Raw genomic sequence first — 72,089 nt, 5'->3', positions numbered from 1 at the left:
CTTAACCGCTATTCTACATAATAGTTATTTTTACTTGACTTTAAATAAAATATTTAAATGTGCAAACCACAATCATATCAATTTGTGGTGTTTGTGTTTTACAAGAATCCCTAGTTAGCCCATAATTTATTTATATGTTTATTGTTATGAGTTAATTTATTTAGGTTTGTTTTTGAAAATTGGTTAAAAGTTGGCTTTTTAGCTTCTTCTTTTTTTTTTGGCTTTTTGTGTCCTTTCGTATGTAAAAAAAAATATGAGAGGTAATGTAACCCAATGACCCATCATAGAAAAAGAAAAAGAAAAAGGGAAAATAAGAAGGTTGTTATCACACATTGCTAGGTGTTTGAGATATGTTCTTACCTTTAAATAAGTTTAGTTTGCTTCCAAGCAGCACACACACAAATATATATATATATATATATGCTGCACAAAAACAGGTTGGCGATATGGTGATAGATGAGCTTTGAAGCAAGAATGTATATTCAGATAGAAAAATGCTAGAGGTCCCAAATATTTTACCACATTTCTATAAAATATCTTACATGAATGTAGGACTCACACCATGTGAATTTCATGTAGATGCTACATCATGTGAGACATTTGATAAAAATGTTAGTAAAATATTTGGAGTCCCTACTCATTCAAATATCCAAAACATTTGACACAACCTAATGAGAAACCAATCCCTAAATTAATAGCCCTTGCACCAATTAACCCATAAAACTCATACATCCTATCACCTATTTTTTTAGGAGGTTAAGATCTGCAAATCGTGTAATTTAAATATATATATATATATATATGTATATATAAATATTGTTGATAAATACATTTCTAGTAAAATGTATGCCATTAAATTCAATGATTGTTTTGTTGAAGTTGTAAGAACATAATTAATGAAATTGTTTGGTGAAAATGATAAATTATTGTTTCAAAATTCTTTCCATTTTTATCCATTGTTGCTTGCCACCGAAAAAGTTGCTGAAGGTGGCCAATGACAGCGTGTAACGCCCTCAAAATAATACATAAAACCCATCACTTTAGACATGCATTGATATAAAAGAAACTAACCATTTCTATTCATCAGAGTAATTCTTACAACTGTATTACATGTTAACAACAAAAGCAAATGCCCTATGGGCTTACAGCTTTCCAAGTCAACACCTGGTTACACAAAAGAAGAGTATTAACTCTATACAAAATAAGCCCTTGGCTTGATATACATGTAATACAAACAAAATAACAAAAGAGTCTTCAACTCTCATCATCTTCCAAGCTATGTCCTTAGAGGTGGCATACTACCTGTACCTGAAAATAATGTCCCATAAATGGTGAGCCAACGCCCAGTAGAGATATGCTAAACACAGTATGAGCAATGACTAAGACATTAGCAATTGATAAATGTTCAATTTCTATAAACCAATTCATAACCCATTCCCATTTCATGACCACTATGTTCATGTTTCATTTCAGTTTCCATTTCTTATCAATTTCACAATTTACATCAACGGCTCAGAACCTGGCCAACCACTTATATGAGACAGTGACTCATATTAAACATTTCTTATTTTTACAATAGATAAACATACTAGTTGTATAAATATCTCAACAGATAAGCATACAAGCTGTATCCACATTTCAACAGATATGCATTTTAGCTATATCAACACTTCCAAAGATAAGCATATGAGCTATATCAACACTTCCAAAGATAAGCATATGAGCTATATCAACACATTATCTGACAAGCATATGAGCTGTATCAGTGGAGTCCATCCCCTATCTCCTCCCAAACAACATCCTGTTTAGAGGTCCATCCCCTATCTTCCCCTAAACCGTGGAGTACATCCCCTATCTCCTCCCACACACACAACGTATATACACAAAGGTCATATACACAATCAATCAATACATAACGTTAATGTATTCTATCAACCGTCATACTCTATGACATATCCAATTGATTAGTTTTAGTTTGCCTTATCATCATGCATTGTCTACAACAATCAAAACTACCCTCCACCGGTAGCCCAAGCAATTATTTCTAAACAGATAATAAAAGCTCCAACAGATAAAATATCAATGTTTTCAAAAGTGAGCGATTAATAAATCTAACTCCACTATTCAACCATATAGTGAACCAATTTCATTATTTTCAACTCAATTCCATATAATCACAATTTTTCCAAATTAATCATACCAATTAATTTATACAACCAATTAGGATTTTCTACCCCATTTCCCAATATTGACCCAATGGTCTAAATATCAACAACCAACATCAATAACACCATTTTGAAACCCAAAATACATATTATAAGCCCAAAATCACAAAACCCTCTTTAACACATTTTGAAACCCTAAGTTCCAAAATCAACCATTTAAACAATAAGCTCAAAATCTAGGTTAAAACCCATAAGAGTGAGTAGGAATCCCTACCTCAAATTCGGAGCTCAAGAAAAGAAGGTGAAGAAACTCAACGTGCTCCAAAACTCAATATTCTCGGATCAATGTGTAGCCCTCGACGATCAACCCAACTTTTACAAAGGCCGAAGGAAAAGGAAACACTCTAACTAGATCAAACCCTAGAGAGAAGGGAGTTTCTAGAGAGAGGAACTCTCAAAATGTCTTTTTAGAAAGTAAGAGAGAGAGAGAGAGAATGTAAAAAGTGATTGTAAAATGTCCAGCTACCAACTGATATACGACATTCCCGTTTGAGCGAAGAACACAACGCTCGAGCGTCAAGAACAAAAACTAGGTACGCTCGAGCGCAAGAAGGCCCGCTCGAGTGCCAAGACACAAGAATAAAGTACATCCGCTCGAGCGCGAAAACCAGTCCGCTCGAGCGCTAGAATACCCGCTCGAACGCCACCACTCGAGCGTAAAGAAATCCGCTCGAGCGTGAAAAACATGCCTGCAGAAGTTCTGCAGAGCACCAAAATACTGGGAGCGTGCAATCTCCGCTCGAGCGCAAGAAGACTCGCTCGAGCGGACCTCCTAAAAACTGGGCAACAAAGAATTGAAACCAAAGCCTAACCAACCTGTAACAACTCTGCCCAATACATCCTAAAACTCAATCAAGTGGAATTAAAGGATGACAACAAGGTATACCACCACCAACATCACGGAACCGAGTCCGGAATACAACAGAACAGTAAAGGGACAACCGGGATCGCTATAACCTCCCCCCCTTAAAGAATTTCGTCCCCGAAATTAAATACAAGTTTTTTTTTTCAAAAACAAGATTTTCTCAATTCCCAACATTATCACAACATAATTTTAAACAACCCGACCCATTATCGGTCAATCCTATCTCTTTTCAAGAGGCATATCACATTATTCATAACAACCTGCATTATCAACATGCATTCTTTTGAAATTTACTAATTTCAACTCATTTTCCACAATTCCATAATACATGCAACATTATCATCATGCTTGCATTTCCACAATATACTTAACATACGCAATGTTAAAACAAACTTCCATTAATCAAAACATTCACAATGTTTTACAACTTAAGACACATGCAATGTTCTTAAAGTTTAACGATATTACAAAATTACCAATACATGGTTACACATCAACAAACAAGTTCGGATACTTCTCGCGGACTTCCAACTCACGTTCCCAAGTGGCTTCCTCCACTTCGTGATGTTTCCACAAAACCTTTACCAAAGGAATGGTCTTGCCATGCAGGACTTGATCCCGCCTATCCAAGACCCGAACCGGTCTCTCCTCATACGAGGCATCCTCATCTACCTCCAAGTCGGTCCAATCTAACACATGGGACGGATCTGGCTCATACTTCCGAAGCATACTCACATGAAACACGTCATGCACTCTGGACAACTGCGGCGGTAAAGCTAAACGATAAGCAACCTCGCCAATCCTCTCAAGGATCTCAAAGGGACCAATAAACCGAGGGGGTAACTTCCCACTCTTCCCGAACCTCATCAAACCTCGCCTAGATGATATTTTCAAGAAGACATGATCACCTACCTTAAACACCAAAGGCCTCCTCCTACAGTCGGCATAACTCTTTTGGCGACTCTGGGCTGTAACAAGCCTCCTACGGATAAGCTCAACTTTCTCCGTCGTCTCCCTAACCAACTCCGGACCCAACAAAGGTGCATCACCCACCTCGGCCCAACACACTGGAGACCTACATGATCGGCCATACAAGGCCTCAAACGGTGCCATACCGATGCTAGACTGAAAACTGTTGTTGTAGGCAAACTCCACCAAGGGCAAGTGCCTCTCCCACGTCCCACTAAAGTCAAGGACACAACCTCGAAGCATATCCTCAAGGATCTGAATAGTATGCTCGGACTGCCCGTCAGTCTGAGGATGATAAGCCGTACTAAAGGTCAACCTAGTGCCCAAGGCACTCTGCAAACTTTGCCACAACCTAGCAGTAAAACGAGGATCTCTATCTGAGACGATCGTCATTGGGACCCCGTGCAATCTCACTATGTCCCGAATATACAAGTCGGCGAGATGATCTACCGAATCTCGCACGCGCATAGGAATGAAGTGCGCCGACTTAGTCAACCGGTCTACAACCACCCAAATGGCATCACTACCCCACTGAGTCCTCGGAAGACCTACAACGAAGTCCATAGTGACATGCTCCCACTTCCACTCGGCAATAGGCAAGGGTTGCAACAAACCCGCTGGCCTCTGATGCTCGGCCTTCACTTGTTGACAAGTGAGGCACTTCGATACGAAAACAGCCACATCTCTCTTCATACCCCGCCACCAAAACTGGCGACCCAAATCCCGATACATTTTAGTGCCTCCCGGATGCACCGCAAGACGTGAATGATGGAACTCTCGGAGTACTTCCTCTCGGCAAGACTCCGGCACAAACAAACGGTCTCGATATCTCACACTCAGGTCGGGATACACCGTCAAACCCTTCTCAACCTTCCCATTTGAGATCTTCTCTCGGAGGGATTCTACCTCAAGGTCACCACTCTGTGCCTCTAACACTCGGGTCACAAGTGTAGGCTGCGCAACAACAGAAAACAAGGCCGCAGCCTTATCTGATTCACTCAGAAGCAAGTCAAACTCGCCAAGTGCACCCAACATCTCTCATTCCTGGATGGCTATACAAGCTACATCACTAATGGATTTCCTACTAAGGGCATCAGCCACAGCATTGGCCTTTCCCGGGTGATAGTGCAACTCAAAATTATAGTCCTCAATGAACTCCATCCATCTCCTTTGCCTCAAATTTAAGTCTCTCTGTGTAAACAGGTACTTCAAACTCTTGTGGTCTGAGAACACCTCGAACCTCTCACCATAAAGGTAGTGCCTCCAAATCTTCAAGGCAAAGATCACTGATGCTAACTCTAGGTCGTGTGTAGGGTAATTCTTCTCGTGTATTTTCAACTGACGTGAGCCATAAGCTACCACTTTTCCCTCTTGCATCAACACACAACCCAAACCCTCTCGTGAGGCATCACAATAAACCGCATAACCCAACCCTCGCTCTGGAATAATCAAAACTGGAGCGGTGGTCAATCTAACCTTCAATTCTTGGAACGACTTTTCGCAAGTCTCACTCCACACAAACTTGACCCCTTTTCGCGTCAATCTAGTCAACGGCGAAGCTAGCCTGGAGAAATCTTTCACAAACCGACGGTAATACCCAGCTAATCCCAGAAAACTGTGGATCTCAAACACACTCTTAGGTTGTGCCCAATCTTGCACTGCCTCTACCTTGGATGTATCAAAAGACACCCCTTCCTCGGATACCACATAGCCTAAGAATTTGACCTCTCCTAGCCAGAACTCACACTTTCCAAACTTGGCATACAGCCTATGGGCTCTAAGCAATTCAAGCACCACTCTCAAGTGTTCCTCGTGCTCCTCCTCAGAAGGCGAATAGATAAGAATGTCGTCCACGAAAACGACTACAAATCGATCTAAGAATTCCGGAAGATCCGGTTCATCAAGTCCATAAAGACTGCCGGTGCATTGGTAAGCCCGAATGGCATCACCAGAAACTCATAATGGCCATACCGCGTACGGAATGCCGTCTGAGGAATATCCTCCTCCCTGACCCTCAACTGGTGGTAACCCGATCTCAAGTCTATCTTAGAGAAACAACGGGAACCCTTTAACTGGTCAAACAGATCATCTATACGGGACATAGGGTACTTATTCTTGACCGTAGCCCGATTCAACTTCCGGTAGTCTATACACAATCTCCAGGCACCATCTTTCTTTTTAGCAAAGAGGGTCGGTGCTCCCCACGGCGAAACACTAGGGCGAACAAAACCCTTATCTAGCAATTCCTGGAGCTGAATCTTCAACTCACTCAACTCGGCTGGGGCAAAACGATATGGTGCCATAGAAATCGGCACTGTGCCGGGCACTAAATCAATAGAGAACTCTATCTCTCGGTGAGGTGGCAAACTAACGAGATCCTCGGGAAAAACATCCGAATACTCACAAACCACCCTCGGCAATACAATCTGGGTCTCATCACACTCACCACTCAAAAAGCTAGCAAGTAGACCACTAAGTTCACTCCGCCCTCGCGGATCATACATCGGCGGCAACACACTACCAACCCGATCCCCCAAGAAATGGAAACACTCCTCGCTCAAGGTACAAACTGTGACCCTCTGGCGGTAGCAATCAATAACAGCCCGGTATGACGATAGCCAGTCCATACCTAAAATAACATCAAAACCCTTCATGGGCATGACAACAAAAGGAAAAGGAAGCCTATGGTCGGCGACCTCTATATCACAACCCCTAACACCTTGTTTCAGGATCAACTCACCACCAATAGGCGGTACTACACATATAGGAGATGCTAACTGTGCTAACTCCAATTCCAAAACAGATGCAAATGCAGCAGACACAAAAGAATGAGATGCACCCGTATCAATCAAAACACTAGCAACCGAGTTGCAAAACAGAAAGATACCTCTCACCACTGATGGAGCCGGTACTAGGTCCTGCGTGGTAATAGCATACAAGCGCCCTGTAGGCCCCTGATCTACCTGCTCACCTCTAGGAGCAAAAGACTGCTGCACTGACTGGGATGACGAAGCTCCTAGATTGGCCTTCGAGGCCTGCACAGACTGAGCTGGCTGATAACGCTGCGTCTGCTTAGAACCAGAAGCTCCTGAAGTGGCGCTCAACTGTGGGCAAAACCTCTTCAGGTGCCCAAGCTGACCACACTGATAGCAAGACAAAGGCTGGCCCCTGCCCTGACTCTGGCCCTGAGGTCTAGCTGAAGAAGAAGCAGCTCGCTGACCCCCTCCCTTCTGCAGGCAAACCGAAGACTTGTGACCCAGCTGGCCACACGCAAAACAAGTCAAGCCTCCCTGACTACCTCTCCCAGAGCCCGCACTCAGCACTGGAAAGGTTGATCTAGCCAAACCACCCTGAGACTGCTGAGGGTTAGAACCCCTCTGTCTCCTGCAGTCACCCTGACCATCTTGGCTCTTCTTGGAGCCTCTCTGCCCCTCGTCTTCCTTCTGCATCATAATCTCCATATGAGCAGTAGCATCAACCAAACGTCTGTACTCTCGGATAAAGGACCCTCCAACCCTCAACTTGAGTCCATGCCTCAACTTCCACTCAAACTCAAAACAACGGCGTTCCTCGGACGCCACCAGTTCAGGTGCAAACCTGGACAGACTAGTAAAAGTAGCCTCAAACTCGGCCACTGACAAGCCCTGTTGTCTAAGCTGGCAAAACTGCTCCCTCAGCTTCTCTCTAGCAACTGAAGATAAAAACTTCTCCTAGAAAGCATTCACAAACGCCTCCCATGCACCACCAACACTGCCCTTCTTGTACTTCCACCATTGACCCGCATCTCCCTTCAGCTGGAAGGATGCCAAGGTCACCTTTAAAGCCCCGTCCTCAATGCCAAGCATCTTGAACGTCTTCTCCATCTGTTCCAACCACTCGTCAGCCTTAAGTGGCTCCTTCGGGTCCCCAACAAACTCGTCCGGATTGGACCAGAAGAATTCCCTCTTCAAGAAGGAAGGCCCTGCCTCAACAACCTGGGCCTGAACTGGAGCCTGAACTGGATTCTTAGCTCAGAAAATACCCACAGACTCCCTCAAAGCATTGGCTATCCCTCGGGCTAAAGCGCCCATAGCCTCTTGACCTGCTGGCTCGGCCACATTGGCCTGGCCAACCCCCTCCTGCTGTGCCAGAATATCATCTGGTAAAGGCATCTCCTGCCTACCACGTCTGCCTCGTCTACCACGTCCTTGACCTGACATCCTAATAAAGGTAACGAAGAACGTTAGCACATTCATAAATGTGCCAAAACTAAACACTCGTGTCCTAATACATGGACAACTGTAATTCACTCCACGTAAGCACATAAACATATAAGCACTTACGAATTTCATTTCCGGATAATGATAGTCCCGAGGCGTTACTAGAGTTCCGGTTAGAAACAACATTGATCAAGTGCTTTTCCAACAAGACTCCCAGAAACCCAAGGATCCAATCAACATCCTAGAAACTACATTCCATACCCACATAGTCACATAAGCATGTTATCAATTAAGCATATAGCATATGACACTACATCTAAGTCTCTATCAAGCGAGACAAATCCATTGTGATCCTATTCACTTCCCACGTACCCAAAGTATTCGAACCTGGTACGCTCTGATACCAAGTTGTAACGCCCTCAAAATAATACATAAAACCTATCACTTTAGACATGCATTGATATAAAAGAAACTAACCATTTCTATTCATCAGAGTAATTCTTACAACTATATTACATGTTAACAACAAAAGCAAATGCCCTATGGGCTTACAGCTTTCCAAGTCAACACCTGGTTACACAAAAGAAGAGTACTAACTCTATACAAAATAAGCCCTTGGCTTGATATACATGTAATACAAACAAAATAACAAAAGAGTCTTCAACTCTCATCATCTTCCAAGCTATGTCCTTGGAGGTAGCACACTACCTGTACCTGAAAATAATGTCCCATAAATGGTGAGCCAACGCCCAGTAGAGATATGCTAAACACAGTATGAGCAATGACTAAGACATTAGCAATTGATAAATGTTCAATTTCTATAAACCAATTCATAACCCATTCCCATTTCATGACCACTATGTTCATGTTTCATTTCAGTTTCCATTTCTTATCAATCTCACAATTTACATCAACGGCTCAGAACCTGGCCAACCACTTATATGAGACAGTGACTCATATTAAACATTTCCCATTTTTACAATAGATAAACATACTAGTTGTATAAACATCTCAACAGATAAGCATACAAGCTGTATCCACATTTCAACAGATATGCATTTTAGCTATAGCAACACTTCCAAAGACAAGCATATGAGCTATATCAACACTTCCAAAGACAAGCATATGAGCTATATCAACACATTATCTGACAAGCATATGAGCTGTATCAGTGGAGTCCATCCCCTATCTCCTCCCAAACAACATCCGGTTTAGAGGTCCATCTCTTATCTTCCCCTAAACCGTGGAGTACATCCCCTATCTCCTCCCACACACACAACGTATATACACAAAGGTCATATACACAATCAATCAATACATAACGTTAATGTATTCTATCAACCGTCATACTCTATGACATATCCAATTGATTGGTTTTAGTTTGCCTAATCATCATGCATTGTCTACAACAATCAAAAATACCCTCCACCAGTAGCCCAAGCAATTATTTCTAAACAGATAATAAAAGCTCCAACAGATAAAATATCAATGTTTTCAAAAGTGAGCGATTAATAAATCTAACTCCACTATTCAACCATATAGTGAACCAATTTCATTATTTTCAACTCAATTCCATATAACCACAATTTTCCCAAATTAATCATACCAATTAATTTATACAACCAATTAGGGTTTTCTACCCCATTTCCCAATATTGACCCAATGGTCTAAATATCAACAACCAACATCAATAACACCATTTTGAAACCCAAAATACATATTATAAGCCCAAAATCACAAAACCCTCTTTAACACATTTTGAAACCCTAAGTCCCAAAATCAACCATTTAAACAATAAGCTCAAAATCTAGGTTAAAACCCATAAGAGTGAGTAGGAATCCCTACCTCAAATTCGGAGCTCAAGGAAAGAAGGTGAAGAAACTCAACGTGCTCCAAAACTCAATATTCTCGGATCAACGTGTAGCCCTCGACGATCAACCTAACTTTTACAAAGGCCAAAGGAAAAGGAAACACTCTAACTAGATCAAACCCTAGAGAGAAGGGAGTTTCTAGAGAGAGGAACTCTCAAAATGTCTTTTTAGAAAGTAAGAGAGAGAGAGAGAATGTAAAAAGTGATTTTAAAATGCCCAGCTGCCAACTGATATACGACATTTCCGCTCGAGCGGAGAACACAACGCTCGAGCGTCAAGAACAAAAACTAGGTACGCTCGAGCGGCAGAAGGCCCGCTCGAGCGCCAAGACACAAGAATAAAGTACATCCGCTCGAGCGCGAAAACCAGTCCGCTCGAGCTTGGATTTCCCCCTCCCAGAACTTACACCAAAAAGTACTACCCGCTCGAGCGCCACCACTCGAGCGTAAAGAAATCCGCTCGAGCGTGAAAAACATGCCTGCAGAAGTTCTGCAGAGCACCAAAATACTGGGAGCGTGCAATCTCCGCTCGAGCGCAAGAAGACCCGCTCGAGCGGACCTCCTAAAAAATGGGCAACAAAGAATTGAAACCAAAGCCTAACCAACCTGTAACAACTCTGCCCAATACATCCTAAAATTCAATCAAGTGGAATTAAAGGATGACAACAGGGTATACCACGACCAACATCATGAATCGAGTCCGGAATACAACAGAATAGTAAAGGGACAACCGGGATCGCTATACAGCGACTGGTGGTAGGGGTGAACATTCGTCGGGCCGGACCAACACTATTTAATAAGGGATTTAGTGTTTGCCCAAGCTTTGCCCGACCCTAACATCGGGCCTTTACATCTACCCAAGTCTGGCCCAAAAAATAATTACAAATCCCAACCCCAACCATCAGGTTATATGTTAAAAAAATAAAATATTCCATAATTAAATTCAATTACACATTATATTTCTTAAATAAATATACTGACATAATTATAAATTAATTTTTTTTATATAAATTGAAAGATTTCTTAAATAAATCCAATCACACATTACTACAAATGTGAGTATCAATAAAATCAATAAAGATAAAGGCTATATCCTAAAAAATATATATATGTATATATTTTTAAATATATTATAATTAGTTAATTAATTAATTAATTTATTTCATAGCAGGTCAGGTTGGACTGGGTTGAAAATATGAATCTCAAGCCCAACCCATTAACATATTGGGTTAAAATTTTTGGCCCAACTCGGTCTTATGAGTTAAAACAATCTTCTCACACCCTTAAAAAATAAGGTTGGACGGGCCAACGGGTCGATATCCGTCCCTAGTTTGTGGTGGTAGTGGTGGTAATATGGAAATATAGGTAACACTAGACAGATATGTAACAGATGGATAGATTGATGGAAAGATAAATGATACTATAGTCTATATAGATATGTGACACCAGACAAATAGGTAGAATAGCAGACAGATTGCCAAATATCTAGGGATAATATGGCATTTCAAATTATTTTTGTCCTTAAAAATATTAAAACTTGGGAGCTGTTGCCCAATATTTTCAAAATTAAATTTATGGCCCATTTGAAACTTATTAATGTCATATTTTAATATGTTTTAGTATTAAAATGTCATATTCTCAAAGATCCCTTTTACCGGTGCATATGTTATTTTTTAGTATGATTCAATTTTCCATATGATGCAATCTTGTGTCCCAGCAATGTCTTTAAATTATATTTTTAATTAAAAATTGTAATCTAATAAATAATATTTCTAAACACTTCGATTCATTATATTAATTCAAACTTAAATTAAATAAATTAAATAAAATTTGATGGTGAGTATTTTTTGATGAAATGCCTTCAAATTGTATTTTGAATTAAAATTATTTTAATATGATGTTTAGTATTTAAAAATAATACTTTTTATATGAAGCTATTAATTTTATATTAAAATTTCATCACGCGACAATTTTTTATATTTATTTGGTGAGGTAATATAATATTTTAAAAAAACCATCGATCAAACATTCATCAAGTTAAAATTTAGTATGTCTATCATTCCAAATTCTAACAATAACATGAATGACAACATAGTGTTAGAATTGCTCTAATAAAATCGTTTATAGAATTTGAAAATTCATAAACTCTCAGTCCAAATTGCTTTTGTAACACGTTCAAACTGATCTAAAAAACAACCATCTTTTCAAATAATTGTCATAAATCTTATACTCACTTTTATAATTATATTCATACATTTTTCTTACGTATGAGCACTCACAACTAAGGGTGATAAACAAGCCGAATAGTTAACTGTTCAAGTTTAGTTTGATAATTTTAATGAGTTTCAAAATTTATTCAAGTTTGGTTCATTAAACTTTCGAACTGATCTCAAACGAGTTTTTATTGAGTCAAGTTTGAATAGTTTGATATTTTATATAATTTTAAATTTTTTGAATCGAGCCGAATGAGTTATTGATTGTTCAGGGTTAGTTTGAAAACCTTTATGAACTCTAAAATGTGTTCAAGTTTGACTTGTTTATTTAACGAACCGAGCTCGAATGAGCTTTTAACAAACATGAGTCGAGTTCGATTTGTTTGGTTTGTTTATCACTCTTATTCACAACTGAGTATGACTCATATAGTTATTAATATATTTGATTTGGAGTAATGCTTCAATAATTATTTAAATCTATCATCTTATCTTATCATCTAATAGGTTAGTCTAACTTTCCGTATTGTATTTGAGATATACATATCTAGCGGAACTCATTACACAAATGTTGGGTTGATAAGTATGACAATACGCATAATATAAGAATACAACAATGATACAAAAGGAAAAAAATTACCCAGAAAAGTATATTTATAAATAATAATCTTTTTTGGATACATCGGAAAGGATTTATAAATAATAATCATTCTATACTATACAATTTGTTTTTGATTAAAATTTTAGTAAGTTTTTATAATTCATAACATAATGATAATATACCATTATTAGTTTGAATTAGATGTAAATTGTTTGTGTTTGAAATGTTTGGAAGTCTAGCCAAATAGGCCAATATCTGGTTGGCTGCCAAAAAAATTTCAAAACATTAGCACAAAAAGTTGAAAACAGACCAAAAAATACCCTTTTTGTTCATTCACAAGTCAGAGTTGCCTAGACAATAGTCATCCCAAAAAAAAGTGTATTAACCCATTTTGGAAAAAAAAAAAAATTTAAAAAAAAATAATTTCTTTAGTGATTTTTTTCAAAATTATGTCAATTTTTTTTTACTTTTTCAGTCCATTTTGTTGAGACGAATCTAAAAAATATATTTTTTAAAAAACTTCCAAAAAAAAAACACCAAAGATGAAATAAGCCAAAAAAAATTGCTAATTTTGGCTTATTTTGTCTTTTTTAGATTTTTTAAAGATTTTTTTAAAATATATATATATATATATATATATGTTGTCCTAATTCGTCTTGTCGTGCTGAATTTAGAAATCTAAAACTTTTTAAATTTAAAAAAAAAAATTCACTAAAGATAAAAATAAGTAAAAAAACAAAAGCCAAAAAATACACTTCCCAAAAACACCCCTAAGGTGTTTGGCATATAACTATAAAAATGAAAAAAATAAAAAATAATTGATTCTTTCATTTTTAGTGATTTTTTTTTTTTAAAGATTACATCACTTTATTACTTTTTTAGTCCATCTTGTGTAAAAGAATCATAAAAACTCAACAAAAAAGAAAAAAAATTACTATTTTTTGGTTTTTTTGGTCTTTCTAAACTTCTTTTTTATTTAATTTTTATATTAAAAAAATTACTTTTTTTGATCCATCTAATAGCGTAGAACCCAAAAATATAATGTTTTTTTAATTTCCTTTTTCACAAAAAAAAAAAAAAAACCAAAATTAGTATTTCTTTGGATCAATTATTATTAAAGTCAATTGGTAACCAGGGCAAACCTATATCAAGATTTTTTGCCATTTGGTCCCTAGGAAAACACTAGTTTGTTAGGAGAGACTGTTTATAATCAATTAAGTTAATTTAGTTAGTCACTCTTATATATTCTTGATTGAGAGGTCAATGAGTCAATCTTTATCAAAGTCAAACCTCGATTGTTTTTCCCTATTATGGGAGTTTTGTTGTATTAAGTTATTTTTTCTCATTATGAGTTTAGTATTGATTGTTGGTTTGCATTTATGATTGTCCATTTGACATAATTCTTTTCTCATATTTGTAAACAAAAGTGGAGGCTCTTTATAAGATTAACTAAAATTCCTCACTCAAATATTTTTACTTTTTAATCGAAAAATCTTAAATCCTCGAATTGTGGTTTGTAATTGGGATGCAATATCAATAATGAGTAACAATTCCCAATCAAATAATTATAGATCTAATCCAATTATGAGAGACTTGAATTAGATCTACTAACAAGCAACAATAATGGACACAATGATTATGTGGGGAAAAAAAACCACAATTAGACTCCTCCAGTTTGCGATAAAAACACCATAGGCCACCGACCACCAAATCTATCTAAGAAGAATAAAAATTACACAAGAAATTCATACAATCACTTAGCTAATCCACGACCAATTGTCTCAAATCCATCGTGCCTCTTCCAACGCCATCTTCACCATGGAATTGCCTTTTCAATGCCAAATTCATGATGCTTATGTCGAATCCACGACAATGAGTCACTCCAAAATTCACCAAAACTTCTAACTTCAAGTTTTCCAGAAACCACCAATGAACATCTCTCTAGGAAAGTGTATTAAAAGTATAAGCCCATTGATGATCGTCAATGTAAGCATGTTGATCCATAAATCATTGTTAATTCATCAAGATACACATGCAGATCTCACTAGAAAATTCTCTCTTTGCTTTTCGGACTCCAAGGATGAATATCTAAGAGTTGCACCTTAGATCTAATAATAAAAAAATGCACTTTTAATTGATCGAACCAACTTAGACTACTCAAGCGCCACTTTTTGCGCTCTAGCACACTTTATGACATTGCAATGTTTGACATTGAAGGTTTGAGAAGCTGCAAGCATGTCTTAACCGATCGAGCGCAACTTACTTTGCTCGAGCGCACATATCTCAGCTTGAACACAAATTGCTCTGCTTTGAGCACAAATTGGATTGGAATCGCATCCAAAACACCTATTCTCACAAAAACAAAAGAACAAATACAATTACAATTGAATGAAGTTTTGTCCAACAGGGCTACCAACTACAAAAGGCATTACAATCTCTCCCTTTGACAATTCCATGACAAAACTCATTTAACAAAAAATTCCTAAGCACCACAACCAATTACATCAAGAAAAAAATGAACCTCTCAAACTCACAATCTGCAAAACAAATGTTAGTACCACAAGAATATGACATGAACATCATGCATGTGACAATATGACAAGAACGTCATGCAAAAACACTACTAAAAAATCTACTCTTTTTTTTTCATGAATTGACAAAGGGAGCGCAACCATCAAAAGGACAAGAGACCATGGCAATAAACAATAAGCACAAATAGTGCAAAGAGCAAATTATACCAATGTAAATCAAAAAGAGATATATACAACCATAAGAAAAGGGAATAGACGATGGAATACTCAACATTAGTATGCGATAAATAAACATTACAGATCAACTTGCAAAACAACTTGCATCAATCTCCCTTTAACAACTAATCTAGCATACCATCACTCAACAAACTCGCCCTCAACGATTAACCCGAGAAACCTCCTAAGATAAAAATATAAATAAATAAACAATAACTAGCTTTAAAAACAAAATATTTTTGAAGAAAAAATTTGACAAAAGCAATATAATGGAGCGAGCAAGGAATTCTAAGAAGGTGTATTGAAGTATAAACCCCTTGATGATATTCAATGTAAGCATGTTGATCCATAGATCATTCTTAAATTATCAAGGTACACATGTAGATCTCATTAGAAAACCCTCTATCTGTTTTTCGAATTCTAGGGATGAATATTTGAGAGTCTTAGTTTAGATTTGACAAACAATGCACTTTAAGTGATTGAATCGACTTAAACCGCTTGAGCACAACGTTTTCTCCACTCAAGATCTTGAGCGCAACTTTCTGCGCTCGAGCATACATATCTTTACTTGAGCTGCAAGTATGTCTTGACCACTTGAGCGCAACTTTCTGCGCTCGATCGCACATGTCTCTACTTGAGTACAAACTACTTTGCTTTGAGCACAAATTAAGTTGGATTCGTATATAAAACACTCATTCTTACAAAAACAAAAGAACAAATGCAGTTACAATTGAATGGAGTTTTGTCTAATGAAATTGCTAACTACTAAAGGCCTAACATTAATAACAACATTTGATTGGTTAGTTTCATTTTAATAAAATTTCGTTTACTTTTGATGAAAAAAAGTTTTTACTTGTGCTACTCGAAAATGGAGATTGAAGTTGTTCATGCATTTTCTCATGTTCCACCATTTTCAAACCAAATGGAAACTCGCATTTATCCAAGAATATCAAAAGATGATTTAACAATGTCATCTCTCTCACAAAATATTAAAATTGTTGTGGGTGTTGATTTTTGACCACACAACCAAACATGGAAACTCAACAAGAGAGCACTAACAGAATAGATTAAGCCCGAACAACCTGTTACAGAAAGATAAGAATCCAGTGGTGGTTCATCCACCTGGGGGCACTCCAATGATCAAGTCAGTAATTATCTCTCAAAGATAGCCAAAGTGCTTAACCTACTAGACAGAGCCTAAAAAGCATACCTTAGTTCCACGAGGGTGCTCTGTTTTTATAGCCAGCACTGACCTGATCCCTGTAGAAGCCTAGCTTCAATGGACTTTGGCTCAATGCTCATCTTGGACCCTCAGCTAGATAGAGATAAACTCCCTAAGAGCCTTATTTTTATCCAGACTGAAGTTCTCCTCTATTCTGGGACTCCTATCCCTTATCCACTCATCTCGGATTCTGATATCTCCGCAAATAACCTCGGCCTAGCCGAGATAATCTCAGTGCATGACCAAGCCACGTGACACCCCGATTGACACGTCGGCGTCACCTTGGCCACATGCTACCATTTACGAAATATGTCCTCCCACAACTGCCCCCTAGGTTTTATTACCTCGGCAACCTAAGGTGATGGAACCTACATCGTATGTCTACATAACACGTCGGCTAAGACTTACTTTATCCTTCACGACTGAGATCATCACTCATCGGCTCCATATGACCAAGACTCTGTAGTCTAATTTATTAATGACCAAGAACCAAGAACCAAGTTCTTCAAGTCCCTTAACCGAGATCGCTCCTCTAGCCGAGGTTTTGTTTCATTAAATCAAGAACTCCAGGAGTTTTATCTACTCATGAGTTGTCACGCACTTTTTTCTCAACCATTTCTGCCACACGTCCCTCTCTCATTAATTCGTACTTGACACGCACCATTAGGTCACGCCGTTTTTGTGCACGCCGCCTGACAGACATGTCATCCAAGGCGTATTCATTATGATTTGTCGCATTTTCACAATTTTGACAAAACTTCTCCCTCTTTTTCCGTCTCTTCACTTTTGAGTATTTCGCCTTTAAACTTTTCTCTCTCTAACGTCTCTCTCCCAAATCGCCATTTTTATACCTTCAAAGCCTTCTACAACCGCACTCCGTTCCGCACCTCCGGCAAAACCTTCACGTCCGTCTATCTCCGGCAAACCTTACTTCAGCGTCCTCGTTCTCGACTTGATTTGGTAAGTCACAATATCTTTCCACTTTAAATTTAGTCTTTCATTATTCCCTTGATTTTCAAAATCCATTGTCTGTTTGCAGGCTGTTTGTTGCCATTGCAAATTAGTTTTTGTTCTTGAATCTTCACTGTATTTTGAATCTCGTGCTTTGTCTATGATTCATGCACACACGTAGTGTTCATAAATTCGAAGTTTTAACAATTTTGCCATTGTTCTTGGCTTTTGCACATCCGCACACACCTTACTCAGTGTTTCTTAAAAAAAGGTTGCTTTCTTGATTCTGAATCATGTTCCTTTCTGTTTTTCTTTAACTTGTTTCCAGATTCTAGCCTTTAGGTTTGGGATTTTGATAGAGATCACATTCCTTAGGAAAATTGAAACAAATTCCTCCTAGATCTTCAAAAACCTTTACCCCGATTCCAGCTTAGGTTTTAGCCGAGGTCTTTAAACTCATATCAACCACTTTTTCTGAATTTTTGCCCCAATCTTCACTAGCTGACATCATAGGTATGTTCAGGTAGAGAGTAAATACCCCAGAAAAATAAAGTATTTCCATCGAGAGTTCTCCATCCCAGCCAATGTTCAACTCAGGTTGGCTGGGGAGAAGGACTCTATCATGCCAGATGGGGATTCCATACCCTTCCCAGGAGTGGCCTTTATAGAGTGTGGACTTCGGTTTCCCCTAGACATTCTCTTTAGGGAGGTCCTTCACTACTATAAGCTCAACCCTATGCAGCTAGTCATCAACTCATATAAGGTTATCAACGGCATAATTGAACTAGCACACTGAGAAAAACCTAGGATCACTTTAGTTTATATCCAATTCTGCTATACCATGTGTGGCCGTAAGTCTGAAAAAGGCTATATATACTACCTCAAGCCCAGGTCCATTGCCTACAAACTAATAGCCGACCTCCCAAACTCTAACAAGTGTGCTGGAGATAATTACTTCATCGTCTCAGGTAACTGGAAATTTGCATCTGACAACAACCTTCATCTCTATCCTTTGTGCCAATCGGTGTTTAAAGAGGGTGATGGTAAGAGCCGAGTTATCCTTTTAACCATATTTCGGCTTGGATTTGTCATTGTACATCTGTTTTTTGTAATGCTCTTCTTCATTTTTGCAGCTCTTCCCCAGCCAGCAAAGGACTTTCGACAGACCTTCTTCCCTAGCCCCGATCTGAAAAGGCTTTTAGGTTTGGATATTAACAAGTGCAAAGCCCCTTTACTGCTTAATTATATCCCGACCTATAAGTTTGCGTTACTCGACGTCCCGCCCGAAGCAAGACTCCCCCATTAGAAACAACCCCCTCAGCTGCTTCATCACCAAGGCCAGATCAAGCCTTTTCATCATATCCAGTAGAGCAACCCTTCACTTCTACTCTAGCTCAACTAATCCCACCATCTCAGCGCCAACACCAACGTCGTGTTTTACCAAACGTACCAGCAGGCTGAACTCGTAGCCGCAAATGACAAGATTCTGAGGCGTCGGCCTACAATCCAACCAATCCTTTAATTGCCCTTCCTGCCATTCATTTTGGCACAAAAGTGACACTTGTTGCCACTGTCGATGAAATGGGCGGCAAACCAGCAGTTGTTAAGGACCTTCTAGCCAATATCCTAGGGGTAGTGACTGTGCAATCCTCCCCTTCTCCTTTCCAATCCAAGCCTAAGCCAAAGAGGGTCAAGAAGGCTAAGGCCAAGGCTACAGTGACTTAGATTGATTCTAAGGACATTGTACCAATCTCTAAACTGGCCGAGGCTGAAAAGAGCACTCCTTCTGCCGACAAGAGGCCAGCTGAGGCCGATACATTAGATTTCCAACCATCAAAAAGGCCGAAGTCTGACCAACCTGAAGGTAGCAGCTTTCCTCGCAATGTGACTTGGGCTCCTGAGGTCATGGTGGGGGACAGACCCCTGATAGCTGGCGACAACGCAATTAATGACGTCGAGGTCGGTGCCGCCTTGTCAACAGTCGTGCTCTTACCTGAGGATATAAATCACATGGCTGACCTCCATGTGTATGAAAACTTTGGCCTCATGATGCAACACTCAGTCTTGGTAATCCTCTTTATTTACTCTTTTACAGTCTTTCTACACTTAGTCAAATTTCACTGATGTGTGATTTACAGTCTTGGCAAGGAAGACTAAGGAAGCTGCCAAACTCTTTTCCTTACTCAATCATGTCGAAGCCAACAATTGAGCTCTGCTGGATCAAGCCAAGGCTTCCAAAGCTGCTCAGGATTTAGCCAAGGAAAAAGCCAAAATGGCCGATGCTGAAGTCGAGGCCGCCAAAGCCGATCTTGAGATTGCCAAGGCCAAGGCAGCTGATTTAGAGGCTAAGCTTCAAGAGGCCCTTGACTCAAAGAAGGCCGAGGTCAAGCTGGCCGATAAAAAGGCTTACAAAGAGGGGGGGCAAGCCGCCGTCTGTGACAGTACAAAGAACAAGTCAACCTGGCTTACAGCCGAGGTTATTACTTGGTTGGACGGTAGCACTTAACAAGTTATCTGTCCCAATGGACTCTGACCTCCGAGACATCAATCAACTTCAAGTGCCTTTCTCTCTAGAGCCTAAGGATTTTGGTGAAGAAGTCGATGAGGATGATGCCGAGGATGGTGGTGCTGATGAAGAGGAGGAGAAGGCTACCACTGATGCCAAGTCCCCAACCCTAAACGAACAAGTCCTAGACTTGACTCAAGATGAGGAGGATGACTTGGCTTCCAAGGGCGCCTCTCCCAAACCAATCATTTCTGAGGCTGAGGTACAATGTGCCGAAAAGAGTTTGGATTAGACTTTGCTTGAAATAGATGCCGAGATAGTGGCAGAGAAGAATGCAATGCGACCAATCGAGGCCGATACAACTCCAACAGCCGAGGTTGAGCAATCTCAGACCAATCCTAGTGCTTAGGATATTGTTTCCTTGTTTTGTACTCTTTTTTCCTTAAGTTGTACCTTCATTCTGCTTGAACAATTTTGAGTTTCAATTTGGCAAATGTGCCTTTTTTTGTACGTCAAACAAGTTGTTTTTTTTTTTTTTTAATACAAGCCTTCTTTTTTCTTCTAAGTGTTGAATGTTTGTTTCATATATGCTTTACTGCTTTCCATTTGCACATTTTCCATACTTAGAATATTTGTGTATTTCTTCAAAGTACACCTTAATTGTGCAATCACCTCGAGGGAAAGTACCTTGGATATATCTTCTGATTTGTTTATCTCGACCTTGGCTAACACTAAAAAATATTGTCAATTTACAAGTGTTGTTTCTTTAAACTTGCTGCTTCACTTTCACTTACTGTCTTCTATCAAGACTTCTTCCTCCTATCCTTTCCAAGTTTGGCAACCTGGTTGGTCATCTCAGCCAATATGTATCTTGGATACCTCTTTCAATATTACCTCGGCTAACTTCAACTTGTAAATTTTCCTGAAATTTCAACAAATGTTAAGCCTATTTTAACTTGTAAATTTTTTCAAAAATTTCAACAAGTCCCAAGTACTTTAAACTTTTAAATTTATTCATCATTCTCCAGCTCTCTGCCCCCTAATGTGAACCTAAGTTTCACTTAAGTTTACATTAAGCGCTTATAGCCTTTCGTCGAAGTCAGATTCAAACAAAGACTAGCCGAGATATTCAACCTGAGTTTCTCTATTAACTCGATTAAAGAACACTTAGTTCCATTCAGAGTTTAACTCTGGCAACATGGCAAATCTTATTTCAACTCTATCATATGCAAGTACAATTCGACTCTATCATATGATAAGTTTATTCGTCATGTTTCATTCAGAAACATCGCTAACTTAGTTCAACTCTATTATAAGCAAGTATAATTCAACTCTGTCATATGATAAGTCTAAGTTATTCGTCATGTTTCATTCATAAATATCACTAACTTAGTTCAACTCTATTATATGCAAGTATAACTCAACTTTGCCATATAATAAGTCTAAGTTATTTGTCATGTTTCATTTAGAAACATCGTCATAGGACTGGTTAGTCCTATCACACAAATTTCAGATAAAAATCAAACTAAAGTTTTATTATTACTTCGGCTAATGACATAAACTTCGAAAACCAAAAATCTAATGATAGAAAAACTTTAGGTTGCAAGTGTTCTAGGGTCTTAGCAACTCTTTGCCATCACTGTTTTCAAGCCGATATGCCCCATTGCCGGTGACCGAGATGATTTTATAAGGCCCCTCCCAATTTGGGCCAAGCTTGCCCTCCCTAGGATCCTTCTTGTTGCTGACTACTCTCCTTAGCACAAGGTCCCCAACTTTGAACTCCCTTGGGTTGACCTTCTTATTGTAAGCCCTACCAAGTTGTTGCTAGTATGCCCCTAGCCGAATTGCTGCTCTCTCTATTTTTTCCTCCAGTAGGTCTAGATCTCGGGCTAGAAATGCCTCATTAGTACCATTTTCAACTCCCTAGGTTCTGATCCCTGTGATGCCGACTTCCAGTGGGATAACTGCTTCAGTGTCATAAGCCATGGCAAATGGAGATTCCCCAGTTGATCTTCTCGGCATAGTCCGATATGCCCAAAGTACATTAGGCAACTCCTCTACCCATTTTCCCTTTGCTGCTCTCAACCTCTTTTTGATCCCATCCAAGATAATCTTATTAGATGCTTCTACCTGACCATTACTCTAAGGGAAATTTGGAGTAGAGTAGTAGTTCTTGATTTTGTACTTTGCACAGAAGTTTTTGATTAACTTATTGTCAAACTGAGTGCTATTGTCTACTATTATTGCCCTTGGAATCCTAAACCTGGTGATGATGTTCTTCCATATGAAGTTCTTCACATCAATATCTTGAATCTTTGCAAGAGACTCAACTTCTACCCACTTTGTGAAGTAATCAGTTATTACCAGCAGAAACTTCATTTGCCTAGTTGCTTGGGGCAGTTGTCCAACAAGATCCATGCCCCACTAGGCAAATGGCCAAGGGCTGGATACTATGTTCAAATCTGCTGTTGGTTGATGTATTAAGGATGCAAACCTCTGACACTTCTCGCACTTTCTGACGTAGGCTTCAGCATCCTTCTGCATGTAGGGCCACCAGTACCCTTGAGTAATGGCCCTATGAGCAAGCGATCTGCCCCTAGTGTAGCTGCCACACACCCCCTTATGTATTTCATACAAGAAGTCTTCAACTTGGGAGAGATGCACACACCTCAAAAGGGAACCAGTGAAAGACCTTCTGTAGAGATGTCCTTCTGCTGTTAGGCTAAACCTTGCCAACTTCAGTCTGGTCTTATGCGCCTCTTTGCGATCATATGGCAGTTTTTCGTCCCTAAGAAACATCACTATTGCATCCATCCAACTTGGACCCATCTCCACACACATTGCTTCATACTCTGTGATTAGTGGTTCTTCACTTGGGCCTAACAAATAATCAAGCATTATTGTCCTTACCTCCACTGATTTCATTGCACTAGCCAGGTTAGCCAAGGCATCGACATGGTTGTTGTCATCTCAGCTAACCTGCTGTAATTGACAATCCTGAAATAAGGCTAGCAGTCTAACAACTTTTTTGACATAGGCTATCATTCTATTATTCTACTTCATTATTTGACGCTTTGAATCCCAAATAGATAGACTGTTCTAACATTCGCCCATCTGGTGATACCAACACCACTCCTACTCTCGCTCCTTAACAGTTTGAACTCCCATCAACAAATAGGCGAAAAGAGTCACCGATGTAGATATCGCATGTGTAGACTCGACTTTCTTCGCAACCCCCTTTCAGAGAGCTCGAATCGGTCCTATAGTTCGAACTCCTGTCACGGTTCTGAATCTAATCTCACAAAGTGCAATATGAGACTAATAAACACCAAAGAGTCCAAATCTGGCAAATCGTTTTAGATGAATCAAAAAGCACCAAACATGGACTGCTTTGCTAGATTACAGAGTCGCCACCTAAATATTTTATTTTTGGAAAATTTAAGAAACCCTGACTCGTGCCAAAGGCCACGTGTCCGTCATCACCAAAGTTGCCTCGGCTCGGGAACTTGGGTACGAGAGTGGAAGGTCCTGAAATGAGCACCCCCGCTCGCCTGATCAAAGGATCAGCCTCTACTAAGCATGATATGTTGTTTTATAAACACATGTGTTCTTATTCTGGTTGTTAGCTAACTTTACTAGGTGACGCACACAAACGAGTATAAACTAAAATTGCAAGAGTTGGAATGAATTCAACTCATGTTTGCTTTCGAAAATGGTTTGAAAGTGCCACCCTCAAGTGGGCTAAAACACAGATTTCTTACCCTTAAGTGGGCTTAAAACATGATGATTTGCCACTTCGCAAAGTGGGATTAAAACTCACATTCGTTGAATTGTCCCAATTCAAGTAATAAAGCCTTCCTCCACAGGCATTCATGTAGTTAAACAAATAAGCACATAGCCTCATGGCAAGCATGCTATCATGGCAACACTCGCACTCATGCAAGTATGCTAAAGTGTAAAAACTTACAGTGTACTCCAAGCCAAGACAAAAGCTAGTTAGAAATATGCATGATCCTAACTATGCTAAATGCCTAATGCAACACATGCAATAATGCAACTAAATAAGCTCGACTATCTAAGATGGCATATGAATGCAACTTTTTGATAACATGCTTTGAAACACATATTCAAATAAGTATTGAAATACAATGCAGTTTGAATGGTGCGCCGAGTCCGGTGCATGCAAAACAAATGAATGATGCAAATATGCAAGCATAAGGTACGCTAATCGAAATATGACCCTAAACTAACCATCAAAAGCGGTTAAGTAAAAGAGAGAAAGACGTAGGGTTGGAAGACATGCACACACACACGCACACTTATTACAACATTGCACCCTCTTGAATGAGGGTCCAAATGAATAAGCTAAGCTACATTAAGCTAAGCTAATTATTACAAAACAAACTAATTAACTATTCTAGCTAATGAATACAAAATGAATCTAATTAGCTATTATAGCTAATTAATTATTACAACACAAAACTAATTAACTATTCTAGCTAATTAAGATATTACAAAACAAATTGATTAACTATCTATACTAGCTAATTAAAGCCATTAAAACGGCCTTGTGGGCGAGGGAGACATGTATGCTCGGTTGGCATCCGCTCGGAAATCCATCGCTTTGCCGTCAATTGCCTCTGTTTGCACTCGCCTTGGTTTCGGAATATTGAACCAACCTCTACATTGTTTTAGCTCCAAAACAGGATCATTTCTGCAGAAAAATGGATTGGTGGCTGGTCGGCCACAAAAAGTGGCTGTCGGCCACCTTAACTGGCCGGTCGGCTAGTAGAACTGGCCAGTCGGCTACTTCAAGTGGCCAGTCGGCCACCTGCTTCTCCAAACTTCTGGTTTTGCAGCAACAGAGCATAGCAATGTATTTCTCAAGAAATGTGTGTACTGCCACCCTCATCATTTCTCAAGCTCAAAGAAGTGTGACACTTAGCTCTCAAGCCACCAATCAAGCATTTTCATGCATGATGGCCGAAAACCAAGTGTGTACAAAGTCAATGAATGCACAAAAAGACTCAAATGGCTGCCACCCTATCATGCATGATCAAAGGTGACAAGGACCAAGAAATGTGATGCGTTTCATCACTTTGAGTATGAAACGTCCCACATTCTTAGTGTTTGGATTAACGTCCGATCCAAACACATGCAATGCAACACAAATGCTTATCTTTTTCATGTTTTACTTGGCTCATTTTGTTTACACATTTTACATTATCGATTAATCCCTTAACCGATTAAGTCCAATGTGAAAGTCCTCTAATGCGAGAAGGGTCAACCAAAGAATGATTCAAGACACGAGAGAGATCATGCCTTTGGTTAGTAGAAACCCTCAAGAGAAAGCTAAAACCATTGAGCATAAGTCTCAATCTCAAGCTTGAACACAACCTTAAGCCTAGCCAATATTCAAAACAAATGGAAAAATAAAGAAACGAGGGAGGTGGCAGACTTTCAGTGCTGAAATGACATGAAACATAATACAACAACATGCAAGCAACACATGCACAACATGCTGAGGGACAAAAGCATTAAATCTAGTGAAGATCATTACACAAGAAGCATGCAATACAATGCTCAAATGACCAAATCAGCTATGGACAGACCTAAAGCATGCCAAGACAATGGCCTAAACATGCTGGAATTGAAGCTCAAGAGACTAGACAAACATGCTGTGGACGTCCCCCGAACACCCCGGAAGGGAATCCCGTTCCGTTCGTTTGGGCTCACTACAGTTCAGGACTCAAATGTCACGGTCCTGTATCTAATCTCGCAGAGTGCAATGCAAGACCGATGAATCATCAAAGAGTCCAAATCTGACAAATCGTTTTTGAAAACAGATTTTTTGAAAGAAGTGCCAAACATGGACTGCTTTGCCAAATACAGAGTCGCCACCTAAATATTTTATTTTGGGAAAATTTAGGAAACCCTGACTCGTTTACCTAAGGCCACGTGTCCGTCATCACCAAAGTTGCCTCGGCTCGAGAACTTGGGTACGATTGGGGAAGGTCAGCTATGAGCACCCCCGCTCGCCCGATCAAAGATCGGCCTCTACTAAACATGATATCTTGTTTTGAAAATATATGCATTCTTATTCTGGTTAATTAGCTAGAATTTACTATGTGATGCGCACAACACACAAGTATAGACGAGATCGCCTAATTTGGAACAAAGCATTGCATCTCCGTTTGCTTGGAAAATAGTTTGAGGTTCGCTACTCGCAAGTAGACTAAAACACGGATTTCGATGAATTGTTCCAATTCAAGCAATCCAACCTCCACCCACAGGCAACCAGGCAGTTATATCACATAAGCACATAGCCTCATGGTAAGCATGCTATCATGGTAGTCACTCACACACATGTAAGGATGCTAAAGCATAAACGCTTACCGAGTACTCTGAGCCAAAACAGAAACTAGTTAGTAATCATATGCATGATCCTAGTTCATGTTAAGATGGCTAATGCAACACATGCAAGATGCAACTAAGCTAGGCTCGGCTATTCTAAGATGGCATGTGATGATGCTACAGCTAACACGTATTTAACTTGGAATTGAAATACGATGTAGTTTGTATGATGCGCCGAGCCCGGTGCATGCAAGACAAATGAATGGATGCAAACATGCGAGCATAAGTATGCTAATTGAAACATGCCCTAATCTAACCATCGTAAGCTAGTAAATAAAAGGGAGAAAGACGTGGGGTTGGAAGACATGCACACACACACGCACACTTATTACACAATTGCCCTCGCTCGGAGGCTCCGAAAGAATAATACTGATTAACTAATTAACTAATTGACTAGCTAATTAAATATTACATAACCCTTAATTAATTAACAAATTAATTACAAAAAAAAAGTCTAAATATGAAACTGGGGAGACCGCCGTAGCTCTGCCTCGGAATCCGTGGATGATGCATGCTTGACTCGTCTTGCTCGAAAACTCACTGCCATGTCAAAAGCTACCTCTGTTTACACTGCCTTGCTTTTCTGAAAATTATGCAGGTTTCCAGAACTGCTTTGAGCTTCCTCCTGAGTGTTGTGGAGTGCCACCAGCCACAATTCAAATCCACCGGCCATGGGAATAGGATTATCGGCCAAACATTGAACCATCGGCCGGACACTGATGGTCGGTCGGCACAAAAAGTGGTCGACCGGCTATTTCTTCCTGCAGAGCCCAGTTTTGACAGCAGCAGAGGACAGACAGTGCATTGCATGTAATTTTCAAAGCAATGTGTGCATGGCCACTCTCCCAATCATGCTACGGACTCAAGGGAGTGTGGCCCTCGGTACTCGGGCCACCAATCAAGCATTTCGATGCATGATGGCCAAAGGCACCGAGTTTGCAAATCAATGTAAATGCATGCAACAAAACAAATGAATGCCTTATGCCCTATCATGTTGAGATCAAGGACATCGGCGATCGAGGATTGAGGCGCGTTACGTCACTTTGAGTACGAACGCCCCTCATCCCTCATGCTTGGTTTGACACCCCAAACCAAGCAAAATGTAATACATGTATGCAATGTGGCTCAAGTATGCAACATGGGTCAAATATGCAACATGAAGCTAAGTTAACAAGGCATGCCAAAATGCAATGTGCCAAACATGCGAGATACAATGCAATGCAACCTATCATGCAAGCTAGGATATGAAATGCAACTAGCTAAACAACATACAAACGTGCAAAGATGGTACAATGCAAGCATGAAACCAAAGTAATGCAACGTGTCAAAACATGCAATGGTGGACTTAAACTGAAATGGGAGGCCTCAGCCATGCCCCAAAACAGTGGCCAAAGATGATGCAAATGATGGACAAATGCTCATGCAAACATACACACCAATGGGCCTAAAGCCAAGGCACAAAAGGTAACTTTCGAGAACACTCAAAAGATGGCAAACATGGACATTAGACCAACATGTTAAACTTTGAAAATGCATAGAGGGTGATGCCAAATCAACCATGTTATGCAAGCAAGGCATGCAACAATGACCAAAACTTGAAACCAACAAAGGGGTCCAAACCATAGCTATGTTAACCAAACCCCAAAGGACCAAAATGACCTAAATCAGTCCTAAGGCACTCCAAAACAAGACTAAAGCATGCATCGATCATGGTCAAAACATGCTAAGAAATGGGTGCAAAACAAAGGGGGGGATTCAAGGCCACAAAAGGGAGCATTACTCTACACCTACCCCAACCCAACATGGCATGGGTTATGCAAACAAAAACAGAGTTTCAATGCATCAAAATACACCCCAAAACCCACTAATATGGCAACCTAAATGACTTAAACAAAAGGCATGCACTATGACCCATTTCAAGGCATAAAAGAACAACTCTTCAAGGCATGAAAGGGATGATGAATGTAAGCATACAAGCATGGATTATGGACTGAAATAGCATGAGAAGTGATTCTAAATCACTGAAACAACCCAACTAAAGCATGCTAATGACTCACACACTCAAGGCTCACAAGCCAAAATGCAAAGAGGCTATACCAAACATGGCAAATATGATCAAATTAGTACCCAACAGACCTCAATCATGATGAAATATGACCAAAAGCTTCATGAAGTTAAGCTAGAACATGCAAGCATGGAGGGGGCAAATGCATGGCACATGTTATGACAATAAAGGGGATTACAAAGCAAGTGTGTGATGCATGTAATGGACCATGAGTCCGACCAAAAAAAGAGGCATAATATGACTAAATAACACCCAAAAACCTCTGAAATGAAGCTAAGAACAACTAAGCATGCATGCTACCTTTATGAGCCAAAAACATGAACAAATGAGACACAAAGGGAGAGGGGTGTCCCTCCTCTATGTAAGACTTCAAAATCTCTTCTTCACCACTAAAAATCCTTTGAATTTCAGTGGTGAGAAGGCCAATGCACAAAAGTATTCAAAGCTCAACAAAAGAAGGCACAAAAGGGGCCAAACAAGGCCTAAGAGGGGGAGGTCGACCCCAAATACAAAAGAGACCGTAATGAAAGATCTTAAGCATGAAAATACAAGACTTTTTTCAGTTATACACAGATTAAATTAGTATGCAAGATGGGTTAAAAACTAGTGTAAGAATGGGGAATATAAAGCAACTATACTCACGCTTGAAGAACACTTGAAGAACAGCAAGTCCAACCCCTTTTTTTGATCAAAACCAACCCAAAACCTCCAAGAACAATCTCTCAACACCTCAAGAACCGAAATATGGTGTAATACTATGTGTCCTAGTGCAAAACTAAGAACAAAACACGCTTTTGAACTCTCAAACACACACAAATGAAGAGAGAAAGGGGGATATATAGAGAGAGTGGTTTATATATCAGATATATATGTATTATCTCTAGTTTTGTTGAACCTCTTCAAAGGAAGAGGAAGGTCCTCTTATATAGAGCAAGATGGAAGCTTAAGCTTCCAAGAGAAGCTAACAAAATGGGTCAAGGCTTCTAAAAGAAGCTAAGGCAAAGGGGCCAAGGCTTCCTTAGGAAGCTGAGGCAAGTGTCTAAGCTTCTTGAGGAAGCTAAGACAAAGGTCCAAGCTTCCCCAAGAAGCTAGACCAAAAGGGTACAAAGGGTGTAATTCCTCCATACACGTGTATGGAGGACAGGTCCGTGCACTCCAGCTGGCACAGCTAGCATGCACAATGCCTGAAAAAGGCAAAAAGGGGGTACCGGCCAGAAAATGAGTCCATCGGCCAAATAAATAGTCGGCAGACCTCACAAAGTGCCGACCAGCCATGACCAATGGCCGGTGGCAAGAAGACACGGCCGGTGGCCTCAAGACATGGCCGGTGAGGCGTGGGGATGGCCAACAAGCCATTCTCTACCTCCCAAAGCAAAAACCAACAAGTGTTTGGTCCAACCAAGCACAAGACAACCGAGTTGAGACATCCTGAGGCAAGGCGCGTAGCCGAGACCTCTGGGAACTCAAAACGAACACGAACATGGATGATCACCGAGTGTTCAAACGGTGACATCCAAGTCTTGAGGACGATCAAAAATGGGGTGTCTACACATGCATACATGTTAGCCCACAAATAAGGCACAATACATAACCCTCAAAAGCAATGAAATAATGAAATATGTGAGAGTGTGACTGAAGTATATGCACTGAAATTACATGCTAAATGATGCTATGGCTTGCAAACAACCCAAACAAAGCATGTTAAAGGCCTTAAAACTCAAAGCTCGTAAAGGCCATTTACACTACAACCACACAAAGCATGAGTCATATGACCAAGACCAACCAAAACAGAGTTAAAACATGCTAAAACATTAGCAAAACACATGCTGAGATAGAGCTAACACAAGCTAGGATGATAGGCTAAATCATCAAGTATGCTAAGCTAATAAGCAAGATTGCAGTACAAGTGCAAGAAGTAAACAATAGAGCCTAAAACATGCTTGAACAAAGCTTCAAAAAGGGAGAAATACATGCTCACATGTTAAGCCATTAACACATGCAAACAAGACACAAGGAGGGGAGGCCACCCCCTCCTATTTGGGACCTCAAAACCAACTTTCTACCACATAAATTCCCCTAGAATTCAGTCAATTTCAGTGGTTAAAAGGCCAAAAAAGGATTGTTTTAAAAGTCTTAGAAGATGGCACAAAGCTTAGCAAATAAGCCACAAAAGGGGGTGGAACACTCCTAACTCCAAAAGGGCCTCAAACTACCATTTTTAACACTTAAAAATAGAGATTTTTGTAGTTGACAACTATGCCAAAAATAGCATGCAAAGGTGGCCAAACCAATGTGTAAAAGTAAGCATAAAAGGGGGAACTCCTTACCCTTGAAGCATAGCAAAAAAAACAGCAACTTTCTAAGTCAAAACCAACTTTGAGAGCTCAAATAAGACCTCCAAGTACCTCAGCAACAAGGTAGTCCAATTTGGCTAAGGGGGTGTATGCAAAAATGCAAAGAAAACTCACTTTCAAGCACTAAATGAGAAGAAAGAGAGAATTCTAGAAAGAGAGAGTGAAATTTTGCTCACAAAAATTCTGAACCCTCAAAAAGGGGGAGGGACCTCCCCTTATATGGGAAAATAAGCTAAAAGCTTATTTCCATGGAGGATGCATTCAGTGGCCAACAGCTGGCACATAAAATATCTGAAAAAGGAGAAAAATGGCCGTCGGCCACTCTAGGTGGCCGACCGGCCACCTACCCTAGCCGACCGACCACTCCAAGTGGCCTACAAGGGGAAAAAGTGGCCGACAATAGCCAAAAGTGGCCGACAAGGCCTTCCTCCCCCCCCCCCCCCTCCAAGCAAGGGGCACCAAGGTTTGGCCCAAGAACAAGGCCAAAACAAAGAGAATTAGAGGCTCAAAGACAAGGCGTTCAGCCGAAACCTTCGGGCGCTCAAACGAGCACAAACATGCGCAATCATCGAGTGCACAAATGATGACGTCAAAGTCTTGAAGTCAGTAAAAAATGGAGTGTCTACAGCAGGGCTTCGATATTTCTTCTTTCTTCTATTCTGTTGTGGGATTTTTCATTCCCAATTGGGTTTCCTCTTGTTCCCCTGGACACCTTAAGCCATGGCTTACCAGAGCCCGACGTAGTATGGCACCAGGTGTGAACTCAGCCACAAAGTTAGCCAGAACTTGGCCTTTGATTGTCGTTCTGGGTCTAAACTCTAAGTCATATTGGCCCAACACTACTGCCCATCTGGCTGCACTATCTGTCAAATCTCCTTGCTATAACAGGGACTTCAAGGGATGCTCAGTCAATACCACAATCTTGTGGGCTTGGAAGTAATGATTCAACTTTCTGGAAGCCATCACTAAGGCCAGTGTCAATTTCTCCAGGGGCAAGTACCTGGTTTCTATGCCTGCTACGGTTTTACTCACATAGTATACTGCCCTTTGCTCTCCATTCTCTTCTCTGATTACCACTGCACTCACTGCACGCTCTGAAACCGCCAAGTATAAGAACAGTTCCTCTCCAGGTACTGGATTTGAGAGAATTGGAGCTGTGGTCAGGTATTTTTTCAAGTCGGCCAAGGCGACTTCACACTCCTCTATCTACAAAAAATCTGTGGCCTTCTCCAATAAATTGAAAAATGGTCTACACTTATTTAAACTTCTGCTTATAAACTTATTCATGGCTGCGGCCCTTCCTATAAGCATCTGTACTTGTTTTGCCGATGTTAGGCTTTTCAAGTGAAGGACGACCTTGATTTGATCTAGGCTTGCCTCAATGCCCCTTCTAGTGATCAGGTATCCCAGAACTTACCAGACTCAACTCCAAATGCACACTTTGAAGCATTGAGTCAAAGCCGATATGTTCTAAGAATATCAAAAATTGCCTTCAAGTCGGCCAGGTGATCCTCAGGTTCTTTGGTCTGCGCAACCATGTCGTCAATATATACTTCTACTATTTTGCAGATCAGATGTCTGAACATCTTGGTCACTAATCTCTGGTAGATAGCTCCTACATTTTTTAACCCAAAAGGCATCATTCTGTAGCAATCAACCCTTTTGGAGTGATAAATGCAATTTTCTCCTCATTAGGAGGTACATTGTTATCTGATGGTACCCCCTATAAGCGTCCAAGAAGCTCATCCTTCCATGCCCTGAAGTGGTATCCACTAATTGATCGATCTTGGGGAGTGGAAAACTGTCTTTGGGACAAGTCTTATTCAGGTTGGTGAAGTCCACGTAGACCCTCCACTTCATATTCTTCTTTTTCACAACAACTATGTTTGACAACCAAGTTGGGTAGTTTACCTCTCGAATGGCTCTGGCCTCCAACAATGTGTCCATTTCCTCTTCTACTGCTTCCACATGAACCAACGTTAGCCTCCTTGCGCGCTGAATGACGGGTTTAGCCGACCTATCTACATTTAGTCTATGACAAGTGACCTCAGGATCAATGCTAGGTATCTCGTATGGCGTCCAGACAAACACCTCTATGTTTGCTCACAAGAATGACTTTAACTCTCTTTCCTCCTCCTCGGCCAGTCCTGTGCTGAGAAGGAAGAAGCGCTTTTCATCACCTTGTTGGACCAGAATTTTCTTTAAGGCTTCCTCGCCTTTGTCGGCCGGCTCTTTGCTGACATCATCCAGGACCTCCATGTCCTCGTCTTCAATTTCTGCTGTTTCTGCTTCTCGCACGTTGCAAGTGGATTTCATTGCTACTATGGAGTAATTCTTTGCCTACACCTGATCCCCTCTGACCTTCTCAATTCCATGCTTTGTTGGGAACCGCAATAGCTGGTGTAGTGTTGAGAGAACAGCCCTTATTGCGTACAACCATGGCCTTCCCAAGATAACATTGTAAGGAGAGGGGGTGTCAATTACTATGAACTCTGTGCTTACCTTCTTGATACCTGTCTGTACCTCCAAATTTATTGTTTCCAGCGGCCAGGTCGGCATTCTATTGAACCTGTTCTAGATCATCTTAGTATAGGCCAAGCTCTTTATAACATCTGACATGCATGATGTCACATGAGCTGCCTTGGTCGATCAAAATGCGCTTTATCTGACATTCTCCAATCTTGAGGGTCACTACTAGAGCATCGTTGTGTGGATGTTGCACCATGTCCAAGTCTGCTTCAATAAAAGACACCATTGGTTCTTGGCATTCGTTTGTTCTAGGCCTCTTCTGCTAGACCTGATACACATGCTGTAAGTGCTTCACCCTTTGAGTCTCCCCACGTACCGAGTTCTCATTGACCCTTGAGTGAATCACATTGATCACTCGTGGTCCATCTTTTTGCAATTGTGGTGTTGGTGGAGGTGGTGCTGCCGGTGCTTGGGGCAGCCTTGTCTGTTCTTCTCTCGTTCTGGCCTCATCTACTAGGTCCCTTAAGTGACCTTGTCTAACTAGATCTTCTAAATGTGCTTTTAGGGTTTTACAACCCTACGTCAAGTGTCCATCTTCATTGTGATAAGCACAGTGCTTCTCCAGACTGCTCCCCATAAATTCGCTAGGGATCTTCTCCGGTGCTCTGTAATACGGCTGGTTCCTGATCCTTTCCAAGACTTTATAAACCAGGATCCAGAACATGGTGTTGACTGCCTGTGTAGCCCTCAGTCCTGTTTCTTGTTTATTAAAATTTGTATTACCTCGGCCTCGCTTCGGCGAGCCATTCCTCTTTTCTTGCTTTGACGCCTTCGTTTCTGGCGTATCCTCTTCGGCTTTCGAATATTTCTCGATCTTGGCCATGAACTCCTCCATACTCTTCGGCAGAGTCTTTGCAGTGACTTTTGAAGCATGCAGTCATCGTTCAGGCCGTTCTTAAAAGATACGACCGCCAACTCTTGGTTGCACCCTGGTATTTGATTAAACACCTCATAATACCTTTTAGTATAAGCCTTGAGGCTTTCATCCTCGCCAATTTTTAGAGCCATCAAGGAGTCTACCCTTAACGACTACAATTTGTTTGTAACAAACCTAGCCACAAACATCTCGACTAGGCCATCCCAACTCTTCACAGTTCCTTTCGGCAACTTGTGAAACCAATCCGACACGATTTCTCCAAAGGATGAGGGGAACACCTTGTATAGTAGCGGCTCGTTCCCGGTGTACAGTGCCATTGAATTCAAGTACAAGCCGACGTAAAAGTTCGGATCAGACTTACCATCATATATTTGGAACCTCAGCATATGGAACCTTTTTGGGGCCTCAAACCTATCTAGTTCTACTAAGAACAACGTCCTCGGCTTGACGGGGATATGACCTCGGCATTCTGTCACTTCCTCTGGAGGTAGTCCCTCAAATCCTCCTTAGTCCAACCCAGAGCTCAACTATCAATGGATTTCAACCTTTTTGGTGCGCTGCTCCCAACATCGTTATGAGTCTTCTTGGACTTCTCTCTATTCATCGTGTCAAAACAAAGTTCCTTCCCTTGAACATGCCGATGTTCCTTGACATACGTTCTGTTCGTATGAGGCGTCCTCTGAGACTCTCTTTTTATTGATTCTGCTCGCCTGACGTCCCGTGAAGGCCGGAGTGAGCGTTCCTTCACCCTGTCATGATAAGGAACTACTAGGACAGCTTTCTGCTCCGCTTTCTGGGCATCGTTCTTGGCTGTTGGAATCGGCATGTCCTTTAACGAAAATGGTGGCTGCATGACGTTGTTTTGCATCATGAAGTTGACAACCGATTGTAGGTCTACCAATTTGTTTGTCATTCCCTTCATCTCACCGTCCCTCCTCAAGCATCTATCTTTCCATACTTGGAGATCGCTTTCATTGTAATCCCCGCCTTGACTTGTTTTCTTCGATGCGTCTCCCTCTTGGCCGACGCCCTTTTCCCCGGGATTTTGATCCCGAGGTCCTTCATTACAGTTCTTCTCCTCCACATTAGGATTGGCGTGTTTGCCACTCCCACTAGGGATGCCATCCTCGACCTTTTCTTTCTGTCCGTCGTTGGCCATTTATTCTCCTTACTTTCCCACAGGCGGCGACAAATTGTGGGTGTTGATTTTTGACCACACAACCAAATAGGAAAACTCAGTAAGAGAGCACCAACAAAATAGATTAAGCCCGAACAACCTGTTACAGAAAGATAAGAATCCAACGGTGGTTCGTCCACCTAAGGGTACTCCGACGATCAAGTCAGTAATTATTTCTCAAAGATAGCCAACAGTGCTTAACCTACTAGACAGAGCCTAAAAAGCATACCTTAGACCTACGAAAGTGCCTTGCTTTTATAGCCAGCACTAACTTGATTTTTGTAGAAGCCTAGTTTCAATGGACTTTGGCTCAATGCTCATCTTGGACCCTTAGGTAGATAGAGATAAACTCCCAAAGAGCCTTATCTTTATCCAGACTAAAGTCCTCTCCTATTCTGAGACTCTTGTCCCTTATCCGCTCATCTCGGATTCCGATATCTCCGCAAATAACCTCAGCCTAGCCGAGATAATCTCAGCGCATGACCAAGCCACGTGGCACCCCGACTGACACGTCGGCATCACCTTGGCCATATGCTGCCATTCACGAAATATGTCCTCCACAATTGTCAAAAACAATTTGATTATTGTTTTTATGGGAATTTGAATAAAATTTTATTGAGTAATTAATGATTGAAATTAATTACTCAATAAATTCAATTTGGCCCATTTTGGCAACAAAAAAAAGTTACCTCTTTTTCTAATTTTTTTGTTTTTGGTGATTTTTTTAAAAATTATGTTTCGTCTTGTCAAGACAAACCTAAAAAGTATATATATATATATATATATATTGAAAAATTCTAAAGACAAAAATAAGTAAAAAAAATTTACTCCTTTTGGCTCATTTTTGTCTTTTCTGGATATATTTTTTGTTTTTAAAAAAATTATAATTTTTTAGTTCGTCTTGTTGATCTGAATCTAAAAATCTAAAACTTTTTCAAAAATTTTAAAATAAATTCACTAAAAAAAAAAAAACTTCCCATAACACCTATTTATCGAGTATAAAATTGATCCCATTTCACTATATTTCAATCTCATTCATGTGATGGAGAATCCACTAGAACTATTGGCTATGCTCAATAAATTCATTTAATCTTATTCAATGCATTTTAATCTAAATTTTTACAAAGAATGGAGAGATTGATCGTGAAAGTTTTTTATATTAATTATATTTATTACACATTATTTACCTTATCATGATAGAAAAGAAAGACTTTGTTATTAACAAAAAGATAAAATAAAAAATGAAAATAAAAAGGGAAGAAAAAGAAGCATATAGCATTAGAATATAAAGGGGGGAAAAAAAAAAAGATTTCTTTTAAGGATCACTAATGTTTATTTTAAGGACCACTAATTTTTTAGTACCAAAGATTAATTTAACATGAAGAAAATGTAGTCAATTATTCATTTTTAGAAACATTTTAGTTTTCAAAAACTGTTTTATAAGTTTTCAATTCGTATTTTTATATTTTTAATAATTTGTTAAAGTATTTTAATTAATTTTTTTTAATTTTTAGATTCACTAAATCTTAATATACTTAAAAAGCAAAAAATTTGTACAAAAAATTAAAAAAAAAATATTGAATACAACAAAATACGAAAATATATTGAATTTTTATTTATTTATTTATTTATTTATTTTGTATTTTTTTATATTTGTTGAATATTTTAAAGTTTTTTTTCACAAATTATATTTTTAAGTTTATTTAAATTAGGTGTATTTAAAGAAATTATGTAAAATATTAAAAAAATTCATTACAAAAAAAAAAAAAAAAAAACTCAATTTTTTGAAACAAAACATGGTGAATTGTTTTAAAAATGAAGAAGGGGTCGGAAGCCAACTTTTCGTAGTTGGGCATCAAACCCTAGTTGTAAGTTGTACTGACGAGACACTTGTAAATCTCAAAATTAATATTTTTAGTCAATAGTGAGGACAAATAATTGAAAAAAAATCAAATTCCTATTTTTAGCTAATAGTAATAACAAATAATTGGGAAAAAAAAACAAAAAACTGATTCCAAATATTGACTAATAATACTATCTAAAAAAAAAATAGTGACTAATAATATAAGTAATAATAAATAAAGATATAATGGGAAAAATCTAAAAGGGTAAATTATACTGACACCCTTGAGGTTTGGTCCAATTACATCCCATTTCTTGATATTTTGAAAGTTACATTTATATTTTTGTGATTAATAGTCTCATTTCATATTCTCTTATTTATATAAAAGATAAAAACTTTTAATAGAAAAATAGAAGAAATTATATTAGAAAAAAAAAAAAAAGCAAAGCAAAGGAGAAGAAAAATATGAGAGAAATTAAAGCAAAATAAAAAAAAAAAAGAGTGCATGAATTTAATATCTACAATGACAGGAGAATTAGTTTAATTTTTTATACATTAGGAATAATATGTGTAAAACTCAAACTTTCAGGATGTAAGGTGCCGTTTGGTAACACTTACGTTTTCGGTTTTCTGTTTATATTTACAAAAATTTTAAAAACTCAAATAAAAACTTGTTTGATAAAATTTTTGATTTATAAATCAATGGTCTCAGTTTATAAATTTGGCCAAAAAATAAAAACACAAAAAATGTGTTTCCGTTTTGAGTTTTGAGTTTTTTTTTTTTATCCCTCAACACTAGCCACCACCTGCCACCATTTTCCACCACCGTCTTCTGCCACATCACCCACCACCCACCTCTCACCACGACCTGCCACCACCACTCACCACCCACCTCCCATCACCACCCACCACCCGCCACCATCACCCACTTGCCACCCACTCGCCATCACCACCCACCCCTCGCCACCACCACCACCCACCTGCCATCCACCTGCCACCTACTTGCCACCACCACTCACCACCTACCTGCCACTACCACCCACCTACCACCCACCCGCCACCACCACCCTCCACCCATGTGACGCCCCAAATTTTTGGAACATCAAGGAAAATTAAATAAACAAAATGACTTGATAAACCAAAAAGTTGACATCTTAATAGGGTAATCCAACTCCCGTACATAACCAAATGTCCAAATAACAATAGATAAAAACTTAAAATTATCCAAATACAACATCAAATGAAATTATAAAGTCGTTAATAACTATTATATAAAATAATATAATTTATTCGGCTCTACTCGGGGTTTCTGGTCAGCCAAGGCTCTACGTTAGCGTCGACTCCATTTCAGCTTCAATTATTTTCTCGCCAAGACCTGGCATAAAACGCCAGGGCAACAAAAATATATGCCATGAGTTTTGCAACACAGTAAGAAAACATAACCAACCTATCATTCTTTTTAAGAGAAAAATAATGTGATTATACACGCGAGCTAATAATATAATTGTAAACATGAATTACAACCATTAAAATAATTTCAATAATTTTAATAAATTAGGTGACACTCGAAATCTCACCAAAGAGATTGAACTTACCAACCACTAAGCATGGCAACGGTTAATTTGAAACCCTCCCTTGGTCAAATATTTTAGTGTTACTAACCGCAACTACCAGGGATGCCCACGTCCGGAGTTATATACCCAAGTAGTAGCATCCGTGGTCTGCCCCAAGGAAACGGTCTGCCTGGGGTACGTAACCTCCTTGTGTGCCACCGGCACATCCACCCTTATTCCAAAACCAAATACCGAAAAGGGTTCAAATAAGTCCCGTGCCATCTTAGAGTTTCGCAACACAATTTACGTGAGAATTCTCAAAACCAGGGCTCACCCTGAACAACTGGTATTAACCGTCAATCCCTTGATTTCATACACTCTTTAAAATCAGGACTCACCCTAAACAACCGGTATTAACCGTCAACCCTTAATTTCGTACACTCTTTAAAACCAAGACACACTCTGAACAATTGGTATTAACCGTCAATTGTTAACTTTGTATATGTCGTTAATCATTTCAGTTAATTTTGATATTACTCACAAATAATTTCAATTTTTAATCATAATTGATGTTACACCAACTCATTAAAATTCCCAACATAAAATATTACACATGTCACACAATAATAAATAAATGTACAGCATTTAAATAAACAATTTATTTAAATCATGGTATGAAATAATAATTTAGATACAGAGAAAATAAACCAAAGTAACACACGTGCATGGATTTTTAATTTACAAGATTAGACTGCCACAATATTAAGTAAACCACAATACACCCATACATGGATTACTAATTTACTATATTTGATGAATTGGACCAACACAATAACTGATTTTTATCCGAATAAATAATTGAAGTCATGATCTTAAACCTGTCTAGAAATTTTCAGGTTATACCTTAGGTAATAAAAATTATAAATAAATTATTTATATAGTTCTAAAATTCGTGAAAATGTACAGGATATTCAATAAATATGTTTGGGTCATTTTTCAGAAATAAATTCCCAAAAATAAGTTATAAATAATTCTGTAAAATTCCCAGAAATTTTATGACACAGATTTATCACATTTCCTTAAATTAATTCCATACTTAAATTTTATAAATAAATTCCATGATATAAAAATTTATTATGAAACTAGACTTCTCAAATTTCATTTTTTTGCTTAGAAATTATCAGATTTGGTTTAATATAAAATTTTTAATGATTTTTCAAACACATAACAAAATTTGTCTATAGCTCCAGATTTGGTTAAAAATCTGTATAAATTCATAGAGAACTCAATAATTGTTGAAATATTTTGTGGATGAACTAGACATCATTATCAACAACTTTGTAGAAGAAATCATCTTCAAATTTTGAGTATAAAATTGTCTAAAAATTAGTACAACTTTCTGGCAGATTTAAAGGGCCAAATAACATCTTCAATAATCTTTTTAATGGCATAAACTACACATGCAAGTCCAAATTTGATGTACCATCATAAATTTTCATACAATTATAAATAAAATTTTATCTACAAGTTTAGACATTTTATCATATGTATATAATTTGAAAATTTCAAATATATAAAAATGAGAGGGTTGAGAGGGTTTTCTTACTATGTTAGGTTGCTAGCGATTTATCGTCCGAATTTGATTTATGATTCTGATCGTAAGATATGACCGTCTTGGCTCCATGATCGTCTTGCTGAAATTTCACATTAATCGGACACGATCTTACCGTTGATCTTTCATTGGATTCTCTTAGAACCTTTAGTTGTTGATCATCATCTTAGACTCAGAATTTGCAAGATCTAACCCCAAAAATGGATTCTACACGTCGAAAAACCTAAGGGTGGTCATCCCTAAAGTCATAGGACCACTCGATTAACCTAAAGGTACTAGGATGCACCGCAGCACCAAGGGCCGAGAAACGCTGGATAAAATTTAAGTTCTTCTTCTCCGACAGCCGTAGCATGCACGAACAGAAGACCCAGAATTTTAGTTTCAATGTCACCAGTTCAAATGCTTGTATCTTCTTCATCGTAACTCCGTTTTATCTTATTTTTCTGTCATTAGATTCACCTCACGGCCTAGTTTTTGGTTCACTACTCACACGCCTCGTTCCGTCTCTTTTTGCATGCCGTCGGATCTCCAAAATTTGACGAAAAAATAAGATTATTTTCCTACTATCTCGGACATTTTTTCGAACCATCTTTCGGACCCCATAACTTTCTTAATTCTTAACTGTTTTACTTCATTCTTTCGCCAATCTCTTCAACTTACTCCGTACTTCATCTTACATGACCTATTTTTCTCAATTCTTCCCAGAATTGATGGTTTTGGCATGCCGAAAGTAAGCCAAAAAACAACTTTTGAAATTCAAAATAAATTTCTCTAACTTTGTTTCTTTCTCATCCATCTTCCTTCTTCTTCTCTTTCTTCACCTACAACACTTTGTGAATGGTGGTTCTAGATGATAATAGAAATAGGTGATGGTGGTGGTGGCGGTCCGACAGTGCGCCAATGGTGGTGAAGTTCGCGGGTTGGCGATAGTGTGGGTTAAAGCCATGACTATGGAGGTCTGGAGGAGGAGTAAGAATAGAGATAAAGAAGAAGAAATAGTTTTGAGAATGAGAGGTGTAGAAAAAGAGAGATGAAACGGATAGAGAGAAAGCTATGAAATTGGAAGAGAAGCAAAATGAGGAAGAGTAAAGATGATCAAAGAAAATGAAAAGAAATAAAAAAAAAAAAGAAATTGAACACAGCATGTTCACCACGTTTCTTTTGTTGTAGGAAATGATTGCACGTGGAAGGTGGGATGTGAGAAAACATGGGGAGCAAGCCCATGGTTTTTCTTTTTTTTTTTTTTTTTTTGGATTGGATTTTAGTACAGAAAATATTAGGTTCCAGTGTAATTTGATTACAAAAAAATATAGAGAAAAATATAATAAAAATATCATAAGGTTCAGAAATTAATATTGAGTAATAATATAAAGTCAAAAAAATATTTTATTTCATTTTATTTTGAATAAATGTTCAGTATAAAAATATACAGACTATTAAATTCAAAATATTGTGAATAATTATTTAAGAAAATTATATATTATTTTTTATTATATAAAAATACGGGATTTCACAACCCACCACCACCACCACAACCACCCACCTACCGCCACCCACCACCACCCACTCGCTACCACCTGCCACCGTCACCCACCCACCCACCCACCACCACCACCACCACTTACCCGCTACTACCCACCATCCGTCACCCACCACCACCCGCCACCGTCACCGACCCACCCACCACCCACCATCTGCCACCCACCTGCCACCACCACCCACCACCCGTCACCCACTACCACCACCACCACCACCCACTCACTACCACCCACCACCCGCTACCGTCACCCACCCACCCACCCACCACCAGCACCCGCCACCACCACCCACTCGCCATCCGCCACCACCCCCACCGCCGCCACTACCACCACCACCACCACCACCACCACCCACTCGCTACCACCCACCACTCGCCATCGTCACCCACCCACCCACCACCACCACCACCACCAGCTACCCACCACCCACCGTTACTACTTTCCACCACCGTCTTCCGCCGCCACTTGCCATTTCTCACTCTTTTTTATATTTTTAAATTTTTTTAAACATTTTGTCATTTACTAAACGTGTTTGTAGTTTATGTTTTTCTAAAAATAAACAAAAAATAAACAAAAACCAGTTTATAAAATTTTTATAAATATAAATTGAAAACGTAAACGTTACCAGACGAACTCATTTACCCAATCCAAAAGGACGGAGTGCGCAGCACGCACCAGGCACACAATAGCAGTGAAAAATCCTTTCAACCAAACAAAGCTATTCTTGGGGAGCTGGCAACTTGGCGTGCAATGCATTTTTTTATTCTTTGTTTGTTTATTTATTAAAGAAAAAGAAAACAGATTTGTTTTTGTTTTTTAAAAACAAAAACACAAAAAATACCCACCCACAACAATAACCACCATCACCTCCACAACAACAATGTTAACAAGAGACTAAACAAAACCAAATTCCCCACATACCAATCCAAACCTCTCTCGATCGAAATCTCAAATCGCCGATAAGGTTATTCGCTTCGCTTCGATTCTGCTTTTAATGTAAATTGTTTTCAGAAAACAATTTCTGTTCTCTGAAAGTAAGTTTGGACTGCGTGTCGGTTTCTCATTGTTGAAATTACTTGAATTTTTATTTTTATTTTTATTTTTTTAATTTGGTTTGTCAGGTAATTTTCTGCTGCCATTTCTTGTTGTAAAGATTGCTGTTTTTTGTGGCGCAGGTGGACATAGTATGATGATCTTTAGGTTTAGGTTTATGTATTTAATGTTGCTTTTTACATAGTTCATCTGATCACTATATTTGGTACATGTAATGTCTATATATATAGAGAGAGAGAGAGGATTTATATTTACAAAAATGTTGATATATAACATAGGTGATATCAATTGTGGCAGTTTCCATTAACATAGTCATTACAAGAATTCAATGGAATGTATGCATCATGTCTCATCATATACTTGTTATCTGTAACTTTTAAATTACTGCAAGGTAGTTCTATCTTTCTCTACAAATTCCTCAATTGTTTCCAATTCTCTTAGTCTGTGTTTGGATCATTATGGATTTGAGGAGGGATTTGGAAAGGGAAATGAAACACAACATTAATCTCATCCTTCTTCTGCATTGCTAGATGTTTTGATTTGTTCTTTTGAGTTTTATGGTTTCTATTTTTTTTTCTTTTTTCTTTTTTCTTTTTTCTTTTTTTTTTGGGTCTATTTGGTTTCTTATTTTATGTTGTGATTGAAAAATAGGTTTCCTGCATTGGAATTTGGGGCTGAGAATATAGTGATCATGAGATACAAGAAAGGGAGAATTGTTGAGGTCCTGAGCAAGAATGAGGTGCCATCAGGCTCTTGGCATTGTGCTGAGATAATCTGTGGTAATGGGCACAACTACACTGTTAGATACGAGATGGGCCCTGCTGCTACCGATGAGGCGATTGTTGAAAGGGTATCTAGGAAGTCAATTAGTCCCTGTCCTCCTCCAGTGAAACTATCGGAGAATTGTGTTCCTGGTGATGTTGCAGAGGTGTTTCAGAATTTTTCTTGGAAGATGGCAACTGTTTCTAAGGTTTTGGGTAGGAATTGCTTTTTGGTTAGGTTACTTGGATCCTCCCATGAATTCAAAGTCAGTAAAGTTGACCTCCGGGTGCGACAATCTTGGCAGGGTGGCAAATGGTTCATGATTGGAAAGGTAGTTTTTTTTATGAATCTGTTTTCGGCTTGCAACTCAAATATTCCAGTGTCCGGTATTTATTTATGTATTATTTAGGAGTTCTTGTTTTGAATTCTCTTGCATCTGCTAAAATTTTCATCTTCTGCTTCCCAAATTTTCCACAAATCCGTTTATAGCTGATACTCTTTTGCAGATATAATAAATTAACACTTGAGAATAATTAGATTCAAGTTTATTTGGATATGTTATTAGTGACATTTGAACTAGTTGATTTATTTTGGGGCTTCTAGAGCAATATTGATCTTGTTCTATTTTTTTTTTTTTTTTTGTTATACAATTTAACAATAGTTTTAATGGGATCAACTTTATATTGATTTTATCTTTCTTTCTTTTTTTTGCTTTGTTTTGTTTTGTGTGTGTGTGTGTCTATGAAGCACGGATACTTCAAATAGGAAGACGTATCCGTATCGTATCCGTATCGGATACCGATACTCCTCGGATACTTACGGATATGTATCAGATACTTATTAAAAGTATCGGATACTTCTTAATTAATTTTTTATTAATTTTGAAGTATCGGATACTTAGTTTTGAAGTATCGGATACTCTGACTCACATATTGTCGGATACTTCTTAATTAATTTTGAAGTATCAAATCCTCCAAGTCACGTATTACTTTTTTTACGAAATTAGAATTGTATTATTTCTTGCATAACATCATGATATAATATAATTGCGAGAATAAATAGAATATTTTTACAATACTTTGCTTAGTTTTTTTTTTTATAAAAATAACATGGTAAGCTCAAATAATAGAATTCATCAAATTGGCATATCTTCATTATATCATGTGTGTTCCCTATAACTACATAGAAATAAGGATTAATAAGATAATATGACAACAGTAAAATTAAATATCAATAAATAAATAAGAAAATAAACTTGCATAGAATATTTTTGACTAGTGCAAAAGGAAAAAACATAGGGTCAAGTTATGGATTGTTTGGATATTATAATATCAACATATTAGACTTGATATTGAAATGAAATATTTGCAAGACCTATTAAAAATTTAAAAACTAAACTAACTATTAGCTTAAATTAATACTTAATTCTTAAAGATTAGTATTTTGCACTATAAAGTTACTGTGATTTCTCAACATTCTTGAGCTTATGTGTACTCATTGCTAATAATTTATTTATTTTTTATTTTTTACAAACGTATCCTAACCGTACCCGTATCCTACTTTTTTAGGTTTTGCTGTATCGCCGTATCCGTATCGTATCGTATCCGTATCTCATATCTGTATCCGTGCTTTCTAGGTGTGTGTGTGTGTGGGGGGGGGGGGGGGGGGGTTGTTTTGCTATCTGGGTGTTGGAAACTGTGAAGATGGGAAATGCAGTGAACGGTCAACTCTGAAATACAACCAATTGAGTTCCCAAGTTAAGAAAACAAATAGAGGGATGAATTTCCCTGTAAATAAGGAGCTTTGGAGCTTTGTGCTGCTAAGAGCAATAACAATTTCCAAGAATCACATATTGTTTCCTCCAGAACTCTGAAGAGAGGATTGCCCGATTGTTATTCTCAAGTTGATGCACCTGCAAGAACTTCCCAGAAGTTTAGAGTAATTGCGAAAGAGGGTAGGTGTCATCGTCTGCTTGCTGCAAATCCATCCCCTTTAAAGATAGATGCTGTTTTGTCCCATCGAGAAATGTAGGGTGAAAAAAACTTTTATACTTCTTTTAACAGCAGAACAGCTCACTTTACTGAAGTCGATGTGGAGAGGGAGAAACCAAGCGGAGCTGATGGGTGTTCGCATGCAATTAGCTTAGAACCTAATGATGCAGACAATATTACATGCTATGTGGCTAGTTGTAGCATTACTAGCTATGATTCCTTTAAGTTGCGTTGTAATTTTTCTGTTGAAGATACTGAAGGAAATTGTAGTGATGCTGAGTCTGTTTGTCATAGGGGCTTTAAGGAAGGGAATTGTTTCCTTCCCAGTCAGGTGGAATTGGCAGAAGAAATTCATAGGTTAGAGTTACATGCCTACCGTTGCACTATTGAGGCATTGAATGCATTGGGACCCTTAAGTTGGGAACAAGAAACATTGGTGACAAATCTTCGCCTTTCGCTCCATATATCAAATGATGAACATTTGATGGAGCTACGGAACCTAGTTTCTACTGCTACCAGCATGCCTCTTAGTTGACAGGGAAAAAAAGAAATCCCTTCCCCCCCAGTTTATTCTCTCCCTTTTCTGTTCATTTTCTATGCGTAGAATTTGTTTTACCCTAGGTATAGTGATTGTAGTTCGTTGTAAGAAGCAGATAGATTTTGTTTGTTTGTTTTGTTTTGTTTTGTTTTTTTTTTTGTTGTTTCTATTTTGGTTATATAATTCTGTAATGGTCTTGATGAAATGTTTGTACCACAAACTTCTATAATGCATGCAATGGACATTTCTGAACTCAACTTGTTTATCTTACATCTATTGGGCTGTTTACTGTTTTGACATTTATTAGTAAAAAGTTGGATATCCTCTTGATTAATTCCTAATATATTTGAATGCTTAGTGGATTAAAATTTGCAAATGATGACTAGATGTATAGTTACTAGATTTCATAAATTCACAGTGTCAGATATAATCTTTGTTGTTAAGGATGGTATTATATGGGGAAATGCCATTGCGATAATGCTTATAGTTTTCTCTGTACTTGTATTGTATGTGTATTTTTCTCTTTTGTGTTAAGTGGAGTATGTAAAGTTCCTCAATTTTTGGAATTTTGGGGTTTTACGAAAGCACCAATAATATGAAAATTTTGTGGGTTCCATTCTACAAATAGCTGATTATGTCCATACCATTTGGCAATGTAAGTAGTAATTTTAAGGACATTATTGATGCTTCCCCTGCATTTTCCAGGGATGAAGTAGGAAGTTTGTACACCTTGCTTCCAAATCTCTAGTAATGATATTAGGGTTTGCCACTTTCTCTTGCTGTAGACAAGTGTTCATTCTTGGCATCGAACTAACAACAAATAGGAGAGCTTATGATGAGCTACTGGTATGTTTATTGTAATTAGGCTCTGCATTCTTCGATTTCAGGCCACCTCTGAGCCTTGAATGTGTTTTGCTGAGGGATGCAGAACCAGAGTTATGCAGCTGCCAAGGGATGTCCTGATATGTGACTACTTGAAAGGTTTTAATTTTGAACCTTTACCTCCGCTCATCCATATATTTTCATCTTGTTCTTGCAGCTGTGTGATTTCATTCTCCATATGTTGCAAAGTTTTTTTATTTGCCACTATAGTTGATTTGGATAGTGATTTGTCTGTATTAGTTTCATTTTAGTTATGAATCTGTGGATTAGAATTTAGTTGAAACTCAGATGGAGATATATAAAATCTGTATTGAATTGTGTGGGTGGCACACCTATAATATACGTAATAGAATGTAGGTGAACTCTGTACCATGACATCAGATGATGGTGTCTTCTTTCTTTCTTTCTTTCTTTCTTTTTTATTATTTTTTTATTTTTTTGGGTATGAGTTTTATTACCAAATAATAGAGATGTGAAATGAAGCTCAATACACAACCCTATCAGGTAAATAAAGATATGCCTTAAAGCTGCATCTTCTCTGACCGAGAGGCACTGTCATGTGTGAGAAATATATTGCCTATATTGTATTTTAAGAATTTAGAATGATTGTGATTGTGTAAATATTCTGTGTAATTCGTATTTCCCCTTTAGTCTTAGGGATTAGAGTTCTATATAAGTGGTGTACTCTTTGTATCAAAAATACATTTGAATATACAGAAATATTCAGAAACTTACATTATATACTACCTAGACTACAAAGACTCTCATAATCACAACCCAAGGACCTAGGTCACATACAAAGGACAGACAGAAGACTATCCTCTCATAAACCCAAAGGATAGTATGCAAAACTAGCCAAGAAACATTGGCATCTCCACCTTGCCCTTGCTTTGGAAAGTTTTGGCCTCTGCTTGAAGGTTTGAAGCATGGCTTCTTCAGTTTGATTGACAGATTTGCAAAGCCTTTTTCCATTGCTAGCTTTAAATATCTGATCTTCTTATCTAATTTCTTCTTGTTCTCTTCCCTTGAAGTGAAAGACTTCTCCATCCTCTTCACAATCCCATTGTCGTAGGATGGACTGCTAGTGTTCTCCTCAAGTTTACTCTTGTTTTCATCCTGTGATGAAGAAAGTTTAATAGCTCAAGATTCCATCTCATTAAGAGTGGAAGAAATTGAAGTTTGTCTCTTGTCCTTACTAGGACCCACAGCAACCTTTTCCTTTTTTACTTCTTCACCCCTTGTTAAGGGTATGTACCATATATATATATATATATAATATATATTGTTATGTACTTTTGTGATTTTCCCCAACTTGTTTTTTCATTATATGATTGTTTTTTAGTCATATAATGGAAGTACACTTGTAGCACATTCCCTTTTGTTTTTTTATTTTTTACCTTTTTACATCTCATATAATGAAAAAACAATCAAGAAATGTAATTTATTTAAAATACTTGCAAGTGGGGGAAAAAAACAAAAGGACTAACTTCACACAAGTTAGAAACCCAAGTAGGTTGGCCTTTTCTATTTTGAATTTGATCGTGTGCTACCTCCTCAAAAACCTCACGAGTTTAAACTTACACATTAAAATAAAATTACAAACATCAGCCTAAAAGTGCACATTCAATATCATACATATGTATATAATTATTAATATATTTAATGGATTGAATTTGACCTGAACGGTGTAGATTTTTTTAGATACATATAAAAAATAAATAAATAAAAATATGGACGGGATAATTTGAGTTAGGCTAATGGGATGGTCGAGCCAGGATTACCCATGCGGGCTCTTATGGGCCGAGTTTATGGACGGGCTTGGATAACAAACTTTTGTCAAATCCTGAAATCATCTTTTATGGATTAGAATGGGCTGGACACTTAAGCAGGTTGGAACGGGTTGGGCGGATTGAATAATATTGGGCTTTTTTATTTGCAGGCCATTTGATGACCTCCAGTCCTAGACAATGGTTAATATCGGGATATTTTGGAAATAATTGTGAGTTGCGATGATTTACCAAGTGTCTATTGTCCTAGACATTGGTTAAAATAGGGATAGAAAGAATTTTAAAAATGAGTTTGGTTTCTTTCTAGAATTGCAGGTTTTTACTTGTGCTGTATTTGGATTATAATTGCATCCTAATTATTTGGAGAAAAATATTTTTGAGCAAATCAAGCAGTTAAGAATTACACTCTGAGAAACCTGAACTGTGTGATAGATATAATTTTTCACTTAATAATGAAAAAAATTATTCATTTTGATGCATTTAAAGATTGGCAACAAAGCTTCTTGCCCCCGTCCCTGCCCAACACTAAAAAATTAAAAAACTGTATATGTTATAATGATACATTGGGAGGATTTTTGGGGTTTATATGCTGCTCGACTTTGTTTATGTATAAGTAGTTTGTTGTAAAGCTCCCAAGCTTGCTTAAATTCTTCCTATAAACCAATAGAATTAGCATTTTTGCCAATACAAGTGTCGATCATATTTCAAATATCTAATAATCACTTGGATTTGGAATTCTTTTCAGGGATTGCATGTCAAGCCAGCAGCTAGTAGATTTTCTACGTGAGCAGTTGAACACAGTAAGTGTGTGAGATCTCTCTTTGTTATGCCCATTTGTATTGGTGGAATAAGGCATATATAATTAAGTGTGGTAATTCTTATCAATAGTATACTTTGAAGAAGCTACTTAAGCAAGTACATGCATTTTTTTTTGCCATGGACCAAAAGCAAAAATGCATGCTTAGTGATTGATACTGAAATTGGAATAAGATTTTCCTTGCAAGAAAAGATAGAGAAGGCATGTGTTGTATTGGTTGGGATTGTGGTTGTCTCTCTGGGTACATAAGTATTGTTGGTAATGTTATACATAAATAAATTTCTCACCACACATCAACTCTTGGGCAAAGCTTTGGCAACCCCCACTGGCTATGTGTAGCAATGGTGGTACATTTACCATATCCATGGTTTTCATTTTTTCAATCCTGATATTTCAGCTTTCACTGTCGACATCATAAATTGTTTGTTATAACACATTACCCACCTGTTGAAAGAGTTGCTGATCTTAGTGACCAGTTTTTTGAGCTTTTGACAATCTTAGAATTCTTGCAGAAGTAGAATTTGGCAATACAAATTTTTGGGTACCTCAATCAAATATAAAAATTTGTTTGTTTTTTTTTCCTAATTATGCATGAAAGCAAGCTCTGTGGTATGTGAAAGAGTACTTGATAGGTGTTTGGCACCATCTATTTCTGGCGGTGAGGGATGTGACAACATGACCATGATCTTGGTGCAGTTCAAGAAACCCCATGAGTGCTGCTGCTGCTGCTGCTGATGCAGATGAGAAATCCTCGACTTCTGATCATGGAAATCAGTCTGCTACTGCAGCTGCAGACGAGAAATCCTCAACTTCTAACATAGCCGATACTGAATTGAAACCAGCGGAAACTGAGTCAACCCCGTGACAAGTTTATCAATGTGTCGTCAGATTGCGTTGGTTAACTGTAGACAGTTTGGCTGATAAAGATGGGCCGGTTACAAATTTACGACTGAGATTCGCTGTGTGGTGTGTTTTTTTCCTTTTTCTATACGATATTATAATTGCAAGTAACTTGCACAAAATAGATCTGGATCAAAGTTGTTCAACTGTCATCTAGTTTGGCAGTCTATATTAGCTTGATAATGGTTTTTATATACCCTGCTTGTTTTTTCTTCAAAATCATTGGTTCTTTTCTGCTAAAGATGTGGATGTTTATTAAATTTTCTTTGTTTTTGTTTCCAAACTAATGAAAAATTATATGTGACAAAAGATGAAAATGATAAACAAGACGTGTAAAGAAAATTAACTAGAAACTATAACATTGTGTTTGGATTCAAAATTAGAATTTTAGTGAAACCTCTCCATTGGACTTTTGTTTGGTGAAATAGATAATTTAATTTATTTTGTTTCATAAATTCTCCAAGGAAGAGGCGCATAATTAAGCAAAGATATAGTAAAATATTATTATTATTATTTTTTGGATAATATTGCCAGAGTAACATGTTACCATGAGATAGTAACATGTTACTGTGAAATAGAGTAACATGTTACTATTTACAACAATTTCAACAATAATATTTTTTTTTTAAGAATTTCATAATTAACGTGGATCTTATTTGATAGATTTTGATGAGAGGATTTTAAAAATAATAATTTTATTAAAAATCGACTTCTAAATCAAAAAATTTATTATTTTAAGTTTAATATTTTAGTAATAGTGGTATGTGTTAGACTTTTTAAAAAAAACTTTTTGTATTTGTCCATTTTATTATGAGGGAGTTTGACCAAATTCCCCATTCAAAATTGGGAAATTTGATCAGTAATCCCATCCGAGCTTCATTTTCTTGTTAAAAGAACCAAAAAAATAAAAAATTAGTACTTTTAAAACTCACTCATAATCATAAAGTCTTGTATAAAAAACAAAATTTGTTATTTCAATATTTTATTTGACCATTATATCCTCTCTTTCTTCTCTTTCTTTTACGGCATCTCTTTATCTTCATCAACTCGATGGCTGTTCATCGCATCCACCATTTTCATCGTCTGCCGACATTGCTCATCCTCACTGTACGGGGAGCAAATATTCCGGCAAGCCCGTACTCCTTTCTTCCAAGCTCTTGCATATCTGATCGACCTGCGAGCACAACGGCGGTGAGCTATCCGGCGGTGTGTGGCTGGAATGCCCTTCTGACGATTAGTTAGACACACACAGGTATAGAGAGAAAGGATTGAGTGTTTAGTGTAAATCTCACCAAATGTTCATCTGTCTCCGCATGGGGGGCGCAGACTCGCTTATATACCTTATGCGCCCCAAATCTACTCCTATTAGTCTCTCGACATGTGGTGCTGCTATCCCATCTGTCAGCGCAAATCTAGCTGAACATCACCTAACCAGACCGCTAGCCCACACTACTGGGAGCTCGGCAGCCGGGCTGCAGCATCTCAGCTGCTAAAGGCCGTGTTGTATTGCTAGCCAGAGCGCTCTGCTCGCCTAGCTCAATGACGACCGAGCTCTGTTACATTCCGGCACAGCCGAGCTCTGGACAGCTCATGCTGGTTAGCTGTCGGCCTTCTTACCGGGCTAACCTACGAACCGTGGAACCCAGTGAGGCAGCGGACATCGAGGCCGAACCATCACTCGACCGGTTTCTGCACCCTGAAGCCAAATAGCTCGGTTCAACCATGCCTTGCTTTAGCCGAGCAAAACCTTTCTAGACAGGCCCATGCTACCACGGCCCAACAGTGTTTGGCCCAAATCTGTCCGGCCATTACCACGGCCCAATCCAGATTATAAATCTCCCTCTCAATTGCCCCTTAATCTTGTCCGCGCAAGCGTGACTGGGATTATTTGTTCTGACCGGGGTAAACTCTTCCTCGGTCCTCGGTTTGCAAGACGACAACCGGGCTAGTTGATATGACTGGCTTCCGAACTTGCCTGGTCGACGCATCGACTTGCCATCCTGTCTCTTCAGTACTAACGCCGCCGTCAATAGGGACACGTGTCGCTCGCTCATTGGCCTCGAGCAGCCAACCATCACGTCCCTTCACATTCAAATTTTTTGGCGGTTCTTCAACCCTACAAACACGCCATATCCCCCTTCATTTCACTCTTACTGACTCCCCTTCAACCTTCGACGTTCCAGAGCTCCAACCTCCATTCTTGTTCCTCTTCTCCGTTCGTGCGTGAAGACTCAGATTCAACCCCCTTCTTGGTAAGTCCTTCGAGCACTTTATTGCTATTTCATTTGATATTTCACATATTAGGGCACAAAATCCGTAGGTTTTAGGACATAACCCTCCCAAAACCCACATTTGCCCCTATTCTCTTCGCTGTTCTTCAATCCCAGTGATGAACACATGAACACATGAAGATTTGGAGCGGACCGGGCCCCAGGTCTTCTTTTGATCCCAAAAACAATTAGACCGAGCAATTTACAAGTTTGCCAAAACCTTAGTAGAAACCGAGGTAGACAGAGGACTTGGCCGCTCGACCGGGCTAGCAACTGGTCTGCTTGAGCAACCGAGCTCCTTGGTTTGCCTTCGCGACCGAGGTGGTCTGGAACTCTTCACGACCGCGCTTCCACTTACACTTGCCATCCTTTTCCTGCAGAGTCCAAGGGGACCACTAACCAATTACCGAGGCTCTCAAAGACCGAGCAGCCATTAAACTCCAGTTTGTGCTAAACCACCTCAGCCGAGCTAAACCAGCCGACTACACATGGGGCGCTTCCGCTTCCTTGTTGATACTCCGGCCGCCTTAGCCATATTCCGGGAAGAATATGGTATCCCGGCCGACGTCCACCTAGAGCTCAGCGAAATTGAGACAACCCCTTGGGACAGATTAGACCAGTGCCCCTTCACCATGCTATCCATCATTGAAGGAGGCCTCTACTTCCCGGTCAACCCACTGATGACCGAATTCTTGCGCCGCACCGGGCTAGCACCCACTCAAGTCTCAACCAACACTTATCGAATAGTCAACGGGGTCCATGAGTTGAACAACAGGCTAGGAACCAACCTAGGTTTAGTCGAGATACTCCGTTAATACACCCTTGGGCACACGGGCGACGGCTTTGCCTATTACTTAAAAATTCGACTAGGCAAAGAAAAAATAGTGACCGGCACCCCAGACAAGGACTTACACGACGATGACTTTTTCTGAGTGTCTGGCAACTATGGAACGGCCGACGTACTGGGTTGGTTTATTAGCAAGAACTTCGGCGAGACATGGAAGCCGTGCTAACTGCTCGGTCAATTTATCTTTACTATTCTGTACTTGACACTTTTCTTTCCTTTGCAGCGATCCAAGCCTTGCATGCCCACTACCACTACCCCAACGAAGCAGCCATCAGGACCGTGCTCCGTTACCGCAACCGGGATTGTAATGAGCTCCTCGGCTACACTCCGACATACCGGTATTCAACTCCGCGCCGGAGTAAAGTTACTGACTTTCTCCGCGCTCCATCTCCGCCTCCAGATCCCACACTACCAGACGTCCCCTTTATTCGTTTAACCGAGGCAGAAGAAATGGCAAAGAGAAGCCGTATCAAGAACCTACTCACAGCAACCTCCACCGAGATACCGAGCATACCAACCCGCTCTCCTGCAGCCGGTCAATCCAGTGGGGCCGTGGTGGCGTTGGCATCTCCCGTCGCCGGGCAAGCAAGCCAAGACATCTACCGCGCTGGGAAAAGGCCTCGTGCAGACCCATCTGCCAAGTTGGTTGCGGAGCTCAATACCGAGCAACCTGCCGTCACGGTCAACCCAACGCTCGCGTGGAAACCGCAGTTCAAACACCGGGGCAAGGAGATCCCGGCAACAGCTTCTGTCAAAGGCGACAAAGAGCATCTGCTCGCCTTTGACCTCACCAAAGCGCTCCTACTACCAAGCAACGTGGTTGGCAGTGACCATGTGCCAAACACCCAGTTGGTGAAGTCGTCAGTCAAATCCATGACCAGGGTAAGAATCTCAAACTTCCCTCAAAATTTCTCAAGTGTTTGTTCGGTTTCCTTTCTAACTAAACTTTCTTCTTGTAGGCCATCCAGAAGCAGCACTTGGTCATGGAGCGCATTCACTGACTCCGGCAGAAGGCCAATGATTCTGCCAGCCAGGTTGCAAGCCTCCAAATCGAGCTCGGGAGAGCCCAGTCTTCATTGCAAATGGCGAACTCCGACAACTCTCGGTTGCTCGGCCAGCTTGGCTCTGCCGAGAAGGAGAGAGACGCGCTGCGGGCCGAGCTAGATGCCTTGAAACAATCACGGGAAGAGGATCTGAAGGGTGCAAACAACGCCGGTTTCCTTAAAGCCGAGGATAGTTACACAAAGCAGGTCCGCGCCACCCAAGACATTTTCTTCAAGGCTGGGTAGAAGTCTGCTTGTGAACATCTCGGCCAGGGACCGAGGACCGACGTGTTCGCCACTCCTTCAACTGCCTCACTACCGAGCTATCTCGTGCCCTACGCCAACGACGTCTTTGCCGCGTTGCAAGCTGAGGCCGAGGAAGAAGGCGACGAGGAAACCGAGGAAAATGCGAAGGGGGAAAATCACACAGTTCAGCCCGGCCAAACGGAGACCGGTGTCCAAGACCAAACACCAACGGTCAACCTGGAGGCAGCCGAGGACGAATTCACTGACCTTTCCCCCCTAACTTAGTTTTCTTTGTCTTCTTTCTCCCTTTTTGGTTTACACATGTAACCAGGTTATCCGCCTCTCCTCTTGTAATTACTTTTCACATCAATGAAAAAACTCCGTTTTCTTCAAGTGTTTGTACGGTCTTCAAGCGAAATAGCTTTAATCGAACAAAATACCTCGGCAAGACTAACCAGCTTGAGTAACCAGAATAAAACATCGCGGTTAAAGTCTCAGGAAGTTGAATAAATCGTCAACTTAGTAAAACATCTCGGTTTTAAACTAAAAGTTGGGCAAATCATCAACGCAATTAACCGGAGTAAAACATCTCGGTTTTAAACTAAAAGTTGAGCAAATCATCAACGCAATTAACCGGAGTAAAACATCTCGATTTTAAACTAAAAGTTGAGCAAAACATCAACTCATTCAACCAGAGTTAACATCTCGGTTGAGAATCTCAGAGTGAGCAAAACATCAACTCACTCAACCGGAGTAAGACATCACAGTTGAGAATCTAAAAGTTGAGCAAAACATCAACTCATTCAACCGGAGTAAGACATCACGGTTAAGAATCTCAGAGTTGAGCAAAACATCAACTCATTCAACCGGAGTAAGACATCACGGTTGAGAATCTAAAAGTTGAGCAAAACCTCAACTCATTCAACTAGAGTAAGACATCACGGTTGAGAATTTCAGTTGATCTGATCGTCGACTCAATGAACCGGAGTAAATCATCTCGGTTTTAATCTCAAAATCAACCGGAGTAAAACATCACGGTTGAGAATCTCAAAATTGAAAAGCAACAATCAGAATGCTAAGGCAAAGATGAGACACTTCTATATATTGACAAAAAGAATATTACATTCTGAAGTGTAAGACAAAAAATTCATTTGCACAAAAAGAAAACAAAAGCTAAAAATAATACAGTTTGAGGTTGGCCGTATTCCATGGCCGGGGTATTCCTCTTCCCTCCAGGTCCTCCAAGTGGTATGCCCCTTTGCCCGCCAGACCGGTGATCTTGTAGGGTCCTTCCCAGTTTGCCCCTAGTTTGCCTTCACCTGGCACCAGGGTATTGCCCATGACCTTTCTCAAGACCCAGTCACCTACTTTGAACGGTCTGGGTTGCACCGTTTTGTTGTATTTCCTTGAGAGCTCTTGTTGGTAGGCGGCCACATAGATGAGAGCCCTTTCCTGACGTTCTTCCACGAGGTCCAATTCCAGGGTAATGGCTTCCGCGTTCAGCTCGGGCTTAAAACTTTCACTTCTGAGGGTGGGCATTCCAACTTCCAAAGGTATGACCGCCTCCATGCCATATGCCAAAGCAAAAGGTGTTTCCCCAATGGATTGCCGCGGGGTTGTTCGGTATGCCCAAAGGACATTGGGGAGTTCCTTGGCCCATTTTTCCTTGGCTTTCTCAAGCCTCTTCTTCAACCCATCAACGATGGTCTTGTTTGATGCTTTGGCTTGACCATTAGACTGGGGGTAAGCCGGGGTAGAGTTGTAGAATTCAATCTTCAAGTCTTCAAAAAATCCTCTGAATAGGCGACCGTCAAATTGGGTGCCGTTATCAGAGATCAAAATTTTTGGGATGCCAAACCGCGTGACCACATTCTGCCAGACAAACCGCTTAACGTCTTTCTCCTTGATTGTTGCCAAAGGCTCTACTTCAACCCATTTGGTGAAGTAGTTTGTGGCCGCGATGAAGAACTTCCGGTTGCCTGGTGTAGTTGGGAGTGGCCCCACTATATCAAGCCCCCACATCGCAAAGGGCCAAGAGCTGGTGAGGGGAAGAAGTTCTCTAGCCGGTTGGTGAATTTGGTGGGCAAACTTCTGGCACTTCTCACACTTGCGAACATACTTCTGCGCGTCAGCTTGCATGCACGGCCACCAGTAGCCTTGCGAAATAGCTCGATAGGTCAAAGATCTACCCCCTATGTGACTGCCACAGATGCCTTCTTGAATTTCGTACAGGAAGGCGTCCACGTTTCTCGGGTGTACACACTTTAGATAAGGACCGGTAAAAGACTTCTTGTATAAAGCGCCTAACGGAGAGAGCCAAAACCACTCTTCACCTGGACTTTATGTGCTTCCTTCTTCTCGGCTGGAAGGGTCTGGTCTCTGAGAAAGAGGATAATAGGGTCCATCCATGAAGGACCTAGCTCGGCGTAGAGTACTTCTGTCTGCCCGGTTTTCTCAATGCTGGGCCGCGAAGGAATTCAATCAGAAGAGGGTTGGGAGATGTGCTATCGACCATGGAAGCAAGGCCGGCCAATTCATTTGCTCGGCCGTTTTCTTCTCGGCCAATCTGTTGGACCTTTATTGCCTGGAATCGCTTGATGTGGTCTCTGACCAGAGCCTAGTACTTTATCATTCTGTCATCCTTTGCATCGTAAACCCCAGAAACTTGGTTAACCACAAGCTGGGAATCACTGTAAACCATTAGCTCGGATGCGTGCACCTGAATCGCGCTCTTGAGCCCGGCCAAAAGCGCTTCGTATTCAGCCTCGTTGTTTGAGGCAGGGAATCCGAGGGTGATAGAATGTTCGATAGTCAGCCCATCTGGCGAAATCAGAACTATACCTAGCCCGGCACCGTGACGGTTCGAGGCTCTATCAACAACAAGTTTCCACATTTCGCCAACAAAGAGCTTCCAACAGTCTTAGGGGTCCTGAGAGGCTTGAAGATTGACGGGATCACGGTTGTTCGGCTGTTCGGCTTCAAGTTCTATGCTGAGCGGTTCCACTTCAGCCCCCCTCGGCGATTCAGCGCCGGACTCAGCAAGTTGATCCGTAAATGCTTAAGTCCGTAGGCGAATCGCCGGGTTGCAGTATTATGCCGGCTGCAGGCTCTGTGCTGAGCGGTTCCACTTCTTCCCCCCTTGGTGATGCGGTACCGGAAGGAACAGGTTGGTCGGTGATACCCAACTTCGTCATCGCATCGCCGGGTTGTGGTATTGTACTAACCGAAGGTTCTTCGGTTAAGCGCGGCGGCTATTCCGGCCAGATGCTGCACGTCCTTAGCCGAACTCGGCTGCTTTAATTCTTGTACGACCCTGATTTGTGTAGGGTCTGCCTCGATGCCTCGGTTCGTAACTAGGAAGCCTAAGAATTTTCCGGATCCCACGCCAAAGGCACACTTGGACGCATTTAGGGGTAGCTTGTGTTGTTTGAGAATGTCAAACATCTCGACCAAGTCGGCCAAGTGGTCTGCTTAATGCCGGCTCTTAACCACCATATCATCTATATAAGCCTCCATTGTCCGGCCTAGCAGAGGAGCGAACTTCTTGGTCACAATCCTTTGAAAAGTTGTCCCGGTGTTCTTCAAACCAAAAGGCATGACTCGGTAGCAGAAGAGTCCCCTTGGTGTAGTGAATGAGGTGATCTCGCGGTCGAGGCCATGCATGGCAATCTGATGATAACCGAGTAGGCATCTAAGAAACTGAGCCTGTTATGTCCAGCCGTTAATTCCACAAGCTGGTCTATTCTGGGCAGTGGAAAGCTGTCTTTAGGGCAAACTCGGTTGACGGTCTTATAGTCGACACAAACTCGCCACTTCCCATTCTTCTTTGGTACAACAACTGTGATTGAAATCCACCGAGGGTAGTGCACTTCCTGAATAGCTCGTGCCTCAAGCAAGTTCTTCACTTCCTCTGCAACTACCTCGGCATGATGCAGCGCCGATCTCCTTGTTCGCTGAATGACCGGCTTGGCTCCGGGGAAGACGTTTAGGTGATGGTAAATAAAACTCAGATCGAGGCCAGGCATGTCATAAGGCGACCATGCGAAGACTTCGATATTGGCCATCAAAAACTCAACCATCTCCGTCCTTTCTTGTGCGATAAGGCTTGAGCCGAGCAAGAAGAATCTGTCCGGACTCTCTGTATCAATTCGCACTTCGACCAATTCTTCGACGGCTTTGTCCTCGGCCCTAGTGCCCACATCGTCAAGGACTTCTCGGTCTTCTGGTCCCTCTATCATTTGGACGAAGCCTTTGACAGCTCGGCTCCCGTTGATTGCCACGAAGCATTGCTTTGACATGACTTGATCGCCTCAAATCTCCTCAATTACCCTCGTAGCGGAGGGGAATCTCATCACCTGATGGAAGGTCGACGATACGGCTTGCATAGCGTGGAGCCATCCCCTTCTAAGGATCAGGTTATAAGTAGATGGCACCTGCAACACCCAGAACTCCACTTGCTTGACCACGGATCCCGCTTTGACCAGCAGGATAATTTTTCCCAAAGGCCACTTAGGTTGTGAGTTGAAACCAACCAGTGGCGAAGTTGCTGGAGCCAAGTCTGTATCCCGGGGCTTGAGCTGTTTGAATGCGTCGTAATACATGATCTCGACCGAGCTTCCCTGATCGATCAAGATGCGTTTGACATCGAATTCTTTGACGCGGAGTGTGACCACTAAGGCATCGTTGTGCGGCGTCTGAATGCACTCTAGGTCCCTTGTAGAGAAACTGATCACGTCTTTTTCTTCGATCTTGCCCCTTTTTATCGCGGGCTGGACCGACAAAACTTCCCTCATGTGCTTCGCCTTTTTGATCATACCTCGGAGTTCATAAACACGCGCCGGCTCCACAATGCCGTGGATCACATTAATCACTCCTTGAGGGGGCGCCTCCAAGTCACCCGGTGCACGCGAATCAACCGGGGCTTGATTTGCCTTCACACCCCCGTCAATGTAAAGGTCCAGGTGTTCGGCTGCGACTAGCTCTTCCAAGTGGTGCCTCAAAGGCAAACAGTCCTCTATCCGGTGGCCGCGCTCCCGGTGAAATGTGTAACTGTACCGCGGATTAAAACCCTTTTGTCTGTCGCCCAACTTAGCAAGAAACCGAACATAATCCTCGTCACGGATTTCACTAAGTATGCGATAAATTAGAATCTTAAAAATCGTGGTAATGCCTGTCCTGGCTTTCAACCTTCTGCTTGCATCAATGACGTCATCCCGGGGGTAGTCATCTCGGTCATTTCGACGACCCCTACCCCGGTTTTTGCGATTTGAGCCACGGTCTGATTCCTCTGCGTGATCATTTGAACGGTTTGCCTCCTGTCCGATCACGTGTACCTTGCCAACCGACCTCTTGTCTATTGCTACTGGTGTTGCCTTCACGGTAGATGCTGCCGCATCATCTTCTACTCGGATGTGCTCATTGATGCGCTGCATTATCTGGCCCATGGATGTCGGCTGGTGCATCATAAGTGAGTCCCGCAGTCTATGTCCGACCGGGAGACCACGCTTGTACTGCGTGATTGTAAGGTTGACTGGGCAATCCAAGATCTCGTTAAAGGTTTTCTAGTAGCTGGAGCTGTATGCCTTGAGCGTGTCGCTCGGCTCCATCTTGACACTGAGAAGGTGGTTAACTTCCTTCGGTGTCTTAGTGTTGGTTTTGAAATGCGTCACAAAGGCTTCCGCCAACTGATGCCACCTTTCTATGCTTTCCTCCGGTAGCTTCTCAAACCATTTCAAGCCCAGCTCGCCCAAGCTTGATGGGAAGATAAGGCACATAATGGCGTCATTTCGCCTATGTCCGGCCATGACCTGTCGGAAGTGGCTTACATGCATATAAGGATCGGTTTTTCCATCGTAGAGCGTGAACTTTGGCTGGTGGAACCCTGCCGGAAGTGGTGTTGTTTCTATCTCCAGGGAGAAAGGGGTGACGCTTAGCCTTGCCAAATCTGTGTCTAGAAGGAGTGGCGCAGCTAGGCGGGGTGGAGGCATTCCGACCTCTTCACTGGCGTGAACCCCATAAGATAGCCGCTGGAACGCCAGCACCCTCTGAGCCTCTCGCTGGCGAGCCTGCTCCTCTAAGACTACCCGCAAATCGTCTGAACGAGTGGAATAAGAATACGTCGATGTCGTCGCTGGACGTGAAGGTTGATAGGTGCTGTCTTGCGCGCTGGACTTCTCTATGTGCGCGTCGGAATCTCCAACCTTGTAACTTCTGGTGATTGAGATGGACGGAGTACGCTGCTGGCTCTGACTGCCTGAACGACGGGGTTGGGTGCGCTCACTGTGGTCTCCCACTCCAGCTACACCCTTCCCTTTGACATGCCGCTTAAGATCCTCTATCTCCGCCACCATTCGCCGAATGACGGCATCTTGGTCCCTTAGCTTGTGTTGCAGTCGTCTGGCATGCGATTCTCTCCGCCGCCGGTGACCGTCTGGACTCCGTGAATGACCAAAGCTTCTTCCGCGCTTATCCCGCGCGTCTCTTGAATGTCCCCCTGGAGAAGTCTCCAGGTCCGTCATATTAAGGATGGCGGGATGTCCTTCTCTGCATCTGCCTGACTCCGGGGTAACTCCGTCGATGGCAGACAACGGAATCTCGTCGTTGTTCGCCATGGACGGCGATCAGATGAGCCTGGAAGACAAGGTTTTGTCTGTCAAGTTCCCACAGACGGTGCTAATTGTACGGGGAGCAAATATTCTGGCAAGCCCGTACTCCTTTCTTCCAAGCTCTTGCCTATCCGATCGACCTGTGAGCACAATGGCAGTGAGCTACCCGGCGGTGTGTGGCCGGAATGCCCCTCCAACGATCAAGTTAGACACACACAGGGATAGAGAGAGAGAGAGGATTGAGTGTTTAGTGTAAATCTCACCAAATGTTCATCTGTCTCCGCATGGGGGGCGAAGACTCGTTTATATACCTTCTGCGCCCCAAATCTACTCCCATTAGTCTCTCGACACGTGGTGCTGCTGTCCCATCTGTCAGCGCAAATCTAGCTGAACATCACCTAACCAGACTGCCAGCTCGCACTATTGGGAGCTCGGCAGCCGGGCTGCAGCATCTCGACTGCCAAAGGCCGTGCTGTGTTACTAGCTAGAGCGCTCTGCTCGCCTAGCTCAATGACGACTGAACTCGGTTGCATTCTGGCACAGCCGAGCTCGGGACAGCTCATGCTGGTTAGCTGTCGGCCTTCCTGCCGGGCTAACCTACGAACCGTGGAACCCAGTGAGGCAGCGAACATCTCGGCCGAACCATCACTCGACCGATTTCTGCACCCTAAAGCCAAATAGCTCGGTCTAACCATGCCTTGCCTTAGCTAAGCAAAACATTTTTGGACAAGCCCATGCTACCACGACCCAACAGTGTTCGGCCAAAATCTGCCCGGCCATTATCACGGCCCAATCCAGATTATAAATCTCCCTCTCACTCACCGTTGACCGACAATCACCATTTTTATCATCAAGCCACCACCAGCCCAGATTTGATATCTACGAAATCATATTTGAGATTAATAACTTCATATTTAAAATAAAAGAACTTAGATTTGATGGAAAAAGAGAAATCGAAATATTGCAATGAAAAATCAAGAGTTTTTTGTTTATTTGTTCATAAATCTAAAAGTAAAATTTGACTATGATTCCTTAATTTAGTATGTACTCTGTTTTTTATAACAGTAAAATTTTACTCTAGTTAACAACATACTGATCTGCTTAACGACAGTAAAATTTTACTTTGAATCATAATAAATTTTACTCTGATTCTGAGTAAACTTTTATTATTTTTTTATTTATTTATTACAAAGTAAAAATTTACTCTGAATCAAAGTAAATTTTATTACAATTCAAAAAAAAATTATTCTAAAGCAAGCTGCGAGGATGGCTTTATAGGAGAGTGCTATGTTATGAACCAAAGTAAAATTTTATTGTTTGAATAACAGAGCATCATGAAAAGAAGAATAAGAAGAAGAAGAAAAGAGAGAATAAGAGAGAGCATAAATGGTCAGTAACATATACAAACACACACACACACACACACATAGAGAGAGAGAGCATGAACCTTCAAAACTAGAGAGAGAGAGAGAAAGTGAAGGATCTCAGATCTGAGGTTTTGCGAATCGTCGCAAACCGTCATTTTTCGGTGATGATGACTGTGAATGATCTCAGATTTGAGGTTGTGGATGCGACAAGTGACGGTGGTGATGAAGACGGTAGAAAAAGAGTTTTATGGTGAGTGGCAGTGGCGCTGGTGGAGAGTGGCGGTAGCACCGATGGAGAACAACAATGATAAGAGCGAAATAGAGCGAAGAGAGATTGAGATAGCAGAGAGTGATTGTAATCTAATATACACATATATATGAGAGTATTATAGTAAAAGAAATATGTTTTAAAATATTAGAGGGTTTTGAAAGGATCTATATAATGCTTATCCTTTTTAGGAATAACTTAGATACTGAGGGGTCTATCACCAAATCTCTCTTCAAAATTCATTGATGAAAAAGGAAAGAAAAACGAAATTACTTATATATATATATATATTATTAAAAAAATATTATTATTATTATTATTTTTTATAAGAAACTAAACTAACAAAAAATTGACAAATTTATTTATTTTCTTAAACCAACCAAAAAAAGAGAGAAAAGTCTGTTTGGTATTGTTTTTTTTTTTTATTTAATTTTTTTGGTTTTGAATATCATTTTCCTATCATTTTGATTAATGAAAATTTGATAATACATGAAATCAGCTTTTGATAACTCTAAAAATTGGTCAAAACTTTTTCCTGAAACGGGACATTTTTGAAAAAATAAATAAATTCTTAAAACAGTTTTCAAAAACAATTATTACAACAAACAAGGAACAACACGTCTTCTAGAGTAAAAAATTTTGACTCCAAACCAAACAAACGGACCAAACCAAAACCAACCGTACGAACGGAATTTCAAAACCTTCCGTAACGGCACAGTCTCTACTTTAATTACAAACAAGTCCAATAACTTTTAAATATTCACAAAATCACCCCCAAAACAACCAATCAACTTTCCAAAGCTATAAAAATTTGAAACCCAAACACATCATGTATACGTACGTACCCAGCTCAGAGAACACACCCAAAAAAGTACACAGCGGTATCAAATGCTTTTACCATGTCAGGATCTCCTATCTTTTCTTTTCTATAACTATAAACGTATATGTATAGATGATATAACTATTTGAACGCACAATCAAACCCATCATCAAAACACTCTCTGTTCATATAATAGAAAATGGAGATTAAGGTTGGAACCGATGGAGATGGAAATTCAACTTACATTCCGGCGGCTTCTTCAGTCAACCCCCTCTTCATCGATCAAGAAATGCATGGTTCGCCACAAAAAAAAAAAAAAAAAAACCTTTAAAACCCTGTCTCTGTTTCTTTCGATTGATCACTTTACTCTTCTTCTTTCTTTGTTTTTAGATTATACACATATATGCAGTGAAAAACCCTTTAAACCCTCTCTCTGTTTCTTTCTATTGATCTCTGTATTTTGCTTCTTGTTGTGTTTTTAAATTATGTGTATATATATACCAAAACCCTTTAAATCCTCTTTCTGTTTCTTTCCATTGATCACTGTATTTTGCTTGTTCTTGTGTTTTTACATTATGCATATATATGTAAGAATGTATGCGGGTATTTAATGTGTGTGTTTGTGTGTTTTGATTTTGTGGTTTTATTAGCTGCTCTGTTGGGTAATCATCCAAACATTCATCGGAGGAGTGAAATTATGGGGAACCCATTAGATATGACTGAGATGATGATTGTCAAAGAAATGGAGAAGAGGAGGATAAGGGAGGAGATTCTCACGGCAGAGCAGCTGTTGCGGCGGCGAGAGCTGGAGGCGGAAATTGTTAGGGAAATCATGATGGAAAGAGAGATTTTTATGCAGCAAGGCAGCCTAGGGTTGCCTTTGAGGAGGCCGGAGGGGCAGGGGGTTCTGTCGTTGGGACGACGACATGGGTTTGGGATTGGGGAAAGGCCGGTGACGGGGTTGAGTTGGCAAGAGGCCCGGAGTGATGGGACTTTGTCAATGGTGAGGCGAGAAGGGGGCGGTGCTCTTGGTGGTTCTCTGTTTCAGTGTCAGCCGGAAGCGGCCATGGCCACACATGGGATTGCGATCAAGCCCACCTACGATCTTAGTAATGGACAAGTGCTCCCAATGGTGAGACGAAACATTTCTTATGGGTTTAGGCTTCTTGTTTATTCTTGATTTTTATTGCACTTGTTACGTATTTACTGCCATTTCTTTGAAATTATGTTCCTGTAAGTTGCTTTGTTGTCGAAGGCCGTGAATCAAGAATTTGACGGGGGATTTTGATCCAAACATCGCCTAAACAATTTAGTGCCGTTTAGGACAATGTAACAATTTTTGGCCAAGGTTTTGATGATTGATTATTAGAGGGCATCTAAATAACTACACTATGATTTAGAGACTTGAAAATTTTGATAACTGCAACGCGAAATGGGAAGGCCCAATGGCTTTGTAGCATAGTTCCATCAAAGGATGTAATTTTCGAGCTACACATAAAAATACTTTTTTAATTAGTCCTTGAAATGCCCTTTTCAGATATTTCTTTCCCATTTCAAATTTTTTTTTTCATAAAAAAATAAAATAGAATCTTATAGTAATGTTGTATTATGTAATCAATTGTGATATCTTTATCTCCCTCAAATTTATTTATGCTTGCTTACATCAATTGGGTTCCTTTTAAAGCCACCCTTGTTAAAGTAGGGGAGGCTTTTTAGGTAACAGCATATGTTCTAATCTCTTAGTACTTGGTTAATGATTTGTGAGGAGCATTAAGGAAGGCGAAGATTTGAAAGTTGAAAAGGGGGCAATAGGCTGACATCTTCTTGTATTTTTCAGCTCGTTGAGCTCATGTTGAATTTGAGAAGGTGGAACATGGAGTCAGGTTGAAGGGTATTAGAGGTGTTAAAAAGGATTTGGTTGAGCTTGCTGAGTTTGTTTGAATGTTTTTATTTTTATATGTATTTGTTTTATGTTTCAGGGGTTTTAGAGTTGCTTTTTTTACCAACAAAGTCTTCCCTGTTTCTATGGTGTAATTATGTTTACTCTAAATAAATTTGTTTTCTAATTTTTTTTTTTAAAAGATTTATTTTCTTTTACCTTAACTATTTTTGAGCCCTTCTATCTGAATATTTGACCATAATAGGAAAATTCATCATTTAGGAAAATTTTGGAGTTCTCCATTTTTGATTCAATCAAATACAATTCTCAAATTTTAAGTCAATTTGATTTTTTATTCAACTAAAAAACATATGCTTGGATTTGGTTGATTGTACATTTCACAATTATGTGAGAAGGAACTCCGTTTCTCCTTTTGCATTAAACTCTCTCTATTATCTAGTAAGAAAATCCGTTGTATCATTTTTCTTTTTTCTTTTAATTTTTTGGAAAGAAAAATATCTGTCACTTCTTGATTTCTAGAATCTTAAATGAGTTTCAAATATTGTGGTTGCACCTAATACTTTCATTTTGAAATCATTTTATTTTTTTTACATTTTTGCTTACTAGATTGACCAGATTTGAAAAATTAGTGTCTACATCCTCATCTATGTTTGATGCTTTTGTAGTTGGATTTATGTTGATTTGTAGCTGACTCAGTTAGATAAAAATTTGTGTTTGGATTTATGGCCTTTTTTAGTTGTGGCAAGTAACAAACTGTGGTAGGATTTATTTTCCTCATGCCTTTCCCTCAGTTATCTTCCATTCCTCCATGCCCTTGACATCATTATTCTTATCATTAGAGTTTCTTCATCATCATTGTTGTTTCGTTTCATTATTGTTTGTTATTATTTTGATGCAGGTTAAGCCTACAAACTCAAGTGTTGCTGGGATGAAGCGCAAATTTGAAGCATCAGTAGCTGAATGTGGCGATGGTACTCCCTCTGTGAATGTGGGCAAAGAAATACAAAAAGAGTGGAGCTGTGCTCTCTGTCATGTCACTGTCACATGTGAGCGGCATCTGCAGGAACATCTGAAGGGAAGGAAGCACAAGGCAAAGGAGAGGGCATTACGGGAAAGCAATACAAAAGTGAACAATAATCCCAGCAATTCAAATCAGTTTGCTGTCCCAAGTGGCCATAAGAAGTCAAACCTAGACAGGCACCGGGATGGAAATCATGAAAAAATGAATGATATGGACAATGTGGATAATGGAGTGCAGCAAAAAGCAAACTTGGAGAAGATAAATGGTGGTGCCGAAGAGAGTGAAATGCAGACAAATTTGGAGTCTGATTTCAAATTCTGGTGCACAATGTGTAAAGTTGGGACCGCAAGCGAAGTGTTGATGACCGCTCATCAGACGGGAAAGGAGCACATAACTTTGTTGCAAGAAAATGGTGGCGGTGTCATAGCTATAAAAAACATGTTGGATAAAAATCAGAGTTAGTTATTATAATCAAAACTTATAGAGGCAATGGAGTCCTACAAAAGATTAGGTTGATCACTAATTTGCTAATTACACCTCCCAATATATATATATATACATTGATGGCAATGAAAGAAAGCAGCTTCCATCAGTTGATTTGATCTGAATTTATGGGTTTTTTATGGCAATTAGATGCTACTATTTTGTTGTTGTATGCCTTGATTTTCTGGATTCCTCAGATTCGAAGATCTGAAGCACAAGAAAATTTGTGTTTTTGAACAGTTGGCAATTCTGGATTTGGTGATAATTTTGGTGAGGTTCTCCAAACTAGAACTAAGAATGACAGATTTGATCTCATTGTAGCCCTCATGCCCAGTTTCATCAAAGCCGTTAATTGATAAAAAAATTTATTCCTTGTCCTGTGAATCTCTACTTTTCTATGAAAATAGGATGTATTTTTTGATAAAACGAGCAACGTCATTAGGACCATTACTCATACCAAAATTTCATCGTAACAACTAGAACAATTTTTTGTCAAGTTATAAGGCCCGACCTTGGTTTCAACAATGCCCAACAAGTCAATTTAATTATCAGCTAAGCATTTATAGATACTATATGCTGTTTAGAGGGGTGATTAATGAAACCTTCTCTTTCTTTTTTCCCTTTCAGAATCAACAATCTGAAACAACCCTAAGACCTTTGCTAGCTCAAAAGAACCAAATATGACAGAAAGTAATTAGGAGCTGACAAGTTAGTTAACTAGAAAATTAGAAGATCATAAGCTAGTTATACTGATATGGTCTCTGTTCTTTTTAAGTAAATGGTTGCTGACTTAGTTTTGATAAAAAGATATCAAGCTAGTATAAATTAACGGCTGATAGTACTAAATTATTGCATTTGTTTGTCTCAATTTCGGATTTCTTCAGGAAATTATCACGCTTTTGATTCAATTTGGGATTTCAATGCTGCTACATGCTTCTAAAGGGAAAGCTAAGGAAAATTGAAGAATTGGAACAATGGTCCACCTTATGCTTTGCAGTTTTAGGGATCACCCATGCTGTGAATCGTGTTTATAATATAGCAATTATCAAACAAGAAGAAGATTAAGTTGATGGCTTTGGACAATAATTGAAGTAACTGACTTGTACATTTAAAAGAATAACAAATAATCTCAATTGATTGATAACAACATCAGATGAGAATTAAAATTTTCGGCAATTAACATGTTGACAAATTACCTATATAACAGCATTTAACAACTATATATAAAATAAGAAGAATATGCTCAATTGAATAACTATATTAAAATATCTTTTATGTATAAAAATTACAAAAAATAACAAATAATCTCAATTGATTAATAACTTCCATATTCACTTGAGCAACTACACCTATGATGTGTTTTTCCCTAAATCTTCTTCACTTTAATAAGAGCGAACCACAATTTTGAACCCACTCGAAATGACCAAAGTTGTACAATCATTCCTTCGTGCAGCCTATTGTTCTTCACAACACGATTCCAACTTGTTGTAAGATTGTAAGTTGTACTTACTTTGCTTGATTTTTTAGGCATGTCCCACTTCTTAAGACATGTATCAGATTCATGTCCCGACGGTTCAATTAATTTGGTTTCAATAGGTGTCTTATGATTTCCACTTCTTGTGTTAAGCAAGTCCTTCTCTTCTTGCGTGAGGAATCCATTATCGATTTGACATAACGGCAAAGATAGACGCCCATGTGTATGGCTAAGGTCTGTGCGGTATAATGGCTTTTCAATCACAAAATTCAATTCAGTACCATTCAGTCTTTCGATGTAATTCTTGAATTTAGCAGGCAATTCTGGTGGAATTACAGTAACCTTTTCAATCATCCTCCTCTTCTTTGCCGTGCCCTTTTCTTCATCATCACTGTAATCTCCATCATCGTGTGGCTGTTTTGAACAAACTTTCTCAGATTTCTGAACCATCTTCTTGATTTTATCCCCATAATCTCTATCAACTGAGAATCTTGCAGGCTTCGATACAAAGGACTGGTCAGGCGACTTCAATTTCCACAGAATTTTCGTAGGCTTCTTTCTCATTGTTGCCTCAACCTCAGATATCTGATCAACTGGCACTACAACAGAACTTATATTCTTGCAGTGCTTGATGTGCTCTCTCATTGATCTTTTCCCCTTTGGGATTATAACAGATTTTCCAAATGGTGATCTTTCTCCATTATTATCATCATCATCATCATCAACATCAATAACAACAGAACATGAAGAAACAACACCATTCTTCTTTGAGCCCTCTCTGTCGACAGAGACAGAGTGAGTATGATCATCATCGTCATCAGAAAGTGGCTTATGGGTTGAGTTGTGTAACTCAGACATAGTGAGCCCATATAAATCAACATTACTGTTCCTGACGAACTGCCCTAAGACCTTCAATTTCGTGTCGTCATCGAGTTCGAGAAGACCTTTTCTTGAACGCTCTACTTTCTGATGGTATTTAGCCCAATCAGATGGATTACCAACATCCAACATCAACATGTGAATAAATTTTGACAATGGATTATCAATACCCATTTTCGTCTTCTTCTTGCTGGTTCTTGAATAAAAAAAAGAACACCAACACTTCTGGTGGTGACTTGGAGAACGAGAGCGCAAATTTGTGGGGTGGGATACCTATGCTTATCGATGTATATATATATATATAGATTTCCTAAATTGAATGGACAACTGGCTTGAACTGAAACTTCCAAAATTAGATTTTGGATTGCCAAATTGGTGTTTTGGTATACTTGGGACTGAAGTTTCCGAACTGTCTTGAACTGAAGCTTCCAAAATTAGATTTTGGAGATTTTAATAATGCTCTGTTTTTAGGAGATTTTAATAATGCTCTGTTTTTAGGTTTCCAAATTGGTGTTTTAGTATACTTTGGACACTGAATTTGTGGTATATAGAATTCCTAAATTGAATGGACAACTAGACCAGACTACTTGAGACTGAAGTCTCTGAACTGCCTTGAACTGAAGCTTCCAAAATCGAATGTTGGAGATTTTAATAATGCTCTGTTTTTAGGTTTCCGAATTGGTGTTTTAGGTTACCAAATTGGTAAATTGTACTCACTGTACCTATGGAATTTTGTTTTTTTACCCTAGTTTTGAGGGGTCCAAACTCTAACACCTTCCCCCCAAAACTTGGGCTGACTTTAAAATAATTAAATAATTATTAAGACATAAATCAATATAATACAACTAGCTAATAAAAAATTGTAGGTTATTAGTCTAAATTTACTCATGTTTATCCACTTTTTATAAATTTGTAGTCATGTTTGGTGCAATTTATTGAGATTGTGTAATTTTTTTTTTAAATATTGTGAATATATACTGAAATATTTGGTATAACTTTCGCTTACATTTTTTTAGACAAAAAAAAGAGTTTATTTATTTATTTATTTATTTATTATTTTTTTTTGAGGGGGAGGGGATAACAAGTCAGTGGGTATTTCAAAAATTAATTATAAATTAATGATAAAATTTATAAAATATTAATCATGATTAAAATCATTAATTTTTTCATGAATTTGTAAAAATTTTACGAAACCACCACTGGGTAGTAATTTTTCCCTTTTTTAAGAAAAAAGAAAAGAAAAAAAAAAGTATTAAAAAGCTGGGAAATAAATGTTTTTAGCTTTTGAATATTAAGAAGTTATAATAAAAAGTTAAACCTAATAAGCTCTATATAATTATTTGAATATTATTCATTGAGCTGACCCTTAAAACTTTAAAAGTGGGTTAATTAAAAAAAACAATAAGAACCTAGACAAGAAACCAATTTACTTTTTTTTGATTCATAAAAAAAAGAAAAAAAATAATTTACTTTGTTTAGCAGAAATTAAGCAAAATATTCTTTCTTTTTTTTTTTTAATATGATTTCATATCAATCAAATAGACTATATTTTTATATTAATTTTTTTGAGGGTCACTAAATGAGACATTTTTAAGGCTAACCCTTATATAAAATGAGATATCTAAATTTTTGAAAATATGGAATTGAGTTTGGGGGACCATTTCAAATGATTCCATTTTATTTTTTTTTTGTAAATACATGCATATAAAAATAAAATTTTCCAAAAAAAATTGGAGAGGCTAAGACTGCCCCTCCACCCTTGATTAAGAGATCAATAAATAGTCATTCTATTCTTGCCTAAAATCATTT

General features: G+C 39.5%; 2 long non-coding RNA genes across 5 annotated transcripts; one reads left to right on the top strand and one right to left on the bottom strand.

The window, feature by feature from the left end:
* Nucleotides 1–38,782: 38,782 nt before the first annotated feature.
* LOC145805979 (uncharacterized) lies at nt 38,783–41,949 on the bottom strand. The gene is made up of 2 exons (XR_014348362.1): nt 40,784–41,949; nt 38,783–38,999 (listed from the first exon to the last, which is right to left on the bottom strand). It is a non-coding gene; the product is annotated as an uncharacterized LOC145805979 (long non-coding RNA).
* Nucleotides 41,950–43,036: 1,087 nt separating this feature from the next.
* On the top strand, nt 43,037–51,276 carry LOC114255901 (uncharacterized). 4 transcript variants are annotated; one of them, XR_014349463.1, is made up of 6 exons: nt 43,037–43,361; nt 44,380–44,473; nt 47,377–47,517; nt 47,600–47,652; nt 50,086–50,140; nt 50,756–51,276. It is a non-coding gene; the product is annotated as an uncharacterized LOC114255901 (long non-coding RNA). The 4 variants fall into 4 exon arrangements; XR_014349462.1 differs by lacking the exon at nt 47,377–47,517 and having other exon boundaries at nt 43,040–43,361; nt 47,559–47,652; XR_014349461.1 differs by lacking the exon at nt 47,377–47,517 and having other exon boundaries at nt 43,041–43,361; nt 44,380–44,457; nt 47,559–47,652.
* The last annotated feature ends 20,813 nt before the right edge of the window (nt 51,277–72,089 follow it).

Source organism: Camellia sinensis, chromosome 13 (assembly GCF_055761805.1).
Source record: "Camellia sinensis isolate YWXY chromosome 13, ASM5576180v1, whole genome shotgun sequence".
Taxonomy (NCBI): domain Eukaryota; kingdom Viridiplantae; phylum Streptophyta; class Magnoliopsida; order Ericales; family Theaceae; genus Camellia; species Camellia sinensis.
Note: the sequence above shows the minus strand (reverse complement) of the source record. Positions and strands in the feature narration are given on the sequence as shown.